We start from the raw sequence: 72089 nt of genomic DNA, 5'->3' as shown, positions 1-72089 counted from the left end.
CCTAGTATCATTCGCAAAGGATGATACGGTGCTGTGGTGTATATCTCTGTTTATGTCTGATATGAGGATAAGGAATAAGATGGGGGCGAGTACTGTGCCTTGTGGAACAGAGCTCTTCACTATGGCAGCCTCCGATTTAACTCTGTTGACCACTACTCTTTGTGTTCGATTTGTTAGGAAGTTGAAGATCCATCTCCCCACTTTCCCAGTTATTCCTTTAGCACGTATTTTATGGGCTATTACGCCATGATCGCATTTGTCAAATGCTTTTGCAAAGTGTGTGTATATTACATCTGCATTCTGATTTTCTTCCAGTGCATCCAAGGCCATATCATAGTGATCCAGTAGTTGTGAGAGGCAGAAGCGATCTGCCCTGAACCCATGTTGCCCTGGATTGTGCAGATTTTGGGAATCCAGGTAATTTGCAATCCTGCTTCTTAGCACTCTTTCAAAGATTTTTATGATGTGGGACGTCAGAGCTATTGGTCTATAGTTCTTAGCTAATGCTTTGCTGCCACCTTTATGGAGTGGGGCTATATCCGTTGTTTTAAGTGACTGTGGAATTTCACCCATGTCCATTTCCTCCTCCATACTGATACTAATACTGATGTTATCATAGCTTCCTGATAAGATGCTGACGGTGGATGTAAACCACCTTGGTAAGCTCAGCGAGGTCAGACTGATACTTGACGATCTTTCTAAAACCACCAGGCTGGTTTAATAACAGGTAATTTATTAATGGATTGTACCAACAAGTTGATGAGCAAGTCACAAGTGCAAAACTTCGACATCTTTATTGATGAAACGTATTGCCTGCACAGCAAGCTTCTTCAGCCGAATACAAAGACGATTACAAAACTGGACTTAGTAAAAGTTATTAATACCAGATGACTATCAACGAGGTATTAGTCGAGGGTTTAAAATGTATATTTTCTTGTTGTTGCCCTTTAAGTTGTAATTTGCACGTAAGAACAAAATCCATATTTGTTCTACTCTCTGGGCATAAAATTTAGGGCATTTTGCGAGGTGATCAGTCCCTCAACCTTCTTGGAAAGTGGTTAGTCGCTGAGACTAAAGCACAGACATGAGGCCAGATACTTGTATACTGGCGCTAGTAGTGAGGTGTAGAAGCTGGAGAAGACGTCACTGATGAGAGGGGCCCACTAGTGGAAGCACCAGGATACCATAATGTCCCTGTAGCAGGCAGGAGGGTATCATGGTATTGTCTACCATTTGTAATACTCGTCTGAGACAGCAACACCATGGTGTTACCTGTGTGTTGGTTATTGCACTCAAGGATCATTATTATTATCATTATTGTTATTAGTTACGTGAAGCGCTAAACCGACGTGGGTTATTAAGTTAGGATCAAGGTGTATTGAAGATTTAATCCTTGCGCTGAGCGTGGCACGAAGTCACTACCAGGAACTCTACTCCCGTGAAGCAGATGACGAGACCTGCAAGGCTTACCAGATGTAGAAATGAACTGCCTTCTACTGACCAAAGAAATCGCCACAGACATGCCACAGACATGCCACAGACAAGCCACAGACAAGCCACAGACAAACCACAGATACGCCATCACGAATATTCGTCTGCATGAATTGCAGACTTGAAGAGTCAGGCCGTCAGATTTCATTTCTGACAAGAGTTGGGGTAGGAAGCTCAGAGCTTGTAAAACTGTATGAGAGAGAGAGAGAGAGAGAGAGAGAGAGAGAGAGAGAGAGAGAGAGAGAGAGAGAGAGAGAGAGAGAGAGAGAGAGAGAGAGTGAGAGAGACTGAGAGAGAGAGAGAAGAGAGAGAGAGAGCGGGAGAGAGAGAGAGAGGAGAGAGAGAGAGAGGAGAGAGAGAGAGGGAGAGAGAGAGAGAGAGAGGAGAGAGAGAGAGGAGAGAGAGGGAGGGAGTGAGAGAGAGAGAGAGAGAGAGAGAGAGAGAGAGAGAGAGAGAGAGAGGGAGGGAGAGAGGGAGAGAGAGAGAGAGAGAGAGAGAGAGAGGGAGGGAGAGAGGGAGGGAGAGGGAGAGAGAGAGAGAGAGAGAGAGGGAGGGAGAGAAAGAAATGATGCAGTCATTTTCTGAGAAATCAACTAAATTTGACCTATTGTTGTAAGGGAGTGTTGACGTTCTCTCTCTCTCTCTCTCTCTCTCTCTCTCTCTCTCTCTCTCTCTCTCTCTCTCTCTCTCTCTCTCTCTCTCTCTCTCTCTCTCTCTCTCTCTAAGTGGACAAATACCTCCACTGTTCGTCTTTCTAAGCCGCAGTAACCTGATACCTTTAGGCCAATCTGAGATGCTGGTTGTTGATGTAAAACTGAGATAACATCACGCATCAACTCTCACCTTATCTCTATGTTCTTATAAATAACTAGAATGTATAGCCGTCTTCTTACTGCGCCTTCTTACTCCGCACTCTTCTTCGCACTCTTCTTACTCCGCACTCTTCTTACTCATATTCTTGCACATTCTTCCTAAGTAACAGTAACTGCAGTTTTGCAAGAAGGAGACTCTTTAGCTGCTGCTGCTGCTGCTGCTGCTGCTGTTGTTGAACGTTCATCAGAACTTGACAATATCTTCACCATCTTAATACTAAGCATAATAATAATCTTTATTTACTACAAGTACATGTACAAGGTATACAGGCTTAGCTGACATCAATGACATTACTATATAGAAAGTCCCAGGTACCTATTTCACTGAGAGGTGAGCATGGACACCAGGTGTCCTAAGGAAATGCGTCTTAATGTTTCCAGCCGTACTGGGGATCGACCCCCGGACCTCAGTGTGTAAGCTGAATGTGCTAGCGATCGGGCCACTAGACATAATGTGTAATGGAACATAGAGGAATACATAGCAGTTCACTGATGATGTATCCAGTGTTGATAACAATATTCTTGCTGCTTATTCTGCTTACTACACACACTACTTACTGTCAACTTGTCTGCTGTGTCTGCCACGTATCTCTAAATTTTGGTTTTGAAATGGGATGACAGGAGACACTTTGGCCTATGCCATTTGCTACTAAATTTTTTTACAAGATTAAGTATAGTACCATTCCTCATAAACACATACTCGTGAGCCTTATATCCAGGATTAGCCTTTTTCCTTATGCTGCTGATGAGGGGTTCTCTTAGAGGTCGAAATATATGTACTAAAATCTGTCATGTGGCTGCTGTTTTTACATGCGGGTTCACGCCTCTCGCCAGCAAATATTTTTTTTTTCATTCTCGGTCTTCTTTCCGTTCTTGATAGTGATTTATGCTCTTTTTCCATAGCATTCTTTGCTAGATATTAATTCTGTTATGATATTTGTAGCATTTATATTATTTAATGTACGTATGTTAGGCTGGTTAAGTAATGTATGTAAATATCGACTATACGATATTTAAATACATGCATTATATATATATATATATATATATATATATATATATATATATATATATATATATATGTCGTGCCGAATATGTAAAACTGGTCAATTAGCATGAACTCATTTAAAATTAAGTCCTTTCTAAAATTTTCTCTTATACTTTTAAAGATATATTTTTTTAATTAATGATAATGTAAAAATTTATAATTTTGCACCAAAAGAATCTTAGAAAACTTACCTAACCTTATTATAACAAGAACAATTTATTTTAGCCTAACCCAACTAAATATATTTTAGATTTGTTTACAATAATTTAATACTACACAAACACAGTAAAATGTATTTTTTTCGTTATGTTCAGAATGATTTTGGCGAAATTATTGCATACACAAATTTTGGCTTGTCCTATATGGCAAGATGAGCGTTGCTATTTAAGCCAAGATCGCAAGTTCTGCCTATTCGGCACGACATTATATATATATATATATATATATATATATATATATATATATATATATATATATATATATGTCGTGCCGAATAGGCAGAACTTGCCATCTTGGCTTAAATAGCAACGCTCATCTTGCCATATAGGACAAGTGAAAATTTGTGTTTGCAATAATTTCGCCAAAATAATCCTGAACTTAACGAAAAAAATATATTTCACTGTTTGTTTAGTATTAAATTACTGTAAACAAATCTAAAATATATTTAGTTGGGTTAGACTAAAATAAGTTGTTCTTGTTATAATAAGGTTAGGTAAGTTTTCTAAGATTTTCTTGGAGCAAAATTAAAAATTTTTGCATTAACATTAATGAAAAATAAATATCTTTAAACGTATAAGAGAAAATTTTAGAAAGGACTTAATTTTAAATGAGTTCGTGCTAATTGACCAGTTTTACCTATTCGGCACGACATATATAAAAATTAAAAATCAGGCTTGACAAAGATTTGGAGTTGTATCGAAGCTTCGGTCGACGTCGTCGTCCTCAGCGACACACACTACAGCACAAGTCATAGTAAAGTCTCATGATACATCGTAATAAAAAAAGCGGAACGTAGGTTTATTAAAATAAAAACTTAACTTCTTTTAGTCATTTTAACTATGCCTCCTGACCTAGTTTATAGCGCACATCCACCTGTGAGTTGATTGTCTCATCCACCAGACTCGACTCAGTGTTCAGAGTGAGAAGCTTCACACGGCTCACTGTTGATATGACCTTAAACCCAACAGCCAGAACACAGGATAAACAGTGTGCCTGAGTGTAACGTTAATTTTCGCGTGTGTATGTGTATATGTGTGTGTATTCTCAAATACTGTTCTGTGGCATGCGTATCCTGACATATACTGTGCCACAGCTATACTGGAATATACTGTGCCACGGAGAACAGATAAAGGTACGTAATTTAGTCATAACAAGGACGGCTGCAGCCATTTTTTTTTTCTCTATTTTGCTAATCTTTGTTTCTTCAGGGTTTTTTTTGGGGGGAAGCCTTTGATACGAGTGTGCGGGTTCTTGATCCAAGGAGCCGCAGCTTTCTTAATTTTAATCAGATCATAACTGATTGCCTACCATTTTCCTGCCATACCGGTATAGCGCTTCCACAAGATTGGTAATTATAACGTTATTACTATGTACACCTACGTTGCACACTTGCACTGTACACCTACATTGTAATCCAGCAACACTGTACACCTGCTACAATATACACTTGTACACCTAAATTATAACCCTGCTGTTTTGTACACCCGCTGTGTAATATATTGCTACACCATACACCCGTTACGTTGTTTACTAGTTACACTTTACACCCGCTACACTTTACACCCGCTACACTTTACACCCGCTACACTGTACCCGCCACACTACACCCGCCACACTACACCCGCCACACTACACCCGCCACACTATACGCGCCACACTATACTCGCCACACTACACCCGCCACACTACACCCGCCACACTACACCCGCCACACTACACCCGCCACACTATACTCGCCACACTATACCCGCCACACTATACCCGCCACACTACACCCGCCACACTACACCCGCCACACTACACCCGCCACACTACACCCGCCACACTATACTCGCCACACTATACCCGCCACACTATACTCGCCACACTATACTCGCCACACTACACCCGCCACACTACACCCGCCACACTACACCCGCCACACTACACCCGCCACACTACACCCGCCACACTACACCCGCCACACTATACCCGCCACACTACACCCGCCACACTACACCCGCCACACTATACTCGCCACACTATACCCGCCACACTACACCCGCCACACTATACCCGCCACACTACACCCGCCACACTACACCCGCCACACTACACCCGCCACACTACACCCGCCACACTATACTCGCCACACTATACTCGCCACACTATACCCGCCACACTATACCCGCCACACTATACCCGTCACACTATACTCGCCACACTATACTCGCCACACTATACTCGCCACACTATACCCGCCACACTATACCCGCCACACTATACCCGCCACACTGTACCCGCCACACTGTACCCGCCACACTGTACCCGCCACACTGTACCCGCCACACTGTACCCGCCACACTGTACCCGCCACACTGTACCCGCCACACTGTACCCGCCACACTGTACCCGCCACACTATACCCGCCACACTGTACCCGCCACACTGTACCCGCCACACTGCACCCGCCACACTACACCCGCCTCACTGCACCCGCCACACTATACCCGCCACACTATACCCGCCACACTATACCCGCCACACTATACCCGCCACACTACACCCGCCACACTACACCCGCCACACTGCACCCGCCACACTGCACCCGCCACACTATAACATATAGGGGCGACTCTCCACACCATCCCTCACCCCTCCTCCTCTTCCTGAACCCCCGTCTTCCCCTCTTCCTGAACCCCCTCCTCCCTCACATAAACCCTTCATACTTGACTAAAGTTTAACATGGTTGATATAATGTTTGCAGGCGTGAGGACACTGCTGAGAGCCAGGCACCGTCTCAGCGCTCACAACTCTCTCAGACAGGTAAGTACTATTTCTTTTCTCAGCTACTGAGCAAGTCCATTTGCTTCACTTCTTTAAATTTTAAAATATCAATATTATTCAGGGATTCAATAATGTACTTATTTTACAGTTCGGGATGGCTAATATACCTTTGTCTAGCGTCTGCGTCTGGCGTCTATGGCGTCGGGAATTGCAGTACTTGACGGATCCAAAAGTGTCGGTAAACAATTTCCTTGTCCACTGTAGAGGGTAGAGCGTTGTGACGTGTTTTGGATCTGTTTGACTGGTCGGTATTACCTTCCACGGCTCTGAGGGAGGACGAGGTATCATTACGACGTGCTGCGGCACCTCCCTCCTCTCACTCAAGTTTTTTTTTTATTGGACATATTTGTTTTTGGACAAGTAGGGTGCTGTCCCCACAACAGGTGGCAGTCTGTAGTGCTGGCTTTCATGAGCCTTGCCGAGACACCTGGGAACCCGAGTACTGCTGCCCCCATCTTTCAGACGAGTTGCATTTACAAGTTGATGGAGAGGATGTTGAATGTTCGTAAGTTATGGTGCCAGGGGACGTGAGGCTGCATCTTTCTTGGTGCAGTTTGGCTTAAAGTTCCGACCGACGACTAACCTCTTGGCTCGGTTGGCTGGTGACATCCAGGAGGGTTTCACCTTGTATGTAGATAGTCTTGTAGTGTATTTCTCAACGTCTAGTAACAAGGTTTCCTGTCACCGGCTTCAGATGGCAGTAAGCAATATTAAGCACCATTTCTCTTGGCTGCTGGTTTTCTAACCAAGAAGATCGTGACAGTTTGTTCTAACCGGACCCAGCTGAGATGGCTTGCTCCTTGGATGCTACTCCATAGTGTGGTACTTCTTGTTAGAAGCAGGTAACATTCTTGTGAATCATATTTGATCGGCACTGACGTTGACCTGCCATGTATAGAATTTTAAGGTGGATTCTTATCTTCAGGTGCTCTCCCACCACACGTAGGAGGTGGAACGGTGGGCAGTGCTCCACCTGTATGTGACCTCGTGCCGTTCAAGGTTAGAGTATGACTGACAGTTCTTGGACAGCTCTTTTCCATTGCACTTGCTAAATCCCGTCCATTAAATAGGGATGCGATTTGCATAGGTACATTCTCTACTTTCCTTGTTGACACCTCTGTGTAGTCTAGTGAGCTTTGCTTGGATTTCTGTCGTGAGGAGCTGGGTCTGTACTACCTGTTTTGGGTTTAGTGTAGACCTGGCAGCCCAGCTTATGCTGCCGTCTTTGTGATGGAGAGAGGGAGATATTTGCTCACCATGGAAGCCTTTGTATGCTGTTTCGTGTGGATTGTGACCTTGATGTGTCTGCTGTAGGAAAGATGAACTTCTCTACCTTTCTGAATTGAATAGTGCCTGAGGTACGTATTTCTAGGCGGTGGATGGGAACCCAAAGCTCGAGTGATGACCTTGCTTAATATCTTGGAGGATGATATTGTTTGTTTCAAGGACAGAGATTATTACCGAGATACTAAAGGAGGAGGAAAGTTGATATTGCCATGAACAACATTCTGGGCTTTGTGAACAATAACCAAACTCGTCTTTTGCGTCAGTTGTGAAACTACTCAGTCTCTACTCTGGTCCTGACAGGAGGCTTAGGTGGATGTCAGCTCATTGTTTACTCTGATTCCCGGTGTTCTGTTTTCTCGGGCATCTCATGCATTTGTTTATCTTGTGGTCCAAAAGATTCAAGAGTGATTACAGTAGTCCACCTCCACTCTCGCCTGAAGGATGTACAATTGTATTGGTGCCCCGGCCATGTTGATGCCCTGGACGAATGTTAAGGTGAAGGTTACTATAACAAGCTCACTATAAAGCCGATTTCTTCGTCACAACGACTTCTTAAAGCATATTCGCATGCCCTCGGGCAGTGGGGCACCTGGTGGGCCCCTACAGACAAAGTACAAGTTATACAAGGCTCGACAGGACGTGGTTGTTTATCTCTCCTCCCTCAGCAGAAATAGTCACTTCGAGATGACCCAGGAATGAGAATTCTGAACACACATTTCACCCTGTTTACAGATGCTCCAGCTTCCCTCGAAGTAGCTTGTGGCTTGCAGTTGACTGTGGAGCATATTTTAACTGTTTCCACAAAGTTTAGAATTTGTTGCTTTCTTAGTTTATATAATTACTGGGATGCCTGTAGGGATCTCGGGGAAATTTTGGAGTCCTTCGCTTTGACATTATAAATGGATTTTAACTGCTGTTAGTACCACCAAACATGATAATAAATAACCATAATTTTTACAGAGGTGGACCGGTAAGCCAGCGGAAGGCCTCGGTCAGATGATCAAAGCTCCAAAGGCGGATTTTTTTATTGTTTATTAATTTAATTTTATTTTTGAGGGGTGTTTTGTGTATTTAGTTTTTTTTATTGCCGACATTAAATAATCTACGCGGGGAAAACAGCTCTTCATATTTCACAGCTGTCTAAGAACCTTTATTAAATAACAGCTTTGCTGAGAGAGAGAGACAGAGAGAGAGAGACAGAGAGAGAGACAGAGAGAGAGAGAGAATTAGTAATCATTTGTGTGTGCTTGTCAGGGATGAACTCCAGCTCTTGGTTCCACATTTTATCTTCAACCGGCTAACGCTGAATCCTGCCATATATATTTTTACACTTGTGTGCGTGACCATGAGTTGTGTTGTCACTCATAAGAGGACACAGTAGGAAGCTGACGATATACACGAGTTATAAGATTGTTAGGAAGCATTTTTTTTTTTTAAGTTCGTGTAGATGGTTTTGAAATCGACAACTTCATAATTGAGACACTTGAACATCTGCACAAGTTTGTGTATTTTTTTTTTATATAGTCTCAGGATGGTTGAAAAACGGATTGATCTGCAAGAGGCAGTGATTTAGTACTTTCCACACAATGATAAGTTCAATATTATAAAGAATTAAACCATACCACGGGCGGGGATAGAACCCGCGATCAGAGAGTCATAAAACTCCAGACCGACGCGTTAGACAAGTGTGCAACATCTGGGTAAAGATACCCAGATGTTGCACATGTCTAATTCATCATCTTGTCGGTATCATAATCCTTACTCCTCCTCGCCTGTACTTCCGTTAGCCCTTTTTGGGGACCTTTCTCCTAGGCCGTTGCATCAATATGCTCTTGCGCTGCCCTCCACAGGAAGGACTTAGGGCGCACTAATTGCTTCGGGGGCAAAATCTAACTCTCCGCCTCTGTTGATCAAGAAGTAATCCCTGTCAAGTAAGATTTGATAAGAGAAAATTGTTTTCTGGAAGTGTCGACTACGACGATCCTAATACCAAAATCTTTCCCCACTTTACTGAATATGTTTAATACGCTCCTTAAAGTTAGGCAAAGTGGAAGACCTTTGTAGCAGCGATACATAACAAAATGAACTTAGGTGGAAGCAGATGCGGAAAGTCAAGTTGTAGAATGTTTCTTCCTTTACGATAGAAGCATATTTAAATATTCCACAAAGTCAAGCACAATATTCCACAAAGTCAAGCACAATATTCCACAAAGTCAAGCACAATATTTCACAAAGTCAAGCACAATATTTCACAAAGTCAAGCACAATATTCCACAAAGTCAAGCACAATATTTCACAAAGTCAAGCACAATATTCCACAAAGTCAAGCACAATATTCCACAAAGTCAAGCACAATATTTCACAAAGTCAAGCACAATATTTCACAAAGTCAAGCACAATATTCCACAAAGTCAAGCACAATATTCCACAAAGTCAAGCACAATATTCCACAAAGTCAAGCACAATATTCCACTAAGTCAAGCACAATATTCCACTAAGTCAAGCACAATATTCCACTAAGTCAAGCACAATATTCCACTAAGTCAAGCACAATATTCCACTAAGTCAAGCACAATATTCCACTAAGTCAAGCACAATATTCCACTAAGTCAAGCACAATATTCCACTAAGTCAAGCACAATATGAAGCAAGCGGAGTAAGAGCATTTTTGTCTTTTCCGTCTTGACCTGGTGTGTCAAGACAGTGTACGTGGGACTATCACTGATAGTATTTAGAGTTAATAATGGTAGAATTACCGACAAAATGTTAGGTAAACGGACACGAATTGCAACTAATGTGACATTTTACTGTGGCAACGTTTCGCTCTCCAGGAGCTTTGTCAAGCCGATACAGATATTACAAGGACACAGAGGGTAGTATGAGTAGTATGAGTGGAGGTAACTCTAGGTTGCTATATGATAGCATCGTCTATTCTTTTATGTATTGTGGAGTTCTTAGCAGAAATCTTCGCTCTAGACCGTGAGATCCTGTTTTACCACCTTCAAGCCTTGATACCGGTGAGGAGCTCTTGATTACCACCGTTCCCGCTGTATACCACGATGGGTGTAGCGCTTTCCCCTAAATATAATAACTTTCTTATTTCGTCAGTGCTTTGCCCTGTGTTGTTTTCCCCAGAGTTAGACAAGCTGGGGGTAAACCAACACCCAGAAACAGCTGATGACCTGCTCACAGTCATCGTACAAACAATAAACAGTCGTGATCCCCCTAAGTCAAAGCTAAGTCAGCATGATCCGCTAACACAGTGAGCATGTCTCAGCGGGTGTGTTGTGGCTGCCAACCCTCCAGCTGAGCAGTTAACATCAACGACTCTTGTAACACCACTGTCCTCACACCAATTAAGTCACTTCTTCACATACGGTTTACAGCACGTTTATAAGTTAAGTTACGTTGAACAACACCTATAAAACGTAGTAAGTTGTAGCATACCACAAGGAAAACTTAAAATATAAAAAGGCAATTATAGTGTGTCTATGGCGGAAACAGGGAGCTACTGCTCATGGCCAGATTACTGCTGTTGATGGTGACTTCAACAGTCATCCTTACGACTGTTTTTACAAGTGCTATAATGTCGTGTGCTTGTTGACTGGATATCTCGTTTGCCATCACGTATCAATAATAATAATAGCGTACACATTGAACATCCTCTGAGTTGAAACCTTTGTTACGGTCTTTTTTTTTCCAGTTTTACCTATTGTTCCAGACTTAGGAGACACCGTTGTTTATAATAGTGCTTTCCTCTCTCTTACACAGCTGGAGAGAACGTAAATATTGTTGCATTTGGTTTTGACAATATTTGCACTAGCGTGTAATAGGTGTGGTGGCGAGCCTTACTTTTATTATATGAGCGGTACACAGCGAATGTTTGTTGCTAGTCTACACCAGGCCGTAGGACGGCGAGTGTGTGACCTCTTTCGTGATCCGTGTTTGTCCAGTGAGAGTGAAACAACGTCAACGTACGCTGTGATGAATGATTTGAGAAACCGACAAGTTGAAGATTGAGACACTTGTGCAACATATGGGAATCTTTATTCAGGAAACGTTTCGCCACACAGTGGGTTCTTCAGTCCAATACAAAGCAGGTGGTGTAAGGAGAGGAGGAGTTTGAGGTAATCAGTCCCTCAGCCTTGAGTCGATGTGTTCAGTCCATCAATCTACAAGATTGATGGAACTTTCAACAGGGATGCAGGCTCAGCTCTAGTGCACCCAACTGCCAGCTGGTCTCACTCCTTTACCCCTACATTCCTTACCTTCAGACTACCTGTAGGCCTCTCCCCACCACTAGACTAGATGTCAGCTTCTCCCCACCACTTGACTAGTTTTAGACCTCTCCCCAATACTAGAATAAGCTTCAGTGATGACAGAATCACTAATGATCAACAAGTCAAACTATTTGGATGCAAAAACTTAGTTTGTAGTGTAGATACCTAGTTCTTGAATCTTATGCATAACAACAAGGTTTCTAGCGTTACATGTATATAGACTGTAGCAACAAGAGAAGATGCAACCCTGCCAGTAGACTCCTGCTTAGATCCATCGATGTATGAAACTTCTGGTATATTTTTACTAATAGTTAAGAGAAAAATTTATTGAATAAATGCCTTTGCAAGTGGTTAAAGGAAAGGATTAATGGGGATGAGCTTCTTGGGAGTGGCTTTCATATATGCGATATTCAGTGAACACAACTTCCATGGAGAGGTGAAGTGTTCTTGTCGTCTACAGAGATATAGATCGTGCGGGTTATAATTACGCATCCGTTTTAATTACATATCTGCATGGGCGTTTACCTCCAGACATTTAGCAAGATTTATGATGACAGCGTCTTGATTCATTTTTCAACATTTTGATGGCAACTAAAATATTATGTTCAATTATCCTGTCACTAACGCTGGAAATGGACAAATGCAAAGTATAAACTAAATAATGTAGATCTTAATATTACTGAAGGATTTAGGAGTTGAGGTTAGCAGTAATTTGAAACCAAGACAACAATGCACAAGTGTTCGCAATAAAGCTAACAGAATCCTTGGCTTAATATCAAGAAGTATAAATAATAGAAGTCCTCAGGTTGTTCTTCAACTCTATATATCCTTGGTTAGGCCTCATTTAGGTTATGCTCCACAGTTTTGGTTACCGTATTACAGAATGGATATAAATGCGCTGGAAAACGTACAAAGGAGGATGACAAAGTTGATCCCATGTATCAGAAAACTTCCCTATGAGGATAGATTGAGGGCCCTGAATCTGCACTCTCTAGAAAGGCGTAGAATTGGGGGGGATATGATTGAGGTGTATAAATGGAAAACAGGAATTAATAAAAGGGATGTAAATAGCGTGCTATGAATATCTAGCCTAGATAGGACTCGCAGCAATGGCTTTAAGCTGGAAAAATTCAGATTCAGGAAGGATATAGGAAAGCACTGGTTTGGTAATAGAGTTGTGGATGAGTGGAACAAACTCCCGAGTACCGTCATAGAAGCTAAGACGTTGTGTAGTTTTGAAAATAGGTTAGATAAATACATGAGTGGGTATAAGTTGGACCTGACTAGCTTGTGCTACTAGGTCTGATGCCATGCTCCTTCCTTAAGTGGAAGTGACCTGACCTGACTAGGTTAAGGCATTGGCTTAAGCCGGTGGGAGAATTGGACCTGTCTCGCATGGGCCAGTAGGCCTGCTGCAGTGTTCTTTCATTCTTATGTAAAATACCAAGCTCCTTTAGGCTAGGTAAAGTTTGTCAAGAAACAGGACAAGTGTTTCATGACGCAGGTCATAGTCATATAACCTGCAGTTGGAGCTTTTGATCGTCTGACAGAGACCTTCCACTGGCTTACCAGGCCACTCCTTTAAAAATTATCGATCTCCTTTCTCATGTTAAGAACTACATAGTTTTAGGAGAATTCAAAATTATTCAAAGGCCGTCGCTTTGCATTAACTCCAAAGGTGGAATATATTTCTCTAGCAAATATTAACATTGGCATAACTTAATCATATAAAAATCTGTATGACCGTAGTAGGGTTATTGCTTTTTTGTATTATAATAAGTATCTACTGAAGTCTATGTACATTATTTTCACAATACTAACATTAGTTGGAGTTGTAGCCAGCAACTTCTTTGAGCATTTAGCCTATCATTTGCGTTTACTATCTAGCTGTGGTATACTGTATTTCGAGAAACTTCGCCAACACCACAGTATCTAAGATACAACGTAGCTGAGGAGTTACACCTGCAAACAGATTCAGTGAATCTGTCGAAGATGCGTTCCACAGAATCTCCTGAGTCTACACTGGCTGCGGCCTGAGTGTCAAGAATGGCTCAAATGGAATAGAGCTTTTGAGAGTTGAAAGCCTCATACCAGCAAGAACACCGGCCCTGACGCCATTTGAACCCAAGAAAACTAACCGTACTTTTGTCATAAGGCTGTAAACGGTACATCACTTGTACGAACTCCGACAATCCTTCGGGAGCCACTGCCGGATCACCACATGAAGACCCGGGCCAGGACCCGTCCTGGCAAACCTACCTGAACCTGAAACTGGACCTGGTGGAAGATGCGAGGACGGGGCTTGTTGATCAAGTCTCTCAGCCTAGAGATATGTTCAGTCCCTCAGCCATGATGAGAGGTAGTACTTTCATCAAAGCTGACGGACTGAATCTATCATCTCTAGGCTGAGAAACTGATTACCTCAACCCTCCCTCTCCGCATCTTCCATCAAGTTCAATAGTGATCGACAGCCCCGAAGGCTTCAGTAGGCACTGGCAGTCCCCTAGGCTTCAGTAGGCACTGGCAGTCCCCTAGGCTTCAGTAGGCACTGGCAGTCCCCTAGGCTTCAGTAGGCACTGGCAGTCCCCTAGGCTTCAGTAGGCACTGGCAGTCCCCTAGGCTTCAGTAGGCACTGGCAGTCCCCTAGGCTTCAGTAGGCACTGGCAGTCCCCTAGGCTTCAGTAGGCACTGGCAGTCCCCTAGGCTTCAGTAGGCACTGGCAGTCCCCTAGGCTTCAGTAGGCACTGGCAGTCCCCTAGGCTTCAGTAGGCACTGGCAGTCCCCTAGGCTTCAGTAGGCACTGGCAGTCCCCTAGGCTTCAGTAGGCACTGGCAGTCCCCTAGGCTTCAGTAGGCACTGGCAGTCCCCTAGGCTTCAGTAGGCACTGGCAGTCCCCTAGGCTTCAGTAGGACAGTCCCCTAGGCTTCAGTAGGCACCAGTCCCCTAGGCTTCAGTAGGCACTGGCAGTCCCCTAGGCTTCAGTAGGCACTGGCCCCTAGGCTTCAGTAGGCACCAGTCCCCTAGGCTTCAGTAGACACTGGCAGTCCCCTAGGCTTCAGTAGGCACTGGCCCCCTAGGCTTCAGTAGGCACTGGCAGTCCCCTAGGCTTCAGTAGGCACTGGCAGTCCCCTAGGCTTCAGTAGGCACTGGCAGTCCCCTAGGCTTCAGTAGGCACTGGCAGTCCCCTAGGCTTCAGTAGGCACTGACAGGCCCCTAGGCTTCAGTAGGCACTGACAGGCCCCTAGGCTTCAGTAGGCACTGACAGGCCCCTAGGCTTCAGTAGGCACTGGCAGTCCCCTAGGCTTCAGTAGGCACTGACAGGCCCTAAGCTGGTGCTGTGTAGTGATTATTACGACACATTTCAGCTCATCCATCAGCCACTAATGGAATACGGCGGGCATCGTGATTACAGCCTCCCGAGGCGTGAGATAATCCAACACCAGCCTGGGCTGGTGTGGGCAGGAGAGAGCGAGATGGGAAAGATGTCTGAAAAGGGCAAGGGCGTGTGGAGGAGGAGAGGATGGGCAGGTGAAAGGGGGAAGGGAAGCGGGAAAGTGGAGTAAAGGGAGATAACATAAGAACATAAGAAAGAAAGAACACTGCAACAGGCCTACTGACCCATGCGGAGCAGGTCCATGTCCCCCCCCCCCGATAAGACCAATGACCCACCCCCCGGATTATCCCAATAACCCACCCCCCGGATTATCCCAATATCCCACCCCCCCCGGATTATCCCAGTAACTCACCCAGTCTGGTCATCCCCACTCAAGGATGGAGCACTGTACCAGACCCAGCAGCACAAGCTAGTCAGGTCCAACTCACACCCAGCCACACCCACTCATGTATTTATCTAACCTATTTTAAAAATTACACAACGTTTTAGCCTCAATAACTGTACTCGGGAGCTTGTTCCACTCATCCACAACTCTATTACCAAACCAGTGCTTTCCTATATCCTTCCTGAATCTGAATTTTTCCAACTTGAAATCATTGCTGCGAGTCCTGTCTTGGCTGGAAATTTTCGGCACACTATTTACATCCCCTTTATTTATTCCTGTTTTTCATTTATACACCTCGATCATATCCCCCCTAATTCTACGCCTTTCGAGAGAGTGCAGATTCAGGGCCTTCAGTCTATCCTCATAGGAAAGATTTCTGATACATGGGATCATCTTTATCATCCTCCTTTGTACGTTTTCCAGAGCATTTATATCCATTTTGTAATACGGTGACCAGAACTGAGCAGCATAGTCTAAATGAGGCCTAACCAAGGATATATAGAGTTGAAGAACAACCTGAGGACTTCTATTTATACTTCTAGATATGAAGCCAAGAATTCTGTTAGCTTTATTACGAACACTAATGCACTGTTGTCTTGGTTTTAGGTTACTGCTAACCAGAACTCCTAAATCCTTTTCGCAATCGGTAGTATTATGATCTACATTATTTACTTTATATGTGGCATGGTTATTTAACTGTCTAACATTTAGAACTTTGCATTTGTCAATACTAAACTGCATCTGCCACTTCTCCGACCATTGCGTCAGTCTATTCAAATCATCCTGGAGTGCTCTAATGTCCTCATTAGAATGAATTGGACGGCCTATTTTGGTGTCATCAGCAAATTTGCTTATGTCGCTATTTATTCCCTCATCTATGTCGTTTATGTAAATTGTGAACAACAACGGGCCCAACACTGACCCCTGAGGAACACCGCTTGTGACGTGCCCCCATTCTGATTTCTTCCCATTTATGCAAACTCTCTGCTGTCTATTTGTCAGCCATGCCTCTACCCAGGAAAAAAATTCTCCTCCTATTCCGTGTGCCCTAAGTTTCCTCAATAGCCTATGGTGTGGAACTCTATCGAAAGCCTTACTGAAGTCCATATACACAATATCATATTCATTGCCATGATCAAACACCTTCGTGAAAAAAGTTAGTAAATTCGTAAGACAGGAACGCCCCTTTGTAAAACCGTGTTGAGAATCATTAATCAATCTGTGCCTGTCAAGATGGCTATGAATTGCATCGGCAATTATTGATTCCATAAATTTTCCCACAATGGAGGTAAGGCTTATTGGTCTATAGTTCGAAGCCAAGGACCTGTCACCTGCCTTGTAAATAGGTATTACATTTGCCATTTTCCACTTATCAGGCACTATGCCAGTTTGTAGTGACATGTTAAAAAGATTAGCCAAAGGTATGCTAAGTTCCTCTTTACATTCCTTTAACACCCTTGCAGACAGTTCATCAGGACCTGGGGATTTGTTAGGTTTTAGTTTCTCTATTTATCTGAGGACCATGTCACTAGTTACCGCAATCGTACATAGTTTATTATCATCCTGTTCTACGTAATCTATTATTTCGGGAATATCGCTAGTATTTTCCTGGGTGAAAACTGAGAGGAAGTAGGTATTTAGAATTTCACACATATCCTCATCACTGTCAGTGATCTGACCAGTGTTGCTCTTAAGTGGGCCAATCTTGTCCCTAATCTTACTTCTGTATACCTGAAAGAACCCTTTTGGGTTAGTCTTTGAATCCCTTGCGACCTTAGTCTCTTTTTGCTTTTCTTATTCCTTTCTTTATTTCTCTCATTAATTGAATATATTGATTTCTTAACTGCCCATCCCCTCTTTTGATAGGCCTATATATACCTCTCTTTTGACCAATGAGATGTTTTAATCTATTGTTCTTCCATTTGGGATCATTTTTGTTAGATCTAATTTACCTACTCGGAACAAAAGTTGTCTGGGCAGCTAGAACTATGCTCTGAAAAACGTCATATTGGCAACCAAGATCACCTACCTAGAACACAATGTAGGTTGAAGAGCAGGAGTCAAAAGAAGAAGAGGAAGGGAGGAGAAGGGATAAGGAGAGAGAGAGAGAGAGAGACAGACAGACAGACAGACAGACAGACTGAGACTTCTTGACAGAGTAGAGAACAGAGCAAGACGTCTCATCTCTCGCCTGGACCCATCCTGGATAGATCTGTCATTTCAGCAGAGCCTTCAACACAGGAGGGATGTGGGTGGCCTTACTGTTATGTACAAGGCCAATATTGTCAAAGTACCACACTTGGATCCACTTCGAGGACAGCGTGAGCAAGCTTCTATACCACAAGACGGGCAGACAGCAACAATTTCACTCTGACTGTAACCTTCAGCAGAACATCACTTCATCTGAGATCATATGTACCCAGGATGACTCGAGTATGGAACACGTTCGTACAGCATTATGATGTCAACGAGATAGTCAGTTGATCAAATGAAAATGCTGGCCCACAGATGGCTCCAACTTCATCCTGTTCCCTACTTGTATGTTTCATAACAATGAAAATGCTTTCAAATGACCTGATGTAGGTAATAGCTCTTAGCTTGTTAAAAATAGTTAAGAATCCTTAACTTGTATATAGCGTGTCAATTTATATACCTTGTCAAATCCTGTTAAAAAAAAGAGGGAGAGGGAGGGTGGGGGGAGAGACGGGGAGAGGGAAGGTAGACGGGGAGAGGGAAGGTGGGGGGTACGGGGAGAGGGAAGGTGGGGTTAGAGAGAGACGGGGAGAGGGAGGGTGGGGGTAGAGAGACGGGGAGAGGGAGGGTAGAGAGACGGGGAGAGGGAAGGTGGGGGTAGAGAGAGACGGGGAGAGGCAGGGTGGGGGTAGAGAGACGGGGAGAGGGAGGGTGGGGGTAGAGAGACGGGGAGAGGGAGGGTGGGGGTAGAGACGGGGAGAGGGATGGTGGGGGTAGAGAGACGGAGAAAGGGAGGGTGGGGGTAGAGAGAGACGGAGAAAGGGAGGGTGGGGATAGAGACGGGGAGAGGGAGGGTGGGGAGTAGAGAGAGACGGGGAGAGGGAGGGTGCGGGGTAGAAAGACGGGGAGAGGGAAGGTGGGGGTAGAGAGAGAGACGGGGATAGGCAGGGTGGGGGTAGGGGGGGAGAGGGAGGGTGGGGGTAGAGACAGACGGGGAGAGGGAGGGTGGGGGGTAGAGAGAGACGGAGAAAGGGAGGGTGGAGGTAGAGAGAGACGGGAAGGGTGGGGGTAGAGACGGGGAGAGGGAGGGTGGGGAGTAAAGAGAGACGGGGAGAGGGAGGGTGCTGGGTAGAAAGACGGGGAGAGGGAGGGTGCGGGGTAGAAAGACGGGGACGGGAGAGGGGGAGGGGGTGGGGGGGGAGAGGGAAGATGGGGGTAGAGAGAGACGGGGAGAGGGAAGATGGGGGTAGAGAGAGACGGGGAGAGGGTGGGGGTAGAGAGAGAGACGGGGAGAGGGAGGGTGTGGGAGTGGGGGTAGAGAGAGAGAGACGGGGAGAGGGAGGGTGGGGGTAGAGAGAGACGGGGAGAGGGTGAGGGTAGAGATAGAGACGGGGAGAGGGAGGGACGGACGGACGGAGAGAGGGACGGAGAGAGGGACGGAGAGAGGGAGGGGGAGGGAAGGAGAGAGGGAGGGGGAGGGAGAGAGAGAGGGAGGGGGAGGGAGGGAGGGAGTGACGGACGGACGGACGGATAGATAGGGGGAGGGAATGACGGACGGACGGATAGAGGGAGGGGGAGAGAGAACAATACCAGACAGTAGAGCGGAGGGAAGAACAAAAATCCAAGATAACATGTCAACAATTACCGAAGAGAGAGAGAACGAGAACACAAGGAAAGGAGACAGAAACAAAGAAGTTAAACCACAACAAACTTCAGAGATCATGGTAATGGTGAGCTCTGTGACCATAGTCATGGGGACGCGCTAAACCCTCAGAGTTATCAAGAATTAACTATGATACAAGGATTAACTTGGATACATTTATTTACTAGGATACAAGAACTGCACATCTTCATTGTTTCATTCAAGCAGGACTGGACTGATGAATAAGACACAGGTATAACACCTGAGTACCAACGAGACGTTTCGCCCACCAGTGACTGAAGTAGTTACAGAAAGTACCGGAGAGTGGGGGGGGGGATGTTAGAAAAGCCACTGGTTGACGGAACTCAGTATTGCACGTTTCTTAATCATCAACTTGTCTGTATTGTTTACGATCAATGTGAGGACTGGAATAACTCTTACTTGGGTAGTCTTTCTCTGGATCAATACAGTGTTCCAGCTTCCTGTGGTTGCTGTTGACGTGTTGCGGAGGTCAACACGTTTCTCCTCTCCACACCTCTTATAGGCTGATACCTTGATGCTGGTAAAGGGCTCTGATCCAGAGAACTAGCGATACCCTTCCCTTTCACTGGATGGAACCTGATTGCCTTTCTTTAGACGCGATACCACACACGAACGCTGAGTGCTTCCTTAGGATAATAATAATTAATCCAGGCGCTTGTTTTGCCGCAGTTGATTTAACTAGATTCGTCTTTTCATACTTCGTAGGCTAAGAGATGTCGTCCTACCTAAGCTCATTTCAAAGCACAGCTCTAGTCTAAGCTCTAAGGTATACTCTCCCCTCCCTTTTTTTCCAGGATGTCTTCCGCATCAGTTAACTAACATCCTAGTACCTACTGCTGTGAACACTGGTAGCATTGATCCCGAGTCCCAGAGGTTATGAGTCAGGCGATTTACTTGTTCACCTAGATAATACACTACAAGAGTAGACTGTTCGTCTCAGTAGATAGCCTCAGAGAACATCAGAGTCCTCTACTGTCTTTGCCATGTACTGTTCTCGCTTGTGTTATAGAAGTATAAATCACAATAAAATAATGCTACGGAACTGAAGGGAATAAGTGGTAAACACGAAAGACGGTAGTGAACCAAGAGAAAATAAGTAACAGTCCTCACGGAGAGATTCATCTGAACTCCCTGAGGCAAAGTAATTGGCGAAGACAATTTTCAGAATTGAGACACTTATGCAACACATGGGAATCTTTATTGAAGAAACGTTTCGCCACACAGTGGCTTCATCAGTCCAATACAAAGTTGAAATCGGTAAGGAGAGGAGAAGTTTGAGGTAATCAGTCCCTCAGCCTGGAATCGATGTGTTCAGTCCATCACTCTTGTAGGAAATGCAGCATAGGGCCAGAGAGGTGGCTTATATACTGCAGAACGGTGAGGTGAAGCAGGAGGAGGCGGGATCACAGTGGGACCTGCCACTAGTGTAAGTAGGTCGTCGTCCAAAGGTTGGGCAAGCGTGATGGACTGAACACATCGATTGCAGGTTGAGGGACTGATTACCTCAAACTTCTCCTCTCCTTACCGATTTCAACTTTGTATTGGACTGATGAAGCCACTGTGTGGCGAAACGTTTCTTCAATAAAGATTCCCATGTGTTGCATAAGTGTCTCAATTCTTCAACTTGTCGGTTTTTCAAAACCATTCATCACACACAATTTTCAGAGGTAGAGGCAGTTGTAAGGAAAGAGAGGCAGCCGGAGCGAGCGATGCAGGAAGCGAGTCATTAAGAAACCCGACACTCCCGTTGGTGGTTCCGTGATAACACATTCTTGTCATCTCGTGTGCACGCGTGAGGTGGGGATGATGTGTGTGTGGATGGTGCCGTTACCAATAAAAGGCACGAAATTGGTGCAGTTTTTATATACTTTCTAAGCTGAAGTAGGTGTGTGGGAGGGTGTTAGAACCAGAGTGAGGTCTCGTTACTGACTGGGAACACAGGAGAGTCAGCATGAGTGGGTGAAATGGCACATGCTGAAGGAAGGTCCAGTCAGGCAAAGGAAACATTACATTCAGTGTGAACATTAAAATGGTATAAAATACCGACAGGTTGTTAGGTAAGACACACATGCAACAGTTAGGTACCTAACTGTTGCATATGTGTCTTACCATTACATTCAGTACTTGGTGGTATATAGGTGACATGCATCCTTCATATCCATCGAAAAATTCCTATGAAAATAGTGTTAGATATTAAATATATAGCGTAAAGTAAAAGGACACAAGTGCAACTAATGTGACATTTATTGTGGCAACGTTTCGCTCTCCAGGAGCTTTATCAAGCCATTACAAACAATACATGGACACGGTAAGACACAAATGCAACAGTTAGGTATCTTTATTACGAAACTTTTCGCCTACACAGTAGGCTTCTTCAGTCGAGTACAGAAAAGTTGATAGAAGCAGAAGAGACTTGAAGACGATGTAATCAGTCCATCACCCTTAAAGTTTTGAGGTGGTCAGTCCCTCAGTCTGGAGAAGAGCATTGTTCCGAAGTCTGAAACAATATGAAGTTGAAGTGACAGGATGGAGCCTTATATAGCGCCAGGAGGTGAGACGTAGGTCACAGGTTGAACGCAGATGTTGGGAGGTCAGGTCCCTCTCAAATCCAGCCGTTCTCACTAGTAGAGGTTGATTTCAGGTCTGTACCAAGATACCCTTGTGTTGTAGTGTCTGACAGATTGAACATTAAAATGGTATAAAATACCGACAGGTTGTTAGGTAAGACACAAATGCAACAGTTAGGTATCTTTATTACGAAACGTTTCGCCTACACAGTAGGCTTCTTCAGTCGAGTACAGAGAAGTTGATAGAAGCAGAAGAGACTTGAAGACGATGTAATCAGTCCATCATATTGTTTCAGACTTCGGAACAATGCTCTTCTCCAGACTGAGGGACTGACCACCTCAAAACTTTAAGGGTGATGGACTGATTACATCGTCTTCAAGTCTCTTCATGCTTCTATCAACTTTTCTGTACTCGACTGAACAAGCCTACTGTGTAGGCGAAACGTTTCGGAATAAAGTTGCCTAACTGTTGCCTATGTGTCTTACCTACCAACTATGGAGGCGAACAATTCTCAAGGCTGAGGGACTGACCACCTTTAGAACTAGTACTACACAACTGATGGTCTGATCACATCATCGTTACCTCTGCACTGCTGCGGCGTACAATAATAACTTGGGTAACAGACTGATGAAGCCAGCAGAGGAGAAACTATTCGACAAAAATAACCAAAATGTTGCACAAAAGATCTATTAAAATAGGAAAAAAGGATTTCTTCTTTCACAGTGAATAGTTTAGTAGAGTAACAGCTAATATGGTCATAGTTGCCCCACATTTCGTGGCTTAGTTTCCTTCCTTATATATTCACTCATGAATTTTTTTTTTTTTATCGATTTGCTCTTCACGGAATCCTTTAAAGTCTGCGTCTCAAACGATTAAAAATCCCTTGGAAGTTTTCTCCGCCTTTTCCTTCCCCTTCAACTCTGCCAAGAAAAACACAAATGTTTACCCAACAGCTCTGCGTGAAACTGGTGGTTCCCAGCATGCCTTTGGACCAGGATTCTATCCTAACGCTTTTTAACAACGTTCCAGTAAAAAAACTATATATATATATATATATATATATATATATATATATATATATATATATATATATATATATATATATATATATATATATATATATATATATATATATATATAATTATTGTACTCGGTAACCCACATGGAGACAGAAACTCAGGAGATTAATTGATTAGTATATTTTGATCCCTTCTGGGATCCTCTTTCTCTTCAGAAGGGGATCGAAATATACAGATCACTTAATCTCCCTAGTTTGTCGTTGTGGGATATTATTCAACATTGACATGTGTTCATTATACTTTAGTTATTCATGTGTATATATATATATATATATATATATATATATATATATAATTTATAAACTATGCCTATTGCCGGCAGCGTTGGGCCTAGGGGCGAGGAAGTGCGCCAACAATGCGATGTGGAACTCCTACGATGAGATATTGCCGAATGCTTTTGTCCAAGTTGTGCCGTCTATTGTAGATGGTCTGGCAAGTTGTGCTTGCAGGCGGCCCAGACGCACTTGTCCCACCACCATCACCACTCACTACCTCATTATCAACCTCACACACACAAGACTTGGTAAGACCAGATGGTGGCCTCTTTCACCCCCCCCCCCCCCGTCACTCATATTTTCAGTTTGGTCTCTTGTAATTTTTCATTTTTTTTAGTATTAGTGGTGGATTTGTGTTGAGAAAAAAATGCAAAAAGATTGATGTAAATATATATATATATATATATATATATATATATATATATATATATATATATATATATATATATATATACGTGAATAACTAAAGTATAATGAACACATGTCAATGTTGAATAATATCCCACAACGACAAACTAGGGAGATTAAGTGATCTGTATATTTCGATCCCCTTCTGAAGAGAAAGAGGATCCCAGAAGGGATCAAAATATACTAATCAATTAATCTCCTGAGTTTCTGTCTCCATGTGGGTTACTGAGTACAATAATTATATATATATATATATATATATATATATATATATATATATATATATATATATATATATATATATATATATATATATATATATATATATATAAATGGAGATATCGTAGGTTGAAGGTAGACACACTTGTTGGATGGTAATATATATTGTCAGTCTGAGATGAAGAGGAATGGAGCCCAGTGCCTTGCCGTGTTCTAGTCTGGATGGTCCGCCGCCGAGTGAGAGCGGGGCAGAGGTATGAGCCTACACATGTGCATCCCGTGACGTCACACAAAGCCACAGGCCTACAAGGGATCTCGTATCTAAAGCACATGGATGATACTAATATGCTATGCTATATAATACAGGGAATACAGGGATCAGCAACTATGCTGACACCTTGACCTGGTGTTGTCAGGGAGTGATCCTTGACCTGGTGTTGTCAGGGAGTGATCCTTGACCTGGTGTTGTCAGGGAGGGATCCTTGACCAGGTGTTGTCAGGGAGGGATCCTTGACCAGGTGTTATCAGGGAGGGATCCTTGACCTGGTGTTGTCAGGGAGGGATCCTTGACCAGGTGTTGTCAGGGAGGGATCCTTGACCAGGTGTTGTCAGGGAGGGATCCTTGACCTGGTGTTGTCAGGGAGGGATCCTTGACCTGGTGTTGTCAGGGAGGGATCCTTGACCAGGTGTTGTCAGGGAGGGATCCTTGACCAGGTGTTGTCAGGGAGGGATCCTTGACCAGGTGTTGTCAGGGAGGGATCCTTGACCAGGTGTTGTCAGGGAGGGATCCTTGACCAGGTGTTGTCAGGGAGGGATCCTTGACCAGGTGTTGTCAGGGAGGGATCCTTGACCAGGTGTTGTCAGGGAGGGATCCTTGACCAGGTGTTGTCAGGGAGGGATCCTTGACCAGGTGTTGTCAGGGAGGGATCCTTGACCAGGTGTTGTCAGGGAGGGATCCTTGACCAGGTGTTGTCAGGGAGGGATCCTTGACCAGGTGTTGTCAGGGAGGGATCCTTGACCAGGTGTTGTCAGGGAGGGATCCTTGACCAGGTGTTATCAGGGAGGGATCCTTGACCTGGTGTTGTCAGGGAGGGACCCTTGACCAGGTGTCGTCAGGGAGGGACCCTTGACCAGGTGTCGTCAGGAAGGGACCCTTGACCAGGTGTTGTCAGGAAGGGACCCTTGACCAGGTGTTGTCAGGGAGGGATCCTTGACCAGGTGTTGTCAGGGAGGGATCCTTGACCAGGTGTTGTCAGGGAGGGATCCTTGACCAGGTGTTGTCAGGGAGGGATCCTTGACCAGGTGTTGTCAGGGAGGGATCCTTGACCAGGTGTTGTCAGGGAGGAATCCTTGACCAGGTGTTGTCAGGGAGGGATCCTTGACCAGGTGTTGTCAGGGAGGGATCCTTGACTAGGTGTTGTCAGGCAGTAGTCAGGGGGAAGGAGTCTTAACCAGTGGGAGAGAAGTCATGATCGCTCATAATCTAAGTATTTCCTAGCATTGTTGGCTCCTTTTCAAACTGTGACTTGCTCGCATCATGAGCTCCAGCTCTTGGGCCTCGCCTCTTAATTACTTACCCACTAGTGTAATACCTCAATCCTACGAGTTTCGTCCCATTTGAAGCCATTAATAGTTATTTATGTAGTTGAACTCCACTCTCTCATGTATGTATGAGCAGCGTAAATACGTTGTAATTAAGATTGTTTATATTTTCTACAATATGCAAGATTTTCTGAAATTAGTTAATGGATTAGTGATACGGGTAAATAAATGGTTCTGAATGCTAAAGATGGTGATACTGAAACACCCAAGTACCTTTGTTTTAATGATATAAAAGTATACACATGGTATACAAATATACATATGGTATACAAGTATACATATGGGTAACACTTGGGAATCTTTGGTGGTGTAACTTTGAGTTGCGTTAAGCTATCTACTTTATCCACTATCTCCTGTATTAGTCACTGTTTTCGAATGAAGAAGCCTGTCTTGCAGGCGAAACGTTTCGATATTGATACCCAAGTGTTGCACATGTCTTATTCGTCTGAAAGAGCTAGGGGTTGTTACCGCCACTGGCTGATCAGTTATTTGGGTTGATATTACTGCCTCCATGACGGTACTTTGACTCAAAGGGCGAGTGCTGCTGCTCACTGCACTCTCCCCTCTGGGCAAAAATTTCACTCGACTAAGAGTGCTCCCCTTATATACTCTGAGAGAGGTATACATCTCAGTGTATATACACTGAGACTTTAATCACTGCTTAAATGCTTAGTCCTTGTACATTATTCTTGACTGGTGGTGAACTGGTTACATGCAGTACTCACCTTCGTGTATTCAATAGACTTTGAGTCCTATTAACCAACTTTCCTGTAAGGAAAATCGTTCTTAAGACGGTGGTGGTGGTTATTGCTGCTTGACACGAGTCCTTGTCACATGACTGCTAAGTGCTTCAACACCCCTGGTTCCTCGTATGTCAGTGAACGCATTTGCTAAGTTAGGATATTTTATCTTGGTATCGTTTCGCTAGTCGGGAGCTTGACGAATCATCATTATACATACCAGGGTAAAACAGTGAGTATATATGTAGTAGGAAAGTGAATTGAAACAGCAGATGACAGAATATGAAGTTTCAAGCGCTTTCGTGATTTCTCACATTATCAAGAACCTGTAAAAATAAAAGAACAAAAGAAGACCTGAGATATCACCTCACAATACACCCGTCCCTGTATGATGCGGGAGGTAGTATCAAGGACCTCTCACGCATACCTTAAATTCTTCCCAAATTTTATTAATTATAAATTAATCTAATTTGTATAACCCTAAACCCATATTCATATTAAAATCAATACTATTTTTTATGAAGCTTTCTCGGCCTTTCGAAAATTAACTGTAGTTAAAATCTCTCGCATGAATAAAAAAAAGCATTAGACTCTTGTCCATTTCTCGTACAATATTTATGTTGTAATCTCAGTTCAAGTTTCTTCCATTTTGACAGTAATAAACTTTATTACATTTTTTACAGGGAATCTTGTAGAGCGTCACTAACATTTTTGGAGGAATTTTTAATCAGATTTTTTTTTAACCATCAAGATTTATAATTTTAAATGAAACTTTGATTTTAAAATTCTTTAGAGAAGATGTATCAAGAAGGTTTTAATGATAAGGGAAAAACCAATATATTCTTCATTTAATTTAATTGTTTGTCATTTTTTGAATTGTAAAATGTGTTTACGATTGATCAGTTTCCAGAGGCTGGCCTAATACCTCTCAGGTAAATGCTGGTTTATCCATGAGCTTAATTGGGAGCAGCAAAAGATACTCAGTTCGTCAGTGTAGAGCTGCATTTACGATAATCCAACGAGTTCAGGGAGGAATCAGTCTTCAGTGTGTGAACAATGTCTTCAGTTAGAAAGTCATCTAATTTGAATGAGCTGCAACTGTTATTATATAATGAATGTTTATTGTGTTTTATAATTGCTAATTCTACAGTATTTCGTTCAAGCCAAAAGGAACAAGGAACAACGAATCTGGCTTCTGACCAATTTGCAGAGTTAGTGCAAACGCTGATGCGGCTGAAAATTGCATTTGATTCCTGTGCAGACAGTATCAAATATTGGTGTTGCGATATCCCAACATCTAAAGGTTTGCCATTCTGTTCCACATAAGTTGCAACCATTGCAACTAATTGTGTAATCAACAAAATGTTGAGGCAAATTCTTTATCAAAATGCTTTCAACAGCCCGTGAATTCTTAAAAACAACTTGCATACTAAATCTTTTAGGGGCATTTGACAAGATATATAAATTTTCATTGTATGGGAGAGCCAACAGATTCTTGATCTAGTGTTATCCTAGGTTCAGTCCTATAAGTTTTTCTAGCTGCCAGCAACACTGGTTCCACAAACTCCTTAGGGTACCGCACTGTCATGGCAATATCAAATATTTTCCTAATTTTTTCATCGAGAAACTCTGGGTTGCACACTCGGTAAGCTCTCAGAAACATGATTAGAAAAACACTCCTTTTTACTCTTGTCTCATGGTTGGAATAGTAGCGAACGTATGAGCACACATTAGTGGCCTTCCTATATATATACTGTAACTTTGAACTTTCTGTCAACCCATTGTATCAACACATTTAAGAATGGAAATTTAGGTTCCACTTCTTTCTCCACAATGAATTTAATAGACGGAACCGTATTATTCCAGGACCATATCATTCAGCCAGACACACACAAAATGTCATCCACATATCTGAACCATTTAGCTTTATACTCACTCGTTGTTCTTTTCTGGCATTTAAAACGAAACATGAAAATAATAAACATATACAATATCGACATGTGTCTTATTCGTGTTCTCAAGTCTGGCAGAAAGCGAGCGACTACTTTCATCCATATGTCAGAGACGATAAGAGAGACAGGAAATGGAATATCTTTATATCAGTGGCTTAGAAAACCTACAAGGAGCTGAATGAGACACTTGTGCAACACTTGTAAACTTTTCGCCAACCAGTATCTTCATCAGTTCTCTACAGAGAGGAAAAGGAAGGTAGATGTGATGAGGAAATAGAAATTGAGTAGCCATGTGAAGCGTCAGTGGCAGGAGGGGAGGCATTTGAATGGCGAAATTAAGGTTCAGTATCCATAGTCCAGAGAACGTAATTTTTTTTTTTTAAATTGGAAATACACACACTGAAGAGGTGGGTTTAAGAGAGAAGTTCATTTAACATGAGAGCTGACGGAGTTTTTGAAATTGTGAGGCAGCCATAAATGAGATGAGTCAGTAAGATTGAATTTCACCTGTGTTTTACCAGTGAAAGTGGTATTAAAGAAAAGTCTGTATATACATACTGAGGTATATACCTCTGTATACACGGCTTTCTTCAGAAAGATAAGCATACACCTCTCTCAGTATATATACCTTTGACCACTTTTGTATTACTTTCAATTAAACCGAATGTAAATGGTTTCTTGTTTAAAATGGACCAGAGTGAAGGGATACCCATTTATGTATACATAAAGGATGTTCCTTTATGTAGAAATAAATGTCTGTACATAAAGGGTGTCCCTTTATGTAGAGACACCCTTTATGAAGGGATACCCATTTATGTGTCTACATAAAATCGTTACTTTTCTTTGTTTTCAGACTTGATTCTTAACTGGAAAAATGGAGTTTGCTCATTGTAAATACATTTATATAACAATTTTTTTGGCCAAAAAAATATAAAGTTTATGCAATCGCGAACGTGTGATAAAGGATGCAAAAACAACCACGGGGGAGGTTGAATGATAGCTCTAGGCCTTTCGTGTTGCAGTCACAACTTCAGGAGCTTCCAGTGTTGCAGAAATTAGTAGGAAGACCAGATAGATACGTTCAGGACAACAACCCTGGCTAGAGTCATTCCCATGAACGAATCTACCTGGACTTCCTACTCATTTCTGCAACATTGCAAGCTCCTGTGATTGCAACACGACAGGCCTAGAGCTATCATTCAACTCTGTGGTTGTTTTATTTACCACTTATGCTGCTTTAAAACAGTTCAGGCATCGCCGTCATAAAGACTGAGTATTTTAGGAAATTAAATGTTCACTGCTAAAAATAAAATATTAATAAAATTTGGGAATAAAGTTAATACAGCGTACACAAATAAAGCACGATCAAAAGAAAAGGCATTAAAGAGGGTAAATGGGGTGTTTGAAGGAGATCAGGTGAGGGCTCATCAGAGCTGCTCTTAACCACTTTGGGTCCGCCTGTTCCTTCGGTTTCATGTGCTCAGTGAGGCATAGGGAGCGGTGCAGGCGGGTGGCCGGTGTTCGTGTTCACTTGCATGGGTATGTTCTCCCACGCTGGCTTACCCTAGTCTGGTTTTGTAGTTTAAGCGGCTTAGCCTAAGAACCCAGCACCTCCCCCTCCTTTATTTTGGCTTGTGAAGCAGAGATTTTCCCCCTTTGAAATTTACCCCGGAGGATTATAGGAGGAGGGGGGGGATTTTATTTGTTCTCTTCCGAATTGCAGCCCTTCTGTGGTCCACACCATTTACGGAGATACGGACCGTCGGGTGGACCTGGTGGAGCACCAGCGCCTCTCTGGTAGTTATTACTGGAGGTCACCTATACTGTTCTTTCTGGTTAGCCTTCGCCCATTATTCTAAATATGTAGTTCTGCTAAACTTTTCTTTTGTTAACTCTGAGTGAGCCATCATTGGACTGTACCCTGGGTACTGGGTGGTGTCTGAGAGGAAGCTGGTATTGCGTGTTATGATAGTATGGAGTAAGGGGGCTAATGGAAGGGCAGAGGTTCTTGTCATTACTCAGCTGGTAGTCTCCCATGTTTTCTTTGGCATTTTTCCTCTGCTTTCTTTTTCCCTTCCACATCGCTTGACGTTTGTCTGTGTTGAGGCACCAACAATCTTTACTCGTGAGCGATTCCTGGCAACACCTAGTTGATGAGAGCCACTTAGAGCCACACTTAGCCAAGCACCTTGTTGTTGACCCTGGCACTGCTTCCTCCTATATTTAGGAAGGCAGCTCAGTGCCTTCCATTGGGAAGTCTACAGCTTATTTCCTCAACGTTGACAATAATGCTGATAATTTCTGGTATCTTTAATTAGTCTGGTAAACACACAAGGAAACCGATGCATCTTGCTAGTACAGCTGACACTTAGATCATACTAAACGTGCAGTTGTTCGTACATATACACACACACTAGTTAATTTTCTTCTAATACCTTATATCTTCTTATTCCTATAGTATTTCCTTTCATCTCCAACGCGAAGTGAAGAAGAATGTTTCCTTCGTAAGCAATGCGTGTGGTAAAAGGAAGCTAAAATACCGGGAACAAGGGGGCTAGTAACTCCCTTTTGTTGAAATCGAAAAATAAGAAAATTTGGAAGTTGTTGTTTGGATGTTGGTGTAGAACAGATGAGAGGAAAATAAGTGATTGTTAATGTTATGAATTATTAGAAGCTGGATTCTAGCTAAAGGTTGTAGGAGAATTTCCGTTGGGAATAAACTGAGTGCATGAGAGAGAATTAGAGGTAAAGAAGGGGTAGCAGTAATATTAAATAACCAATTATCAATTATCAAGGGGTAGCAGTAATATTAAATAATCAATTATCAGTATAGAAGAAGTATAGGTGTACAAATTCAAAAAATATGTGTATTAGAATAGTGGTGGGAGGTGACAAGTGGAATATATTGTTTTATGCAGAGACTGACTTTGGGCAGATTGATTGATTGATTTTGGGACATGTTAAGCTAGTGGTTAGGGAGCTTTAATTAAAGTAGAAAAATAATTTTTGTGAGCCACCTAAAATTCTAAAGCGGGAGAACTTTTGGAGAGGTCATAGTAAATTTGGGTACCAGGGGTAAACAACAGTGAGGCGCCATCTGTTTGAACCAGGTGTAGAACAAGGTTTGGTAATACGTATTTTAAGAAAAAAAATGATAAATTAGATTAATGTATATCAGTCGCTGCGTGATCCGAGAAAGGTATCCCCATATTGCATAAGCCTAGCCCCTTATGCGGCAGTGCACAGGTAAAAACGAGTGCAGAGTGCGGCATAAGCTTACAGTGCGGTTCCAAATTAGCTCTGAATATCTGAATCAGATTTGGCGTTCACAAGTTATCACATGGAAACTAATATCTATGTTTTTTCAACAAAACTGACACGTTAGGACATGCACAGCCCAAAACTAATTCAAACCTTCCACTGAGAAACATCAGTTTTAAGGTCAAACTAAAGACAAGTTCTCTTGTTACCTCAGAGTGACCTGTATCCTAGAACACGCCTGCAGATTAAGTATGAAGACAATAAGAAATTGAAGTATCAAACTGTCAACTTTGAAAGTCGAAGACAGTCAGATGAGACATTGGTTCCCTTGCAAGACATTGGTTCCCTTGCAAGACATTGGTTCCCTTGCAAGACATTGGTTCCCTTGCAAGACATTGGTTCCCTTGCAAGACATTGGTCCCCTTGCAAGACATTGGTTCCCTTGCAAGACATTGGTTCCCTTTCAAGACATTGGTTCCCTTTCAAGACATTGGTTCCCTTTCAAGACATTGGTTCCCTTTCAAGACATTGGTTCCCTTTCAAGACATTGGTTCCCTTTCAAGACATTGGTTCCCTTTCAAGACATTGGTCTCCTTGCAAGACATTGGTTCCCTTTCAAGACATTGGTCTCCTTGCAAGACAATGGTTCCCTTTCAAGACATTGGTCTCCTTGCAAGACATTGGTTCCCTTTCAAGACATTGGTCTCCTTGCAAGACATTGGTTCCCTTTCAAGACATTGGTTCCCTTTCAAGACATTGGTTCCCTTTCAAGACATTGGTCTCCTTGGAAGACATTGGTTCCCTTTCAAGACACTGGTCTCCTTGCAAGACAATGGTTGTCTTGTAAGACATTGGTTGCCATGCAAGACATTTACTACCTTGCAAGACATTCACTATCTTTTCCAACTAAACTTTCTCGCATAAATTCATGAAAATCAAGATTGAGTGAGTTACTTTGACTGTCTTCAGATATAGACCGAAGATGCTGATGGAACTCCAGCATCACTCAAAGATTTCAAGTTTCCCGAGCGAACTTGTTCTCTTGTTCCTCCTGACATGACTGAATGGCTGGTAGGCTGAATGAATGGCTGGCTGGCTGGTTGACTGGCTGGATGAATAACTGGCTGGCCGGTTGATTGGCTGGATGAATGACTGGTTGGCTGGATGAATGGCTGGCTGGATGAATGGCTGGCTGGATGAATGGCTGGCTGGATGAATGGCTGGCTGGCTAGTTGATTGGCTGGATGAATGGCTGGCTGCTTGACTGAATCGCTGAGGAATTGACTGGTCGAGTTTTATGACCCTATGCGATTTCTGGAATTGTTTGTAGCCTTCTCCTTCGTTTGACAGTCTTAATTATCCGTCTTATCCCTTCTATTGGAACGATCGTGGGCGATTACTCTCAGCTGGCAAGAGATGTACGTGCTCAGTGCTCACGTTTTTACTCAGTGCTCATGTACGTTTAGTGTTCATGTATATACGCGCTCAGTGCTCATGTACGTTTAGTGTTCATGTATATACGCGCTCAGTGCTCATGCATGTGTTCAGTGCTCAGGTACGTGTTCTGTGCTCGGGTACATGTTCTGTGCTCGGGTACATGTTCTGTGCTCGGGTACATGTTCTGTGCTCAGGTACGTGTTCAGTGCTCAGGTATGTGTTCAGTGCTGATGTACGTGTTCAGTATATGGTGTCTACACCACCGTCTGGTTGATTGGAACACTGTTAGAAGAGCGTGAGAAAAAAGGCTAACTTAAGAAAATGTGGATCAATTTAAGATTCGGCGTCTCTGATGACAACAGTTAACTCAAGTTATGCAAAGATTTGACGTGTCAAGTTTTAGTGTGGTATTAAAAGGAAACTTAGAAATCGAACTTAGCCTTGCTAAAATTTACGCAATATATAATAGCTTAATTTACCTAGTCTACATAATTTACCTATCCTCTTTTTTTTTTACACAGAGTTTGACAAGGTTAAGGATCCCTAGCTTTATTGCCAAGCTAAGAGCTGTTACCTACATCAGCTCATTTGAAAGCACTTTTATTGTTATGATACTTATAAGTAGGGAACAGGATGAAGTTGGAGCCATCTGTGGGCCAGCATTTTCATTTGATCAACTGACTTTATCTCGTTGACATCATAATGCTGTACGAATGTGTTCCATACACGAGTCATCCTGGGTATATATGATCTCTGATGAGGTGATGTTCTGCAGAAGGGTACAGCCAGAATGAAGCTGCTGCTTTCTGCCCGTCTTGTGGTATAGAAGCTTGCTTCACGCTGTCCTCGAAGTGGATCCAAGTGTGGTACTTTGACAATATTGGCCTTATACATAACAGTAAGGCCACCCACATCCCTCCTGTGTTGAAGGCTCTGCTGAAATGACAGTTCTATCCAGGATTGGTCCAGGCGAGAGATGGGACGTCTTGCTCTGTTCTCTACTCTGTCAAGCAGTGGCAGATGAGAGGGGGGGGGGGGCAGGCAAAGCAAGAAAGTGGAGCATACTCAAGGTGTGAGCGTACGTGTGCCTTGTACAGAATCTTGCAACCCCCACTGTCAAGCAGATGCAGGATACGGCGAAGTGCTGTAAGCTTCCTGGCTGCCTTGTTTGCAAGATTTACAGCGTGGTTCTTCATGGTCAGTTTGGGGTCAAATTTCACCCCAAGGATATCAACTTCTTCCCCGGGTGCCAACACCCTCCCATTCATCCTTACTACTGCACCGGCATTGCCATCATGCTGCCTAGAGACCATCAGTGTTTTCTCAGGTGCAAATGTTACTTTCCATCTATTTCCCCAAGCTGATATAGCTCTTAGCTGGTGATTGATGTAGCGTAGAGCAGCTGGCATTTCTTCTCTTGGATAAGTGAATGTCAGTGTACAGTCGCCTGCATATGCATGGGATTCTGGGATGAGATGAAGAAAGTCATTGAAGTAGACATTCCACAACAATGGTCCCAGCACACTTCCTTGTGGAACACTTGCCCCAATAGGATGTCTTGCTGATTCCTTTCTATTGAGAACTACCATTAGAGATCTACCATGAAGGTAATCACTGAGGAAACACAGCGTAGAGCCTACAATTCCCAGAGCTTGCAGTTTTGCTGAGAGGCCCTGGTGCCACACCCGGTCGAAAGCACCAGCAATGTCCAGTGCTGCCACACAGCTGTCTTTGGATTCATCAAGTGACTGGTGCCACTTAGTGGAGAGGTTTAACAACAGGTCAGCAGCAAAGTAACCTTTTCTGGAGCCCTATTGATGGTCACAAAGTAGTGAGTGGTAGTCAAAAAACTATCATTTGTCTTGGAATTATTGTCTCAAGGATCCTACCAGTGATTGACAGCAGTGACACTGGTCTGTAGTTGCTGATTTCTTCTCTGCTCTTCTTTTTGCGATTTTGGCCTAAATAGTAACGCTCTTCTTGCTGAATAAGTCAAGCGAAAATTTGTGTATTTTCCAAAAATCATTCTTAACCTTACGAAAAATTTTTTTTATTAAATTATTGCAAACTTATCTAAATTATATTTAGAGGGATTAGGCTAAATTAAATTGCGTTTGTTATAATAAGGTTAGGCAAGTTTTCTGAGGTTCTTTTGGTACAAAAATTATAAATTTTTACATTAACATATATGAAAAAATATGTATCTTTAAACGTATAAGAGAACTTTTTTAGAACTTAATTTTAAATGAGTTCTTGGTAATTGACAAATTTTACCTATTCGGCACGACATATATATATATAATTTACATTTTATATATATATATATATATATATATATATATATATATGCAGTAAGATCACAGTAAACAGGTGATTTCAAAATATGCAAAACAACCACTTTGAAAGAATAGAAAAATTCCAAGCGCTTTCGTGACTACTCACATTATCAAGGAACTATGAAAATGTAGATATACACCATTTTCTTGGAAAATTAAATAGCTTAGCCCATGTTATTGCTGTTCTTACTGTTGAACAGCGGTTTAGTGCCGATGAAGGTAGCGTAGGTAGCAATGATACGGCCGTGGACTAGATTGGCTTTAATCGGGTAGGAGTGAGTACACAACGGGCAGTGTGAGGAAGTGACCGCAAGCCAGTCCGTGGAGGGGGAGTACCTGTGTACCTCAAGTCGGTCGAAGCGGGAGTGAGAGAGGGTGGACTGTGCGTCCCACCGACCTAGGTAGGCCTACAGAGGGCAGCACTGAATGCCGCGAAATATGAACTAGTCAGAGCAGACGGCTAGGCTGTGTGCTCTGCCAGTACAGGCTGTCTACATTTGCTCGGCCACGCGCCTCGCGTCGTCCCGACGCGACAATACTGGTGGGCCCATAGGTATAAAGGAATTACACTAGCTACCCCAGAGAGGGACTGGCTTTCGCTCACTAGTAAATAAAAAATGGACAAAAAAATGCAACAGGCAAAAAAAAAAAACTCTCCCATCCAGGGGAAGAGAAAACTGGTTTGCCCGCGCTGTTTCATCGAGTAGAGAGCCGGGAGACGTCAGCACTGGAACTAAAATCTTCTATATACAGGTTGTCCGCAGGGCTGAACATCAGTTGACCACTCGTCTACTAACGTTGTTGCACGCTCACATCTGCAAACAATGACTGACAGTAGCATTTCCTAAGGTGTGACATGTAACTCAGAGGGCAGCACTACCCTGACCGTAATACAGGCTTTTTTTCTTTAGTAGAAAAAACACTGGTGCACATACATACAATAATACTATATCCATGGAATTCATTACACTCTGGGTACCCTTCTAAAAGTATTTACATAATTACATGATGTTGTCCACCCTGACTCTATTATCGACTAGCTATACAATGTGTGTGCATTTATACCCATTTCTGCAAGCAAACAATTAGCATAACTAGCGTAGGAGTCGGACAAGTCAGTAGGTACGTCAATGTCACAGAAATGTACTGTTGTCCTGGGTCGCAGGCCATAAGTATGGAGCCTTACTGGGCCGTCTTCCGTACCAGCAGTAGCGGGAGAAGGGGTAGACGGTTTGTCCCTAACATTAGTCTGATCGTGGCGTTGCAACGCACGCGCCTCCAGCTCTACTTCGGCCTGCATATGGTCCACATACTTCATGTGATCAAGGTGGGCTTCCTTGATAGCTCCCGTAGCAATCTCCCTCACCTCGAACTTATTGCCACGGAGCTGTCGTAGGACACGGTAAGGACCCACAAACTTTGGGACAAGTTTGTGCATACCTGGGGTCTGCACTGGGTTGAGCAACATAACTTTGCAACCTGGTTCCACTTTGCTTTCCTTGGCGCGGGCATTGCGCTCTGACGTGAACCTATCAGTAGCTTTCATAAGGTTCTCTCGTACCCGCTGGAAGACAAGCTGCGTTGTCCTCATCTTTACTACACTGGGGTTATCAGTATCGTAAGTAGGTCTAGGTGGAGTAAACAGAATTTCATATGGTAAGCGCTTGTCATAGCCATACAAAGCAAAATGAGGTGTCTCACCGATCGAGCTGTTGAGGGAGGAGTTTAATGTACACTGAACATCTGGGATAGCCTCATCCCATGTAGTACAACTTGGGTTAACGGTTACTCTGAGCACCTCCAGGACTTTGCGATTTGTACGTTCAGCAAGACCATTACTCGCAGGGTGGCGTGGAGCTACTGGCGCTTGATGAATGTTGAATCTGGAGCAAAGATCCTGCATTATGCCATTTATAAACTCAGACCCATTGTCTGACAGAAGGACACGTGGGCAAGTATGACGAAGAACAACATGCTCACGGAAAGCACTAGCGACCGTTTCAGCGGTTTTATCAGGAATGGGTACTAATTCACTGTACCGCGTCAAGTTATCTACCATTACAAGCAGGTGCTTATTTCCCTTCTCCGAGGTCGAGAAGTTCGTCAACAGGTCGACAGAAGTTCTCTCCCAGGGCTCCTTTGTAATGGGATACTTTAGAATGGGGTTAGGACCTGTAATGGTACCCTTGTGCTGTAGGCAGACAACACACTGGTGTACATGCTTGGCAATGTCCGATGCCATCTTAGGCCAGAAATATTTCATTCGTGCCTGTTTGATACTGCGGTCCTTCCCGGGGTGCGCTACACCTGGGACATTGTGGATCAACCTAAGAGTAGCTGGTATCATGGACTCTGGTATCACCAGTTGGTATACGGTTCTGCCGGGGTCCACCAGCTGTGCAACACGGCACAGTACTCCTTGGTTGACCACTAAATCCTTCAGTGGAACGGGAGACTTGACCTGTAAGTCGACGTCCTCCTTGGTAAGGAAACGAAGGACTGGAGACCACACAGGGTCCTGTCGTTGGGCTCTCTCGAGATCCTCAACAGAGAACGAATTGCCGACACTCACGAATGCTATATGTCTCGACAGGGCGTCAGCTACAACATTTTGCTTACCTGGGACATAGCAAATTTCAGGGTTGTAGTCATTGAACGTGAGCGACCACCGAGCATGCTTTCCCGAGAGGTTCTTATTTGCAAAAAGGGCCAATAAGGGTAAATGATCTGTATAAATCTTGATAGGATAATGATAGATGATATCCCGAAAATGACTCAGGGCCCATACAATGGCTAAAGCTTCTAGCTCTGTCACTGAATAATTGACTTCCGCTTTAGTAAGAACACGGCTAGCATAGGCAATAGGCTGTTGCTTCCCATTAGATTCCTGTGACAAGACTGCACCGATGCCAACTTTGCTGGCATCAGTCGTCAAGGTAAATGCCTTGGTGAAATCAGGGAATCTAAGGGTTGGGGCTGATGTTAACTTGTTCTTAAGAATGACAAAAGCTCGTTCCTGATCGCACGTCCACTCAAAAGGGGCATCCTTCTTGAGTAAGCGTGTCAGGGGTGCCGCAATGGTGGAGAAACCTGCGATAAAGGTGCGGTAGAAACCCGCCAGGCCTATGAAGGACCGGACTGCATCCGCCGTCATGGGTCTGGGGAATTTCTGCACGGCCGAGATTTTAGACTCGTCCGTCTTTATGCCATTCTGAGTTACTACGTGACCCAGAAATTTTATTTCCTTCCGGAGGAAATGACATTTGGAGAGCTTTACCTTAAGATTTGCCTGAGCTAGCCTGTCCAATACCCTGTCAAGTTTCTCAAGATGTGACGGGACATCTTGCGACATGACTATGAGATCATCCAGGTAGACCATGAGCGTGCCACCTAGGAGGGTACGGAAAATTGTCGTCATCAAACGACTAAACGTGATTGGGCTTCCGCGCAAGCCGAAGGGCATCCTCCTGAACTGGTAATGACCAGTTGGAGTAGAGAAAGCTGTCAACTCTCTACTCTCATCATCGAGGGGGATCTGCCAGAACCCTTGAAGAAGATCAAGAGTTGAAAAGACCTTATTATCGCCGATGTTCTGCAACAGGTCGTTCAGAACTGGCAATGGAAAACGGTCTGGGATGGTACATGCATTCAGTTTCCTGTAATCGATAACAGGGCGCCAGGTTCCGTCTTTCTTGGGAACCAGAATAAGGGGAGCATTCCACGGGGAAGTGGACTCCTCAATAACTCCATCACGGAGCATCCGTGTAATGAGTTCTTCGGCGAAGACTCTTTGCGCATGTGGCAGGCGATACGCAGGTACATAAATGGGTTTAGTACCTTTGTCAAGTGGAATACGGTGAGAGATCAGTGAGGTCAAACCCATTGACTCACCATCTAGTGCAACTGCAGAACGTGCACGATTGAGAACCTGGAGAAGTTTTGGAACCTCTTCAGGATAGTCTGTCAAAGCTAGATCATCTTCCTGCACTGGCCGGGTGTTGGAAGAGTCAGCAGCAGACTCGCCTGGGAGAACTGCACTCACAAGGAAGTCAGCTGGGGCTTCACCCTCCACTCTCACCGGGAGAGGGAATCTGACAAGGTCAACAAGTGAGGTATTCTTCCGCAGGGGAAATTCTCGACTATGCATGTTGACAACAAGGACTTGCAACTTACCACGTTGCACTGTGTGCAAGGATGGTTCAAGGGAGAGGCCCTTGACTCGGCATGTGTCGTTGTCAACCAGCACATGGTCTCCTTCAAAAGCTCTGCTCACGTACACCGTAACAGGAGTGAGCGAGTTAGCTGACAAAGTGACGTCATACTTTGTACAAGCAGTAACTCTGCTCGCTGATGCCATGACACGAGTCAGACAGTCGCCTGCCGACAGGGATACTGCGGCTTGACAACTGCTGGTCTCTACAACAGCGTCAGAGTTAGAGTGAAGGTTAGACTGGGCGTCCCCAGACTGGGTTTCACTGGTAACTACGCGCTGATGGCCAGGAGGTGATGGGCAACGAGCTCTACTACGAGGTCGATCAGGACGAGAGACCGACCCCGGGGAGAATGTGCTATGGAAACCACCGGTTTCCAACGATTCTAGGCACTGTGCATACTCTGAGACAGAGTAGCACGTAGTGGATCCTAAGCGCACGCCCCAGAAGGGCACATCCACTCCGTTGAATTCCGCTTTCCACTCAGCTGGATCTAAACGGATCCTAAGATCTGCCATGGTTTTGAACCCTATGAGCAGGTCACCATGGAAAACAATACCATCTACGACTAAGAATTTTGCGGACAGCTTGTGACCCTGGACCACAAATTCTAGCGTTGTGCGACCGCGAACCGTCAGCGGTTTACCTGAGACTCCTCTCAAGGTCTGAATGGCAGATGGCTCTGTCAACATGGCCGCGTGAAGGCCAATGTCTCGGAAAAAGGTGGAGCGGACAATGTTAACCACCGAACCTGTGTCTAGGAAAAGCTGAACAGGCTTATTGTGGACAGTGGACTCGATGAGCGGTCCACATGGGTTGTCATACCGAACATGAAGGCATGACAGGCCGACGAGATCCCCGGAGTCACAGCTGCTCGAGGCTCGACACTTGTTGACGAGGCTCGACCTGGAAGGTACGGTAAGAGTCTCAGCAACAACGTCAAGACACTCGGTTTCCTCACTGTCGGCAAGCGTATCACTGCCCAGGGCGGCGAATGCATTGCGGACAGGGACGGAATACAGCGACTCCGACAGGGTTACTACGTCTTTCGCTGGTTTTGCGGACGCGCCTCTTCCCCCGAACTAGTGGAAGGGCTTCTACGAGCATGTGCATTGCGCGACGACTGCTTGCTCCACTCAGCTGTCAGCATACTTCGCAGCTTGTTACACTCATGGGAGGTATGACTGGAAGTATTGTGGTAAACACAGATTCCCTCGCGAGACTGGGCATGGGGACGGTGACGGTTACCTTGATACTGAGCGTGGGGACTGTGACGGTTACTTTGCGGGGACTTAAGTTTGTAACACTCAGATCGGTAGTGCCCTCGTTTGCCACAGTTAAAACAAGTCACTACACGCTTAGCGGGTGAGGTTGGGGGTGGTGTCTGCTGGCGACGTTTCGCCCTGGTCCAGGAAGTCGATGACTGCTTTTTTGTATAAGACCGACTGTTGTTACTGTGGTCGCTATTTTTACTTAGGCGCGTATTAGTGGGACTGGGGTTAGAACCTTTGTGAGCTGGCTGTCTGACAGCAGCAGCAAAAGTGACTTCCGGCTGCGACCGCGGGGTCACTGCGGACGGCGCTGCAAGGATGGGTAGGGGATCATCCGCAAAGCGGCAAACCTTGCCTTGCTCGGAAGGCGGCTTGAGCGAGTCGATGGCGTCATATGCACCCAGGACGTCGTGCTGAGGGCCGAGTCCTAGCGCATCAATGGCAGCCCAGAGGTTAGGGGCGGAATCCCTCCGCATGATGCCGACAGCCAGCATGGGGATGATGTCTTTAATAGCCATACGGCCATCACCATCCGCCCACTTAGTGGAGTTGACGGCATCAGTAAAGTCCGTGGCGGCTTGCTCGAAACGGCAAACGCAAGCCAGGGGGCTTTCGTGCCGGTATTGACATTCGGCCAAGACGCTGGTAACGATGTCAATGTAATGGCGTTGGCGACTACGCCGAAAATAACGCCTAAATTCCTCCTTAAGTTCACCCCAAGACTGAATCTTACAGACGCGCTTGAGCTGCACAAAGGCACCTATATCACCCTGGGTGAGATCCACTGCTGCAACAGCAGCACGAATGTACTGTGTATCTGTTGGGCTATCAAATAGAGCCTGAACAGTCGCCTCGACTGACTGCAGCCATGGCTCTAAACTATTTGCACGACCGTCGAAAATAAGGGTCAGGTGTGGACGACGAGCCGGCCCACTGGTGGTCGAGGCTTGAGCCACAAGTTGACCAACTGTCGCTGAGGCTTCGATGCCCTGCCGCGTGCTCACGCTGGCTGAGGCACCATTGCTGGCACCAGCAGAATCTGGGGTAACGGCATGGCCACTGCGTGTCTTAGTCATGACGTCAATTGTTGAAATGCAAGTAGGTCACGAAGATGGTAAACAGGTCAGAGCAAGAAATGGTATGCACTGGCTACAATTCAAAACAGAGTCAAAGAGAACTCAGCACCACAGTACTAGGTAAACTGCTTAGTGATAGAAATAATTTGAGCAAAACAACAATAAAAAGGGGAATAGTGATACACTCTGAACACAAAATAAGAGATGTATGCAAGTGAATGTACTACAGGGAAGTGCACAAAATGAAGCTAAGGATAGTCAATAATTTCACCAGGAATCTGGCACAAAATTTATGAAAGGGAGCTGAACTGTAACACTGGTAGCAAAAATTGCACAAAATTAAAATAAATCAGGTACTACACAACACTAAACTGTGCTGCAAGCACAGTTTAAAAAGATTGCGGGTGCTAACAGTTGCAAATTGAAATGCAAAAAAAAGGAGGTAATTCACTAGCACAAGGGAAGTTGGCACAAAAAGATATCAGAGTATGGAATAGTGCCAAAAATCACACAAAAAAAAAATACACTGACCAGAATTGCTATATTGCACACAAAATAAAATTAATAAAAATGCAAATTATTAAATTCAAGAATATGGCAAAGGTTAACTGGTGTTAGCAGGGTGTACACTGGCAAAAGAAAAAAAAATTTGCACAATCTCAAGGTCAAAATTAATTAACTTCACAAGGAATTTTGGTAATTAATGGTAAATAAGCAGGTTCCCAAAAATACACTCAATGACTTGGGTATATAAAATAGCAAAAAGCAATGCACATAGGTGAATATTCACTGATAAAACATAGAATATATGTAGAGCAAAATAAATGGGGGAACAGAAAAAAAAAAAATTTAATGGGCTAGGCACAGATTGTATGACTGCAGGTAGAATATACTAATACTTAAGTACTTGAAGATTACACTTATTAAAAAAAAACTAACAAACAAAACAGTGCAGGGGTGTCAACAATCTGTGGCTAACTTGCAGGTGCAACTAAAAAAAAATAACAGCACACAGGAATTACATGAAAACTGTATGTGAGAGGTAAATTGTATAAATGGTTAACACTGAACAATTTAAATCAATAACTGAGGTGCAAGAAGCAGAATAGAAAAAAACTGGAATTTAAAATGTAGGAGTGCAGAAATAAATTCACAAAATTTAAGCTGTAGGTAAATGGCAAAATGTGCACTGATGACACTGAACAATTTACTGAAGTATGGCTTCAGTAACTAACTGTATTGGTGCAGGACAGTTAAATAATGTCACAAAATATTAGGAAATGCTAGGTAAGTCACTGTTTACTTAACTTTGAGTGCAGGTGGACGAAGGTACGGCAGGTGCTGGAACTTTCAGTGATGTTCTAGTGACACTACACGCCTCGTAGCATTTGTATACTGCTATGGGGCTTCAATGTCGTAGAAAAAAAATATCAGAAAGGACTTGGGAAGAACAGGAAGGACCGGAGTAACTCTGTGGAGGTATAAAATATTAGACGTGGGTACCCGGCGTGAACCACAGCTGGTGTATGGTTGTTTACACTGGCAAGCGTGTCTGGGCGCGCTGCCTGACTGCGGCTTCAGCACACGGAGAACAAAACATTTACTGCACTACTCGAACGTGCTAAAAACAAGCTTAAGTGAAACTTTGAACTGGGACGAGTAAGTTTTACTTTAACAGATCACTGGGGAAAACAGAACTGGTGATAAAACAGCAAGGGAAAGGGAAAAAAACATTTAAACTGGGCAACACAAAAAAAAAAACTGCACTGGCTGGAGATACGTAGGCGCTGAGTAGTAGTAGACACTATGATGAGTCACGAGCTGCCGTAGACGCTGAACTTTGCTGGCTTAGGGGCTAAGCCAACTGGGTTCCCACGTGGCTAAGCCAGGTAGAACTTCTTGGAGGAAACTCTACTTCTTGTAGCTGCGAAGGGCGTAGGGACGCTGTAGGAGGCAGGAGAATGGTGCTGGAGAGTGTTGAAGGGCTGTAGAGAGGGTGATGAGGTGAACACGTGACTGCTAAGGCTGGAGATGACGCAGTGATGCCTATGTCCAGATTTTGTGGGAAAAATCTAGGACGAAGATCTATCTCGGGTCCCGTCAAGACGCTGGGAGTAGCAGATAACTCTTTAGGCTAGCAGGTGCGTTGGATGACGACGGATGATGTTGACTGGTGTCGACCGATCCCCTCCACCCTGAAAAGGCTCACAATGCCGCTGACTCCGCTGTCACCACTGTTATTGCTGTTCTTACTGTTGAACAGCGGTTTAGTGCCGATGAAGGTAGCGTAGGTAGCAATGATACGGCCGTGGACTAGATTGGCTTTAATCGGGTAGGAGTGAGTACACAACGGGCAGTGTGAGGAAGTGACCGCAAGCCAGTCCGTGGAGGGGGAGTACCTGTGTACCTCAAGTCGGTCGAAGCGGGAGTGAGAGAGGGTGGACTGTGCGTCCCACCGACCTAGGTAGGCCTACAGAGGGCAGCACTGAATGCCGCGAAATATGAACTAGTCAGAGCAGACGGCTAGGCTGTGTGCTCTGCCAGTACAGGCTGTCTACACCCATTCTATAAACTTTACTGTTGAGTTTGAAGAAAATAACTCATTGCCTTTTCTAGATGTTTTAATTATTAAGGGTAATAATGAATTCAAATTTAAAATTTACAGAAAACCTACAAATAACTGTTCCTATGTCCACTATTATTCCTCGCATCAAGATAGAGTCAAACTGTCTGTTTTCTCATCAATGTTTTTGAGAGCTTTACGAATTTGTAGTCCTGAGTTCATAGATGAGGAAATATCTAAAATTTATGAAATAGGTAATGATTTAAAATACCCAAGAAATGTAATTGATAAATCTTTTAAAGTTGCTAGGAACACTTTTTATAATCCAAAAAAGGGCAACCAGCCTTATTCAACTAAAAATATGTTGGTTCTCCCTTACCATGAAAACTTGGTTGATATGCCTTCTCTTCTTAAGACTTTTAATATTAAAGTTGTATTCAAAAATCTTGATACAGTAAAAAAAAACTTTTGATTAAGAATTCCCCCCAAAATGCTGATGGATGTGTCTATAAGATTCCTTGTAAAATTTGCGATAAAGTTTATTACGGTCAAACTGGTAAAAATCTCGAACTAAGATTAAAACAACATAAATATAGCATTAGAACTGGACAAGATTCCAATGCTCTATTTATTCATGTAAGAGATTTTAACCATCCAATTGATTTTCAAAAAGTTGAGAAAGTAGTATCAAGCAAGTCCATGGTCGACAGGAATATAATTGAATCTTGTTTCATAAAAAGCAGTTTTGACAATAATATGAATATTTCCTTTGGTTTATATAAATTAGATCCATTTATAATTAATAGAATTTGGGAAGAATTTAATAATACACTGGACAAATAAATAGCTTGGGGGTGAGTTTTGCAAAGGACCTATCCAAGTTGGCTCGCCGCGCGTCACGTGTTTAACCGTTGTGGGATCTGATAGTGAGGTGCTGGCCGACCCCTTATATAGCTTCCTTGGATGCTTCACTTTCATAGTTCCTTGATAATGTGAGTAGTCACGAAAGCGCTTGGAGTTTTTCTATTCTTTCAGAGTGGTTGTTTTGCATATATATATATATATATATATATATATATATATATATATATATATATATATATATATATATATATATATATATATATATATATATATATATATATATATATATATATATATATATATATATATATATATATATATATATATATATATATATATATATATATATATATAATAGGGAGGTACCACCTCTATAACTGGACAGGGGACCCTCATTACCACAATATATATATATATATATATATATATATATATATATATATATATATATATATATATATATATATATATATATATATATTTGTGGCTACAGGAAAGTGGGTGCGGGAGGGATGAAGAGCGATTGGTGAAATGATGTAAAGAGAGTAGTAAGGGAGAAAAGTTAGCATATGAGAGGTTTTTACAAAGAAGTGATGCAAGGAGGAAGGAGTATATGGAGAGAAAAAGAGAGGTTAAAAGAGTGGTGAAGCAATGTAAAAAGAGAGCAGGTGAGAGAGAGAGTCGGTAAGATGGTGTCAACAAATTTTGTTGAAAATAAAAAAAAAAAAGTTTTGGAGTGAGAATAATAAGTCGAGGAAGGGAACAAATGGATTTGTCAGTTAAAAATAGGAGAGGAGAGTTATTCAATGGAGAGTTGGAGGTACCGGGAAGATGGAGGGAATATTTTGAAGAATTGTTAAATGTTGATGAAGATAGGGAAGCTGTGATTTCGTGTATAGGGCAAGGAGGAATAACATCTTGTAGGAACCAGGAAGAGCCCTTTGTGAGGGGGGAGGAAGTTCGTGAGGCAGTGGGTAGAATGAAAGGGGTTAAAGCAGCTGGGATTGATGGGATAAATGTTAAAAGCAGGTGAGGATATAATTCTGGAGTGGTTGGTGATTTTATTTAATATATAGAGGGTAAAGTACCTAGTGTAAGGTAGTTATTATTGAAAGAATTAAGAGTAAAAAGGATAGTAGGATAGAAGATGAACAAGGAGGCTTTAGGAAAGGTAGGGGGTGTGTAGGCCAATTGTTTACGGTGAAGCATATAGGTGAACTGTATTTAGGTAAGGGTAAAGAGGTTTTTGTGGCATTTATGGATTTAGAAAAGGAATATGACAGGGTGGATAGGGGGGCAATGTGGCAGATGTTGCAGGTGTATGGTGTAGGAGGTAGGTTACTGAACGCAGTAAAGAGTTTTTACGAGGATAGTGAGGCTCAGGTTAAAGTATGTAGAAGAGAGGGAGATTATCTCCCAGTAAAAGTAGGCCTTAGACAAGGATGTGTAATGTCACCATGGTTGTTCAATATATTTATAGATGGGGTTGTAAGAGAAGTAAATGCTCGGGTGTTGGCTAGAGGTGTGGGGTTAAAAGATAAAGAATCTAACACAAAGTGGGAGTTGTCACAGTTGCTCTTTTTGCTAATGACACTGTGCTTTTGGGAGATTCTGAAGAGAGGCTGCAGAAGTTTGTGGATGAATTTGGTAGTGTATGTAAAAGAAGAAAATTAAAAATGAATATACGAAAAAGTAAGGTGATGAGGATAAAATTAGGTAACGAAGGATTGGATATCAGAGTGAAGGGAGAGTTGGGAGGAGGTAAATGTATTCAGATATTTAGAAGTAGACGTGTCAGCAGATGGGTCTGTGAAAAATGAGGTGAATCATAGAATTGACGAGGGGAGAAAGTGAGTAGTGCACTGGGGAGTCTGTGGAGACAAAGAACTTTGTCCATGGAAGCAATGAGGGGAAATTATGAGAGTATAGTTATACCAACGCTCTTATATGGGTGCAAAGCATGGGTGGTGAATGTTGCAACAAGAAGGCTGGAGAGGGCAATGTGTTGTGTGAATATGCAGAGAATTCGTAGTTCGGAAATTAGGAGGAGGTGCGGGATTACCAAAACTATTATCCAGAGGGCTGAGAAGGGGTTGTTGAGGTGGTTCGGACACGTAAAGAGGATGGAACAAAATAGAATGACTTCGAGAGTGTATAAATCTGTAATGGAGGGAAGACGGGGTAGAGGTCGGCCTAGGAAAGGTTGAAGGGAGGGGGTTAAGGAGAGAGTGTATGCGAGGGGCTTGGACTTCCAGCAAGCATGCGTGAGCGTGTTAAATTGGAGACAAATGGCATTTAAGACTTGACGTGCTGTTGGAGCAAGGTAATATTTATGAAGGGATTCAGGGAGTCCTGGAGATAGGAAGTACAATGCCTGCAATCTGATAGAGGGGTGCTGATGTTGCATTTTTATAATTGTAGTGTAAGCCCGCCTGTAGCAGGACAGTGATGGATTGAATGATGGGGAAAGTTTTTCTTTTTCGGGCCACCCTACCTTTGTGGGAAACGGCCAATGTGTTAATAAATAAATAAAATATATATATATATTGTTGTTGTTATTATTATTATTATTATTATTATTATTATTATTATTATTATTATTATTATAACATCTGCCGTCTCCCACAGAGATTGAGTAATCCGAAGAAAAGTAAACATACTCACTGCCAGTCTGTGTCTTGCCGAAAGCGTGTTAAACTTCAGAGTTTAGATGGACCTCCGAGCTGCAACATCGCCCCCCTTCCCTATCCTTCACAGCATAAACCCCCTTACCTGCCTGAAATAAAGACAAAGTAAATGAAACTCGGGCAGCATTACGTAAACTTCACAATCGTTTTTATTTCACGAGGCTTTTAAATTGTAGGTGGTCTATAAGAATAGATCTGCAGTACTTTAGCTTTAGGAGGAGAAACGTTGCTGTCTGCAATGTGAGCGTTGCAGGTTACCCTTCGCACATTGACAGTAACTGGGCGATAACTCGTGCCCACCATACACTGTAAAACTGTGGCAGGAATCCTAACAAGCCATTGTGACGGCCGCCTGACATTCCCTTGCAACAAGAATCTGTGTGCTGGTTGGTACTTGACTGGGTAGAGGCGCTGGCCTCTGCACTCTCCTCAACACTATTTTACATTACTCTGCTCTGTACCTGTGTGTGTGTGTGTGTGTGTGTGTGTGTACTCAGCTAGTTGTGGTTGCAGGGGTCGATACACAGCTCCTGGCCCCGCCTCTTCACTGGCCGCTACTAGGTCACTTTTCCTGCTCCATGAGCTTTATCTTGTGTGTGTGTGTCGATATGTATGTCGTGCCGAATAGGTAAAATTGGCGATTTTGGCTTAAATAGCAACGCTCTTCATGCCGAATAAGGCAAGCGGGAATTTGTATATGCAATAATTTCGCAAAAATCATTCTGAACCTAACGACAAAAATATATTTCATTGTGTTTGTTTATTAAATTATTGTAAACTTATCTAAAGTATATTTAGTTGGATTAGGCTAAATTAAATTGCGTTTGTTATAATAAGGTTAAGGAAGTTTTCTAAGGTTCTTTTGGTACAAAATTATTTTTTTACATTAATATAAAAGAAAAAATAAATCTTTAAACGTTTAAGGGAAAATTTTAGAAAGGGCTTAATTTTAAATGAGGTTTTGCTAATTGACCAGTTTTACCTATTAGGCACTAGAGGAAATTTGATATTCATGTGTTCTGAATGGTAACCTTTATGACTGTGTAGTAAATAGATTTAAAGTCTAAATAACAGTGGTGTGCGTCTACGTTATTCTGTGATATTTACGTTGTGAGAAGGAAAGCTGCCTGTTTGCCTGTCATATTCCATCACACACACAGGATGGGTTACATACACTTGGTAATGAAATCTGTCAGTCTGAGCTGCTAGATTTCAGCACAGCAGTGAGAATATCATTAAGTATTCCAGTCCAGCTTCAGTAGCTTCAGCAGCATTAAAGGTTTCAGTAGTTCTGCTTAAAATGAATAATCTAAGCCATGTTTAAGCTGGTCCGTCCTTGCTTCAGGGGACAATGGGAGGGTAGAGTACAGCAAGGGGATTTCAGTTGCCCCTCACTGATTAGTTCAGTATTAAGGGAGAAAACCAAATGGATGGCTTGTTTGCCACACTTGTCCTTTTCCTGGTTACCTATGTCCATTTTTCCTGGTAACCTGTGTCCATTTGTCCTGGTAACCTGTGTCCATTTTTCCTGGTAACCGTATGGGTTGCAAGATTCTGTATGAGGCTCGCACCTTGAGTATGCTCCGTTTTCTTGGTTTGCCTGCCCCCTCCCTTCTCATCTGCGACTGCTTGACAGAGTAGAGAACAGAGTAAAGCTTCTCATCTCTCACCTGGACCCATCCTGGATAGATGTCATTTCAGCAGAGCCTTCAACACAGGAGGGATGTGGGTGGCCTTACTGTTATGTACAAGGCCAACATTGTCAAAGTACCACACTTGGCTCCACTTCGAGAACAGCGAGAAGCAAGCTTCTGTACCACAAGACGGGCAGAAAGCAGCAATTTCACTCTGGCTGTACCCTTCTCCAGAACATCACTTCATCTGAGATCATTTATCCCCAGGATGACTCGAATCTGGAACACATTCGTACAGTATTATGATGTCAACGAGATAGTCAGTTGATCAAATGAAAATGCTGGCTCACAGATGGCTCCAACTTCATCTTGTTCCCTACTTGCATGTTTCATAACAATAAAAATGCTTTCAAATGAGCTGATGTAGGTAACAGCTTGTCAATAGGTAGGTAGGTACTGCTTGTCAATAAAGTTAGGGATCCTTTATCTTACTTTGTCCAAACTGTGTAAAAAAAAAAAAGAGAAATAGAGAGAGAACGTACACACACACACACACACACACACACACACACACACACACACACACACACACACACACACACACACACACACACACACACACACACAGTCCCGTACAGGTCATTGTGTAAATGTTGACTCCTTCGTGCACTAATCCCGAGAGAGAAACAGTACTCTCTCCAGAGATTTAGATTTACTATTGTGCAATTTGTATAGCAGACGTATACAATCCAAGTTAATCCCTGTATGATGTATATATAACAGGACACATTTTCACCGCTATCGAGTACCAGTGGTAATACAGTAGTAACACTATGGTAGCACAGTAACACTGTGGTAGCACAGTAACACTATGGTAGCACAGTAACACTGTGGTAGCACAGTAACACTGTGGTAGCACAGTAACACTGTGGTAGCACAGTAACACTGTGGTAGCACAGTAACACTGTGGTAGCACAGTAACACTGTGGTAGCACAGTAACACTGTGGTAGCACAGTAACACTGTGGTAGCACAGTAACACTGTGGTAGCACAGTAACACTGTGGTAGCACAGTAACACTGTGGTAGCACAGTAACACTGTGGTAGCACAGTAACACTGTGGTAGCACAGTAACACTGTGGTAGCACAGTAACACTGTGGTAGCACAGTAACACTGTGGTAGCACAGTAACACTGTCGTCACACGGTAATACTGTGGTAACACTGTTGTAACACAGTAAGACTGTGGTAACACAACAGCAAGAGTCATACCTGCGCGCGCGCGCGCACACACACACACACACACACACACACACACACACACACACACACACACACACACACACACACACACACACACACACACACACACACGAACACACACACGCACACACACACGAATACACTCAAAGTACTGTGGACTTCGATACAGAATTCGCAGGTTCGAATCCTGCTGTGGACTGAGAGATAATGTTACATAAACTTAAGTAATGAACGACTGTGAATAAGCACAAGAATTTGTTTAAAATGACACATGAGCAAACACTAAGACAAGAACATATTTGCTAGAGAACGTTTTAGTCCTGGGACCTTGATCACGTCTAACACAAATTAAAATGGTATAAACAGGGAAGAATGGGGTGTGAATAACACATTCTGACCTGAAAAATGTCTTATTTGAGATGAGGACAGGTAGACAGTGAGGTCATGTGATCCCTGTGTTAGGAGGTGCTGCTTTGCCTTCTTGAGTATCATGTTTACCAACTTTTTTTATTTTTTAATTAGCTTCCGGTATTATGTTCTGTGGTGTTGGTGACGGCGATTAGCGAGGCTTGCAGACTTCGTCTGCGTCTAAGATCTTGTGGTGAGGACTAGCTGTGCCTCGTTCTATTTCATCGAATGTCCCTTGGAGTCCCTGTGGAGGACACAGACGTTTCAATGCTCGTTCAGGCGGACCGAAAGATTTCTAGGTTGACAGTATCCACAAGGGATGGTGTAGACGCCTGTGGAAGTTAGAGGTGTGGGTTTATGTTTCATAGTGAGGTCTTTGATAAATGATGTGTTTACGGTAGAAATATTCATTGCTTCTAGCAAGTACCCGGCGAATATTCATGGTAACATCACCACATGGGAGCACTCTGAACTGCTTAGACGACTGTTCCATTGGCGGTTTGTTGAGGATTGCTTGTGACTTGAGTCTGCAACCCCCGGATGAACGAAGATGGTATGAAGGCTTGTATTATGTAGATACATTCTTCGAGGAAACACGGGCTAGAGATACGAAGATCTCTCGAGAAAAAGCCAGTAAAGACACCTCCCTTAGAGTGGGTGTCTTGGTGGGAATAGAAGTGTATAACATCGTTGTTGTTGGTAGGTTTTCTATACATTTTGAAGAGAAGGTTGTGTCTGTCGGAGTACTTTGAGGAAACGAAGTTTGCCATGTTTTTCGAGTTCCAGTGTAAACTATCTTGATGGCTCGGCAATATTGATCTTATTTAGGAAGGTCTGAATATTGAAGGGTCTGATTTAGAAAACTAACAAGTTGATAAATGATACACTTGTGCAAAAATTGGGTATCTTTATTCTGGGAACCTTTCGCCAGCTGTTAGCTTCGTCAGTCCACTTACATACTTAAGTGATGTCTCCTATCATTCTACGTCTCTCAAGAGAGTGAAGATTCAAGGTTCTTAATCTATCTTCATACGAGAGATTCCTTATACTGTGGATTAATTTTGTCATCCTTCTGTGTGTGTTCTAGGCCGAATAATAGATTCTAAGGAGTATGCCAATGAACTTCAGTAGGATTTGGGCAAATTTGTGTCTTGGTCTGAAAAGTGGAATACGAAGTTCAGTGTGGACAAGTGTAAAGTCCTAGTCCTTGGGAACAGAAATAACCCTCATAGTTATATACGAGGTGATGTACAACTTGATCATACAGGATGTGAGAAAGACTTGGGAGTCATGATAAGCAGAAATCTGAAGCCAACAGTGCCCAAGTATGCGCAGTAAGGATTTATATAAGTAACAGGAGTTCAAAAGTTATTTTACAGCTCTATACATCATGATAAATTAGAGACACGTGCATCCTCAGGCTATCTTTACTTGTAGACGTTTCGCCACCCAGTGGTGTTATCAATACAATTCATGGACATAATAGAAATATATGCATCAGTAGTAGAAGGTAATCAGTCCCTCATCCTAGGAGCTGGTGATGATCACCAGCTGCCTCTGAAGCACAGGCAGGAAGATTGGTGCTTATATACTGCAGTCAGAGGACGTGGAGCAGACGAAGGGATTGTCACTGGTAGGAGGAACTTCCCAGTGGAAGGAAGTACGTCATGCCCAAGAGTTGGGCCAAGAGTTAGCAAGTAGGTTGTGGTGATGTCCTCTGTATTAAGATTCAATATAGAGTAAATTTAAACTTTTGAAGCCCTGGGGAAGTGTGTCACCTGCCACCAGATTGGTAATTGTTGGTATAGCCGCTTGTGTTGAGTTATTGTTGGTTTTATGTGATTTGTCGTAGTAGATCGCAGACACAAATACCATAGTTAAGGTAACGATAGGTTAGAGAGTAGTACAACGTAAGCAGTACTGTTTGAGGTACGTAGTAACATGTCTTCGAGATGCTGCCTACTGATTTTGATGTGTTCAGACCTTGCTGTGTTCAGACTGACTGTCATGACCTTGACTGACCTTGACATGCTGTTACTAGTACAGATGCAGTTACTAGTACAGATGCTGTCACTAGTACAGATGCAGTTACTAGTACAGATGCAGTTACTAGTACAGATGCAGTTACTAGTACAGATGCAGTTACTAGTACAGATGCTGTCACTAGTACAGATGCAGTTACTAGTACAGACCCCTCTCACTAGCACAGTACTAGTACAAGGAGTGTGTCCGGGAAAGAAAGTATCATTAGACTTTTTGTCCTCTTTCTTGGTCACATTCTTGGAGTTCTCAAGGTACCACTTGAAGGGAATAAACCTCTTTAATTCCCCATAGCAGTGAGCCTCAAGGCAACAAAAACAAAGGCTATTATCTCTCGCCTTTATTTGTAAATGTCTTAGTGTCCGGGGGGCGCTACTTAATAGTTGTTATTTTTGTTTTGTACATCCTTCAACTTTTTCTTTGTTAGTGTGTTTGTGTGTGTGTGTGTGTTTTTGTGTGTGCAGACGTTTCTTCGGTAGCTTTAGTTAATCGTTGGTAAATTATGATGGGGAATCGCTGCACCCATAGGGGTCATGCAGTCCTCGGTAAATGGGAGGTTAATTTGGTTTGATCCGAGGAAGGGACAGTTCCCGTCCCCCCTCGGTATTTTGGATCAAGAGCACCATTATCAGCATTAAGGAGTACCTCCTTCAGTGGTCGTATGTAAACAGTGATTGGTGGTCTGTATACGGGTGGTCTTCTGGTCTGTATACGGGTGGTCTTCTGGTCTGTATACGGGTGATCTGATGTGAGGCTGCGCAGAGCGAGCAGCTGGAAGTCCAAACCGAGGCTATATGCAAGAAACCATCCTTGTCCCTATCTAGATTAAGTACTGTCGTGTATTATTTGAGGGTTTGAGGTAAGGATAGTAAAACAGAAGTCTCTGTCCCCATCCTCCACTCCCTGCGGCCACTGTCGACAAGGGGAAAAATATGCTTGAAATTTATATAGTTTCTGTCGTAACTACTTGCGTTCCCCCACTGTGTACCACTGCTTTTACCGTTACTGCTCTTAACATTACTGCTTTTAACATTATTGCTTTTAACATTACTGCTTTTAACTTAGTTCGTTGCCAACTGATAGTCTTGATGTAGTTGCTAAACAAACATCAGGAATCAGTTGATTTTAATTTGACTCAGCATAACACCTAGTTGAATCCCACACTTGCAAAATGCTTCTCCAGCTGGTTCTTTTCATTCTAGTATAATTATTTGATATATATATATATATATATATATATATATATATATATATATATATATATATATATATATATATATATATATGTCGTGCCGAATATGTAAAACTGGTCAATTAGCAAGAACTCATTCAAAATTAAGTCCTTTCTAAAATTTTCTCTTATACGTTTAAAGATATATTTTTTTCATTAATGTTGATGTAAAAATTTATAATTTTTCACCAAAAGGAACTTAGAAAACTTACCTAACCTTATTATAACAGGCGCAATTTATTTTAGCCTAACCCAACTAAATATATTTTAGATTTTTTTACAGTAATTTAATACTAAACAAACACAATGAAACATATTTTTTTCGTTAGGTTCAGAATTATATTGGCGAAATTATTGCATACACAAATTTTCACTTGTCCTATATGGCAAGATGAGCGTTGCTATTTAAGCCAAGATCGCAAGTTCTGTCTATTCGGCACGACATATATATATATATATATATAATGACCATATTACATATATATTTACATATTTTACATATATTTGAGTGAGATCTGAGAGCGAGAGAGAGAGAGAGTGCTTTGAGTCTTCGTTTAATTTGTTTCTTCTATAACTTGGAGACTCAAACTTGACTGTGTTTACAAGACAAGATCCAAAAAGTATATTATATTAAGTGTCTACTATGGTTGGATGCAGTTTAAGTATCGTTTTCCTACTCCACATCACAGTCTGTGTTTACAACAATATCCAGTTTATTATTACCCCGAGTTGTTGATGGGACTTGTGTTACAAAGTTGTCTTCAGTGACACTGGTGAGTCTGGCTGCTGCTTGATCCCCTTGTACGTTGTTCCGGTGGGTTGCCAACAAATATTTGTTAAATTGGATTCCTTGAACAACTGGGCATTTTTAATATATATACGTTTCGGCCAAGAGTGGATTTATCGGTACAATATAGAGACCAAAACAGAAGACTGAAGAGGCTGAAGATGAGAAAATTATTCCCTCATGAACACTTGCTTTTGGGCTCAGGGACTGATTACCTCAACCTCTTCAGACTTCTTTGCTTATCCCCGTATTGTACAGTCACTGGCTGGCGAAACATCTACATAATAAAGATACCCAGGTGTTGCACATCTTTAATTCTTCAACCTGTCTGTATTATACACTACTGATACAGTGATAAATATTTGTTACTACAAATTAATTTTCTCCTCGTTTTGTTTTGGGTATGACAAAGTACACCGAATATTTCTTTTTTTTCATTGCCTCGGTTTTCTACACAAGAGCCATTCGCTACTTCATGTTTTTTTTTTAGTCTATTTTTAGTGTATTTTTGCATCGTATCTGTATTTCAGACAATTTATCTCCATTGCTGACTTACAGGGTCACTAGCGGGTTTTATTCAGAACATTAAGTCTAGTCGAGACTGCTCTCCTCTCAGGTGGTTGTGACTTGCGTAGTTAATGTTCGCGTTATTTGGAAAAGAGATTCACCAAGTATGTTGGGATAGAACGTAATTATGGTGGTCACTTAGTTGAAACAATTGAATGTGCCTTGGTAGTAGGGTACCGTGAGTTGAGAGTTGCTGGATGGTGGTTGATTTTTGTAAACTGAGGTTTTGTAATAGTTGATGTTTGCAAATCTCAAGGCATGGTACCCTCCTCCCCCACCCTGCTAAGTCTTGAGCCCTCCTTCCCCACCCTGCTAAGTCTTGAGCCCTCCTTCCCCACCCTGCTAAGTCTTGAACCCTCCTCCCCCACCCTGCTAAGTCTTGAGCCCTGCTAAGTCTTGAGCCCTCCTTGCTAAGTCTTGAGCCCTCCTTCCCCACCATGCCCCCTCCTCCCCCACCCTGCTAAGTCTTGAGCCCTCCTTCCCCACCATGCTGCTTGAGTCTTGAACCCTCCTTCCCCACCCTGCTAAGTCTTGAACCCTCCTTCCCCACCCTGCTAAGTCTTGAACCCTCCTTCCCCACCCTGCTAAGTCTTGAACCCTCCTTCCCCACCCTGCTAAGTCTTGAACCCTCCTTCCCCACCCTGCTAAGTCTTGAACCCTCCTTCCCCACCCTGCTAAGTCTTGAACCCTCCTTCCCCACCCTGCTAAGTCTTGAACCCTCCTTCCCCACCCTGCTAAGTCTTGAACCCTCCTTCCCCACCCTGCTAAGTCTTGAACCCTCCTTCCCCACCCTGCTAAGTCTTGAACCCTCCTTCCCCACCCTGCTAAGTCTTGAACCCTCCTTCCCCACCCTGCTAAGTCTTGAACCCTCCTTCCCCACCCTGCTAAGTCTTGAACCCTCCTTCCCCACCCTGCTAAGTCTTGAACCCTCCTTCCCCACCCTGCTAAGTCTTGAAGCCTCCTTCCCCACCCTGCTAAGTCTTGAAGCCTCCTTCCCCACCCTGCTAAGCTCCTTCCCCACCCTGCTAAGTCTTGAACCCTCCTTCCCCACCCTGCTAAGTCTTGAACCCTCCTTCCCCACCCTGCTAAGTCTTGAACCCTCCTTCCCCACCCTGCTAAGTCTTGAACCCTCCTTCCCCACCCTGCTAAGTCTTGAACCCTCCTTCCCCACCCTGCTAAGTCTTGAACCCTCCTTCCCCACCCTGCTAAGTCTTGAACCTTCCTTCCCCACCCTGCTAAGTCTTGAACCTTCCTTCCCCACCCTGCTAAGTCTTGAACCCTCCTTCCCCACCCTGCTAAGTCTTGAACCTTCCTTCCCCACCCTGCTAAGTCTTGAACCCTCCTTCCCCACCATGCTAAGTCTTGAACCCTCCTTCCCCACTCTGCTAAGTCTTGAACCCTCCTTCCCCACCCTGCTAAGTCTTGAACCCTCCTCCCCCACCATGCTAAGTCTTGAACCCTCCTTCCCCACCCTGCTAAGTCTTGAACCCTCCTTCCCCACCCTGTTAAGTCTTGAACCCTCCTTCCCCACCCTGCTAAGTCTTGAACCCTCCTTCCCCACCCTGCTAAGTCTTGAACCCTCCTTCCCCACCCTGCTAAGTCTTGAACCCTCCTTCGCCACCCTGCTAAGTCTTGAACCCTCCTTCCCCACCCTGCTGAGTCTTGAACCCTCCTTCCCCACCCTGCTGAGTCTTGAACCCTACTTCCCCACCCTGCTAAGTCTTGAACCTTCCTTCCCCACCCTGCTAAGTCTTGAACCCTCCTTCCCCACCATGCTAAGTCTTGAACCCTCCTTCCCCACCCTGCTAAGTCTTGAAGCCTCCTTCCCCACCATGCTGAGTCTTGAACCCTCCTTCCCCACCATGCTAAGTCTTGAACCCTCCTTCCCCACCATGCTGAGTCTTGAACCCTCCTTCCCCACCATGCTAAGTCTTGAACCCTCCTTCCCCACCATGTTAAGTCTTGGCTTCCCTACACCTCTGTCGTCTACCTCAGAACTCTGCTAACTTGGAAAGACTCAGTACAAGAATACAAATGCACCTTCTCTCCCATCGGTATGTTGGTGAAGAGTTCTTGTTACGACGAATTGGAAATGTCCTCCCCTTTCCCAGATCAAACCAGGTTATCCTCCATTCCCCAGGTGCTGTACTATCCTTACGGGTTTAGTACCTCCCTTAGAATATAATATCCGTCCTGTTTAACCCCATGTTTATACAGAATACTTCCTTCATATTTTATTTACTAATTTTCTGTTGCAATCTCGAATGAGTTATCAACAATACCTAACAAGTACGGGGGAGGGCAGGATGAAGGTGCTCGCGGCCTTTCGCGCTGTAATTGGATGTGTCTTCAGAAGCAAGATAATGGAATATGAAATTGCAGAAGTAATGCATTCGTTAGTGCGTCTAGACTACTACAATTTCACATTTAATTTCTTTTTATTGCATTGCTCCTGAAGACGCACTTGAACTATATCGTGAAAGGCCTCAAGCAACCTCATTTCTCCCTCTGTGGTTGTGCATTATTAGCTTTTGTATTCATGTGAATTTTATATCGTAGTGGGTCTCGAAGGACCTCAGTGTATTTTGAAATTACTGTGAAGCTGTGGGAATTTGCTGGCCCAGTGGGTCCTAGAGACGAGACTCAAGTTGTACACAGTTCAACGAGGTGTGGGTGTTCGGCCGTTTTCCTTTTTCAACAAGAATCGTCGCTTTGAGACTAATCTCTGGCGACTGAGGATCGGCATCAAACTGCATTTCCCACCGAATGAGTCGGCTTTCTAAGCATTGAAAAAATATATTTTACACCAGGTCGACTTGTACACCGGCATGTATGGTACATCTTAACCAAAGAAACCTGTTCGAAGGTGTTACTGTTCTTCCCTCTCCTTCCCATCTGTGTAGCTTATAACAAACTTCTGACTGTCGACCATATTTTAATAATTTGCCTTTGACTTAAGCTTAGTCATAGTTTTTATAATTACCAGGGTGCCTGTTGGGACCTCGGGAACTTTTATGATATTTTTTTTGTATTAATAATAAAATGGTATTTTTTAGCTGATGATAGTTATTTTAACTTAGCATGATTGACTGTTTTGGTATGGTAGTATTTGTGTTTGTGTTATTCCTGTTAGCAGTTTTTATTAGTTGTTAATTTTGTCCATATTTTTCCTGTGTGTGTGATTATGAATTTGTAGCGCCAAGGACGGGGAATGATCTTAGCTGTCAAAATGCTCTTCAGAAATGACCTTGTGGCTGATCATAGTCTTGCAGGAAGGTGTGGCCAGTTTTCTCTTGGAACGCTTCCTGCTTCTTCCCGCAATGTTTATCTGCTAGTGGTTGGTTGAAGAGTTTTAAAACAACGGATGCTGACTGTTATCCCTAATTGTACTGCTTTTTAATGGGATTACTGCACACATCCTCCCATACTCCAGTAAGTTATGGTAGTGTCCAGATTGCGAACCCGACCTTCAAGTATTTCCCTCGTGTATGTTAACAGGTATCTCTCGTCTCCATTTCAAAGAGTACATTCCAGCTTTTTCAAGGTGTTCCCGATAATGTACATCAGTAGTCTCCAACCTTGTATCAAAGGGCCAAGTTGAAAAGCCAAATTTAAAAAGGGTCACTTTTTATAATTTTTATGAATAATTATATTTTGCAATAGTTGACACTGCAGTGTGGAACCTACAAAAGTGAATTCATAATTTTATGTGAGGGCCGCATCCATTTCCTCGGACCGCAAGTGGCAGTAGACAATATGTTTATTTTCCAGCTCTGCTATCTGTCTTGCCCTGAAAGGTGTGGTGAGCACTGTTCATTATTCCATATGCGAGAACACAAGTGTTTTGAGTATCGTCACTGGCTTGCCTGTCATTGTTCAGAGGTTTCTCGTAATCCACACAATCACTTTGCTGGACTGATCGCATTTGCCCTATTGTCTGCTCTGAATGATAACTCTGACATAATGAAATAGTCTGTGTTCTATATCATGTGGTCGGTCTGAGTTCATTTTCCCATATCTAAGCAGATGAAAGATGTCCCCACTGGAGGTTATATAATTGTCACCACTGAAGGTCATATTATCACCGCTGAATGTCATATTATTGCCACTACTGAACGTCATATTATTATTACCCACTGGAAAACTGTTGATATAATCCTTCGTGCCTTTTACTAAGGCGACATTTTTTTACGAATGGTTTGCAAAGGCTTATACTACACTGTGGCTAGTGACTATACGCAGGTCTGCTGTGAGGATGACAGCCAGTACAGGCACCAGGACCGTGCCTGACATTCTCAGAAACTGATTTATAGTAATATTGGCTTCCATTATAATGAGAATAAATCTGAAGCTCTAGTATTGCCTTTCCAAAGGAACTTTATTGAAGTTGCCCCATCCTATAAAAGGTTAACGTGAGAGTTGCTTTTATGGTACCACTGTAAAGAGTCAGCTGAAAGTAACAGCCCCAATAAATCTGGCCTTACATGTGAAAGTTGCTATCAGTGTCATATAAGCCAGACAGACAGTGAAGTAAAAAACAGTTTATGGTAAGAATAGCGTAACTAGCTGTCAGGAAAGTAGTCCACTTTTGTGAAGATAAAACTAAGTGTAAACATGAAGTGTACTGGTGCCGGACAGTTGCAGGTGCCAGTGTGTCATATGGAGAAAAAAATATTAAGTGGTAATACGCAAGTGCAGTGAACATGTCAGTGGTGCACATGAATCCAGTGCAGTGAACATGTCAGTGGTGCACATGAATCCAGTGCAGTGAACATGTCAGTGGTGCACATGAATCCAGTGCAGTGAACATGTCAGTGGTGCACATGAATCCAGTGCAGTGAACATGTCAGTGGTGCACATGAATCCAGTGCAGTGAACATGTCAGTGGTGCACATGAATCCAGTGCAGTGAACATGTCAGTGGTGCACATGAATCCAGTGCAGTGAACATGTCAGTGGTGCACATGAATCCAGTGCAGTGAACATGTCAGTGGTGCACATGAATCCAGTGCAGTGAACATGTCAGTGGTGCACATGAATCCAGTGCAGTGAACATGTCAGTGGTGCACATAAACTGAAGTAGGGAATACAAACATGCAGATAGAGGAGCAGAGTGAATTTTGGCTTCACTGTCAAGAAAAAAAATTGTGGACTTTTATTCCTCGTTATGGAAAACAAATAAACAATATATAGTTTTGGTGGTGGTGGTTGTTGTTGTTGGTATTGTTGTTGCCTTAACTATCTGTAGGAAAATATAATTTCTGCCAACATCTTACAGACCCTATGTAATTTTCTTTAACTGTTTTTCATATTTTTTTTAGATAAAAGTGTAAGAACGACTTCTTGAATATTTATAGCGGGTGGGTCGATGTTGTAGTCGTATGTGGTAAGCTTATACCTGTGTACCTGCCAGAGTACCATCATCCAGGTACCATTTGTCAAGAGAAGAAAAATTTATTGCCAAAATGTTTCGATCTGTTACGATCTTTATCAGCTTACACAGAAAATGAGAAATGCATATATGGATACTCCATGGAGGGAAGGAGGATATGGAGTGAAACTGCGTGAATCTGAACAAAAAATCGCGAGTCAGTGGATTTACGCCGGAAATACGCTGGTTCTAGTCATGTTTGTCACACTTTAGTCTAATTTGTTGCCAAGAACGTTCCTATAATTTGGTGTTTATGAAGTGAAGGCTTCGAGTATTGTAGATGGCTACATGTGTGTTACGGGCACACAGGTACGCGAGCTTTGAGAGGACTTGAGCTAGAGTTCGTCACGGCCACGCTAGCTGGAGATTCGTCTGTAAAAACTTGCATTTGTGGTCACAGTGGTGCCTATGCTAACCTTCCTATGGTGTAGAAATATACCTAGTTGGATGAATCTTATTGTGGCTAGCTGGTCCAGTGGCTAACGCGACGGTCTGGAGCTCAGAGACTCTGATCGCGGGTTCTATCCCCGTCCGTGGTATGGTTTGTTTAACCTTATGATGTCTGTCTAGGAGTCGTTGTGCTGATAACTTGAGTGTATTCAGGTCGACGTTTTGCTTTAGATCATGCATACCTGTAGCTACCTTTAACCCTGGATTCAAGGTCTTGTTTTCAGCGTTGGATAGATCCCAGCTGGAGACGCTGTTGATGCTTGATCTGTTTTTTTCATCCATCTGCTGTGTGAGCAGTCGATCAAGCTTCTACTGTTCCTTTTCTTGGTGTTCACTGGGAGGTTCAGATAAGGGTTCCTAACTCAGCCATCCTCCAGGATCGTCGGGTCCTGCAGAAGACCCAGTGGTAACACTACCCTTCGGCAAGCCTATCCCGAGACTAGTACTGTGTGGGGCCATGCGTTCATAGTTTCCCTATAGAGGCAAAGTCCCACGTTTCTAGTTTTACGAGAAAAGCTTCTTAATGTCGACAAAGTGTTGTGGCACACTTCAAAACAGCACCGGAGTAGAGATGGAAGGGGAGTGCTGTTAATGTGGGATGGAAACATTCAGATAGCTTACATTCACTGAACCTTTGTTGAGAATGACGTTCGTTGAGAAGACGATAAAATCTTGAGAGTAACGTGGATAATCATGTGACTAAAGACTCGATGTTGATGCAGTTGGATGCAAGTTATGTAGGAAAAAGAAAGTTTACAGAACAAACCTTTATTACGACAACTTTATCCATCTCTGAAAATACTTCTCAATTTGTATGCACTTTGTTTATTTTTTATGTATAATATATAATGTCGTGCCGAATAGGTAAAACTTGCGATTTTGGCTTAAATAGCAATGCTCTTCTTGCCGAATAAGGCAAACGAAAATTTGTGTATGCAATAATGTCGCAAAAAATAATTCTGAACCATTGTTTGTTTAATAAATTATTGTAAATTTATCTAAAGTATATTTAGTTGGGTTAGGCTAAATTAAATTGCGTTTGTTATAATAAGGTTAGGTAAGTTTTCTAAGGTTCTTATGGTACAGAATTATTAATTTTTACATTAACATAAATTAAAAAATATATCTTTAAATGTATAAGAGAAGATTTCAGAATGGACTTAATTTTAAGCGAGTTCTTGCTAATTGACCAGTTTTACCTATTCGGCACTATATATACATATACATATATATATAGATATACATATATATATATATATATATATATATATATATATATATATATATATATATATATATATATATATATACATATATATACATATATACATATATATACATATATACATATATATACACATACATACATATATGTATATATGTATATATATGTATATATATATATATATATATATAATGTATATATATATATATATATATATAATGTATATGTATATATATATATATATATATATATATATATATATATATATATATATATATATATATATATATATATATATATATATGCCAAAGCAGCATGGGTTCGAGTCCTTGGCTAGTGCAGTGTTGTTATTGATCAATACCACTGGTTCGTGGTCACAATAATATATATATATATAATATAATATATATATATATATATATATATATATATATATATATATATATATATATATATATATATATATATATATATAAGTATATACACAAGTGTGCAGTTTGTACGCTGTGTATGACTTGATAATGATCTTAAATAAAGTTGCTCCGATAAAAACTTGTTCTGCAAACGTGGCTTTTTTTTCCACAATTGTCGGCAGTCTATTTGAACCCGGGTACCAGATGTCAAGCTTGTTGATCAATGTAACCATGAGTTCTCTTATCGCTGTGCACAAGATGACTGGGACGAGTTGGTCTTGGGCCGGAAGCCCTTTGATGAGCTGATTTCATGCTCGCCCAGTAATAGTCGAATCTTTGCTGTAACAGTTGAAACTTGTGAGAAAAGCTTGGGACATGTTGATGCACGGCTCCCAAGACCCCGTTTCTTGACACGCGGTTGAAGGCTGTAAGGCAGACAATGGGGCGCGTGGGGCTTAAGGCCTTGTATAGGGGCAAAGGTAGAAGTTACACAAACATCATGTAACAATGAGCCACCCAGGTCTACCCTAATCAAAACAGAAAGCGCTAAACCAGCGTTCACTACTTCAATGGTTTAGTTATTAGAAGGCTCAGGCAAAGTTCCTCGTTCGGAAATTATACATTTATTACTTCTGACAATATGTACAAACATTAGGTAAACCTTCCCACATTTCCTCAGCATGTACAAATATAGATGCATCAGGAGCCGGCAGGCTGCGATATCAAAGCAGAATAAAACACACGAACGTAAATATGGGGTTAGTGCCCAGCAGGCACCATGCCCTCCCCTATTCTCCTACCGACCCCATTTCATCCAATTTCACCAGCCTTCACTCATCCAACACAGCCTTGACCACAGAGCCCAGGATGAGCCTACTGGTAAGCACTAATGTAGCCTATGGTTCGAGTCGGATAATTAAAAGGAGTACAAAACTTAGCTTAGATAAAATGCGTCTCGCCAGCGTGTTCGTCACCCATGATGCTTCCCCACGTGACTGCCCACCTTCACACCAACGCTAACACACACACACACACACACACACACACACACACACACACACACACACACACACACACACACACTTGGAAAATAAATCACAACAGGACCTCCTTACATTTTACAGCTTAAGCTAATTTACAGTGCCCTCAAATATATAACATTTATTAAATTATGGTTCACAATTATAACATAGTTTATAACATTGTGGCACACTTCTTCACTATACATATTACAGAACAATGCAGAAACCTTCATAACAAAAGCACTTTTGAAAACCTGCTAAAATATATTCTGTTAAGTCTCTGATGTAACCATGAGCATTTATTTTACTGCTTCTGGAGATCTCAGTGCTAAGTTGATTTGACTGATGTAAGGTGGCAGCTCCTGTGCGAATATTCCTCTATGCCACTTCGGCAATGAGACGGCTGAGGGTGTCACTGACAGCGATAGGTCTAGTTCCCCAGTCTTTTTTTTCAGGACATATAACGAAGCAACGAAGAACTATTCAATGTCTTCAGGAATCAGTCCGACAAGACCGTTGTTGACGAATGTTAACTCCGAAAGGAAAATAGCAGCAGCTGCCCCAAGCACCGGATTAACCATTTCTTTAATGCGCTGCAGTCGCAATCCAGTGTAAATTTTCTCACTGACCACTACGAGTGTCTGATAAATAAGACACAGGTGCACATTAGGGGGTCTTATATGTTGGTATTAAATACCATCATAATTTGATACGTTAGTGTTTGAACCGTGGTAGAATCTCTGGAGTAAATTTTGTCTTCTCCTGCAAGTATCAGATTGTCCCACCTATAATGCTTTAATTTTTTATTTTTACTAATGTGTGCGCAAACTTTTAGGCTGTCACTGGCACCTTCCTTGGGTCTGCCTCAGTGATTCGTACGTTGACGGGGCAGATGGATCAAGAAATCAGCTCTTAAGAAAAGTTACGAGGCTAGTGATTTGCCGCCTCTTGCAGTATTGCCATACAAACGTTGCCAAATAGTAGAAGCAGGTTGTGCCATGCCCTGACGGTGCCTCGGGCCTCTGAGTTGCTAGACCCTCCATTTACCTGCCTCTGAAGGTCTGTGAATTTACCTAGAGTATAAACCAGCTGTGTTTGATACGTGGGACAGGAGTATTCTTACAGAGGATCTAAGTACCATCAAGTCAACGTGGTTGATTAGGTTGGTGGCTCATTCAGTTGCGTGTACAGGCTGTGGGCTGCTGTCCACGGAGGCCATAAGTGCCCCTAAACATTTTGTATGAGCGAAGAAAACCTTTATTTTTGAGGACAGGACATTATCCACACATCTGACATGTGCAATGCCTCTCCTTGGATGCAAGATTTACTCGGTTCTGCGACTGCCTGAAACATCTGTCATCCATCAAGATGTCTAGCGAGGCTGTGTTGCCTGTGAAGGGAGGAAGCTTGTATGGAGGTGAACTGGCTGGTAGAAGTACTAGACTTCTTGGTCATACACCGCCTGGGCGATGGAAGTAATTAGATTTAAGCCAACCAGCCCCTAACTAGAATGAAGACGGCTTCTTGAAGGGAAATGGAATCTGAGAGCTTGTGTGTTGTTAAATGTTGTTGATACTGTACATTGTTGTTTTGTATAATATTAAGGTGAGGAGGTCTGTTACATGTGGTCGTGAAGGTTGTGATGGTCGAGTGTGTGAGGTGCGCGTATGTAGCATTCTTGAGTGTGTGGAGAGGAGTGCGAGTGTGTGTTTGAAGGGGGGGAAGTAGTGTGGAGTGCGAGTGCAGCGGAATGGAGTATTTTTTAAAGAGGTGTGAAGTGTCTGAACGGTTGAAAAACAATTGGTCTGGTTCGCTTAATTTAATTATTGAGAGAGAGAGAAAGACATGTTACAAAGCTACGTAGACATTAAAGACTTTGAGTGGATTGCTAAGTGTAAATGTTACTCATTGACACTAGTAAACTGTATCATTAAAACGTAAGTACGTATGTGAGTGTAATTGTGTACTAGACTGTATACTCGTCTAATTGCACTCAGCTAATTGTGGTTGCAGGGATCGAGTCATAGCTCCTGGCCCCGCGTCTTCACTGGTCGCTACTAGGTCCACTCTGTCCCTGCTCCATGAGCTTTATCGTACCTCTACATAAAGCTTTATATGGTACCAGCCTCCGCTACCTCAGTTTCCAGACTATTACATTTCCTGACAACTCTGACTGAAGAAATACTTCCTAACATCCCTGTGGCTCATCCTAATCTTTACCCTCTAATTGTAACCCCTTGTTGTGTCCCATCTCTGGAGCGTGCGCGCGCACGCGCGGAAGGTGACCTTCATCTTAGTGTCCAACCTATACTGGTCAATAATCTGATATGACTCATCTACGACATTCTTGTTTTTTGTAATATCTTGTTTTGGTATCAGTGTATGTGTTAGCCTCCACTATATCAGAGGTTCCCAACCTTGTTTATACTCCGCAAACCTAGGAAATGTTTGATTAATGTTGCATCACCTACGAAAGAAATATCACATTTGAAGATGAAGTCAAATTTCTAATTTTTAAATCACAAACAGAATCAAAAACAGTACTGCGCGTGAACAAATTGAACTTTCAAAAAGTAAGCTTTTAATTCAGCGCATAAAATTCAATTAAATTGAGTAGTTAGAAAAGTTTTTGATTAAAATACACGGAATTGTGCTTTCCATTATGACCGTCTCACCCCCTGAAATGCCATCTCTCGCCCCCAAGGATGGGGACCCCTGCGCTGTATGTTAGTAACTTCCACTTGCTGTGTGTACAGTACCCACATACGTTAGTTGTCAGTGTGTGTATTCATAGTTCGCTCATTTTTCTCAAATCTTTTATCAAAATAGCTTTACTCTGGTGCTTTTTTCTATCTTTTTTAGAGCACTCGTGAGCAAAACAGCACCGTAGTTCAATCTTCTGTCACTCAGTATCCCAGGTTTAAATCATCAACCTATATTTAGTACCTGACATATTTCCTCATCCACGTCAGTGATCTTGTTCGTCACGTCAGTGATCTTGTTCGTCACGTCAGTGATCTTGTTATTCTAGATTCTATATATTTTGTCTTGAAAATATGGTCATTTTTTTTTTTTTTTTTTTTTTTTTTTTTTGACAAGCCTCAAGGTAATAAATTGGTTATATCTTGCTTTTGTTTTTACTTTCGTTTTCAGAGTTTCTTCCTCATTACATTTGCTTTTCCATTTCTGGCTTCTTTGGTTCTCTGATGGTCTCTGGGTTCCCAGGGTTCCTTTCTGATGGTCTCTGGGTTCCCCGGGCTCCTTTCTGATAGTCTGTGGATTCCCAGGGTTCCCCTCTGATAGTCTCTGGGTTCTCAGGGTTTCTTTCTGATAGTCTTTGGATTCCTAGGTTTTTTTCTGATAGTCTCAGGGTTCCCCTCTGATAGTCGATCCATTTCCAGGGTTCCTTTCTGATGGTCTCTGGATTGGATGGTCTCTGGATTGGATGGTCTCTGGATTGGATGGTCTCTGGATTGGATGGTCTCTGGATTGGATGGTCTCTGGATTGGATGGTCTCTGGTGTGTTGTTTTCTCTCACTCACGTCATTATTTTCATAAGCAGATACATAATAAATTATTTCAGTAAAGAATATTTTCGTGTATTTTTTTTTTATAGTTCCAGCCTCATAGGTTGCCCACTTTATTTTTTTATGATTAAAATCTATTAGTTACATTCATCAACAGGTCACTTTTTTCAACAGGTCTTGCTTCAGTTACCTTACCCAATTCTTCTCGCAAAAGTTTTATTAAATGGTAATCTCTATTGATTAACATAATTTTCTCATCTTTATTTCCGACTTCTACCAAAAAAAAAATCAAGGCTTTTTGTAGTAATATTTTGATATCCGTATCTTGTTTTTCTCCAGTATTGATCCTTGCCATTTTTTTCTGCCCCGTTGCTGCTGTGTTTCATCCACACTTTCACACAGATACATCGTTTAACGTGTGTGCTTCACGTCGAGTTCGTTAGATTCTTGCTTCTCGTTTTATGGTCACTTGGTTCTAGTGATAAGATGCTACTGTTGTCAACAGTGTCAGTCAACGCCTTAGAATCTGTTGTTCTCCGTTTTTGTTTCATGATAAACGTTGCTCGTATTTAGTTTTCTTAACCAGTACTTCCTGGTGTTTTATTTATTTATTTTTTTATTACCCCCCCCCTTTGCTTTTCTGGTTTTTGCTTGTTTAAATATTTTACGACTACCTGCTCTTCCATTTTTGTGATTATTACCACCTGCTGTTCAATTTTTTGTCTAAAGTTTACTACTACTACGACTACAACGACTACTATTAAACAGGGAGAAATATAGATAAAAACTTTCGCATCGTGTACGTTTTGCTTTAATATTGCTCGGTGCGTCATTCAGTATTGTGTCCGGTGCGACATTCAGTATTGTCCGGTGCGTCATTCAGTATTGTGTCCGGTGCGTCATTCAGTATTATGTCCGGGGCGTCATTCAGTATTGTGTCCGGGGCGTCATTCAGTATTGTGTCCGGGGCGTCATTCAGTATTATGTCTGGTGCGACATTCAGCTGTGAGCATCCTGGCAGCATCCTTAAACATGTTGATTCTTTCCTACCCCATCTTTAATTTTCCATCCAGGTGGGATTCACCTCTTTACTAAGCCTAGTTTATTACGCTTATAGCATCCTTCAAGTCGATAAATATATCGAATGGCTCACGAAGTCGTAACAACACGACTGTAAACAACGATTTGCTTTGGGTTAACCCATGACAAGTGAGTCGTCAAACTCCAAGTCAGTGCGTAAGCCACTGGGCCAGCTGGCTACGATAAGACTGACACCTAGCTGGATAAATCTTATTGTAGCCAGCGGACCCAGTGGTTAACGCACTGACCTGGAGAAAACTCCAGGCCAGTGCGTTAACCACTGGGATTTAACCACGCCCGTACCGTAGTTTATATGTTGAATATCTTATTTTTTTTTTTTTTTGAGAAGGGGAAACTCACTCTCGTACACTACAGAATATGCTGGTATATCGAGAGGTATTAGGAATAAAGGCAGGTGTATGAGTAATTATTCTCGAATTTAGATAAGTGGTTCGGAGAACCCACATGATGATGAAAACGTTTCGCCAACCACGAACAGATAGATCTTTGGTGTGCGAAACGTCTTCACAAATGCCATAACACACTCATTTACACACGCATATGAAGACGCTATTTTTGCGAAATATTTCTGTATACAGACAACGTTTTGCTCTCCTTAGATTAACTTTAGGGAACTCCAGCCAGCAGACCAGGTAATGGTGTACAGAGGTGTGACCACTTACCAGATAATTGCCTTTGTGGTGGAGTGTTTTCAGTGATGTGCACCTTGCTGTAGTGTTGCAATGACAGTGATTGATAACCCACACCTTGCTGTGTTGCTGTAATGAACGTGATTGATAACCCACACCTTGAACATAAGAACATAAGAACATAAGAAAGGAGGAACACTGCAGGAGGCCTGCTGGCCCATACTAGGCAGGTCCTTTACAATTCATCCCACTAACAAAACATTTACCCAACCCAATTTTCAATGCTACCCAAGAAATAAGCTCTGATGTGAAAGTCCCACTCAAATCCAACCCTTCCCACTCATGTACTTATCCAACCTAGATTTGAAACTACCCAAAGTCCTAGCCTCAATAACCCAACTAGGTAGATGACTCATCAACTACCCTATTTCCAAACCAATACTTTCCTATGTCCTTTCTAAATCTAAACTTATCTAATTTAAATCCATTACTGCGGGTTCTCTCTTGGAGAGACATCCTCAAGACCTTATTAATATCCCCTTTATTAATACCTATCTTCCACTTATACACTTCGATCAGGTCTCCCCTCATTCTTCGTCTAACAAGTGAATGTAACTTAAGAGTCTTCAATCTTTCTTCATAAGGAAGATTTCTGATGCTATGTATTAATTTAGTCATCCTACGTGATTGATAACCCACACCTTGCTGTGCTGCTGCAATGAACGTGATTGATAACCCACTCCTTGCTGTGTTGCTGTAATGAACGTGATTGATAACCCACTCCTTGCTGTGTTGCTGTAATGAACGTGATTGATAACCCACTCCTTGCTGTGTTGCTGTAATGAACGTGATTGATAACCTACTCCTTGCTGTGTTGCTGTAATGAACGTGATTGATAACCCACTCCTTGCTGTGTTGCTGTAATAAACGTGATTGATAACCCACTCCTTGCTGTGTTGCTGTAATGAACGTGATTGATAACCCACTCCTTGCTGTGTTGCTGTAATAAACGTGATTGATAACCCACTCCTTGCTGTGTTGCTGCAATGAACGTGATTAATCGGCTTTTGTTACCTTTTAATTAACCTGTATGTTGGATAATAAAGCTGGTATATGTAATGATAAATAGCTATTATATTTTCTTAATTAAAACCATTGTTTGTGAATGAGGGGAGGGGCTGTTGTTGTTGTTAAGAGGCTTTTATTTTTGTTCTCTGCGTTTTGTTCAGTTATTTAGTTTCTTGATGCCATTGAAACATTTCTTGATTCCCTTGAAAGGTTTTTTGAGACCTGGGAACGTTTCTCGAGATCTGCTTCTTGACCCGTGTCACTGTATGACACGGACCTGTGTCACTGTATGACACGGACCCGTGTCTCTTGATTATTCTCCTGATAAAATGCGACAGCAACAACGGAAGATATTTTGAGACCGCGTTCTCGCACTGAAGTGAAACCTAAAACACTTGTGTGTGGTAACAAGTCTCGTTACTGAAACTGGTCAGTTCAGCTCCCTGGAGGCAGCCTCCGCGACCTGTTGATGTTTCGTCAAGGACTGAAAGGGATCGGAGAGGTCCTGGGGAAAGGGAGATTTAGGTAGGAAATGAACGTAGAACTGTCGTAGTAAGAATTTGGAAATATCGAAATTATTAAGATGTATTGTGTGTGTTCGTAATGTTCCACGCGTTTCTAGTGTTTCATGTGTTGTGTGTGTTCGTAATAGAGGTGTGTGTGTTCCACGGTGCAATAACTACGTAAGACCTGGGGTAGGTTAAAGGCTTACCTGGTGAAGGTACACTTGTTTGTCTGGCTATCCGCTGCTTGATTGATGTATTGCGTTTAAAGCCCCGCAACTACACGAGCATTGTTAAGGCTGCACGATACCTGAGTTACTTAGGGAACCCACCTTGGGTACTTATGGAACCCACTTGGATGCTTAGGGCACCCACCTAGGGCACTTAGGGAACCCACCTTGGATACTTAGGGAACCCACTTTGGATACTTAGGGAACCCACTTTGGATACTTGGGGAACCCACCTTGGATACTTAGGGAACCCACTTTGGATACTTGGGGAACCCACCTTGGATACTAGGGAACCCACCTAGGGCACTTGGGGGAACTCACCTTAGTTACCTTCG

This window comes from Cherax quadricarinatus, chromosome 50 (assembly GCF_038502225.1).
Source record: "Cherax quadricarinatus isolate ZL_2023a chromosome 50, ASM3850222v1, whole genome shotgun sequence".
NCBI lineage: Eukaryota > Metazoa > Arthropoda > Malacostraca > Decapoda > Parastacidae > Cherax > Cherax quadricarinatus.
The sequence above is the reverse complement of the archived record's forward strand: the minus strand, read 5'-3'. Positions refer to the sequence as shown.